The sequence below is a fragment of the Triticum aestivum genome, chromosome 4B (assembly GCF_018294505.1).
Source record: "Triticum aestivum cultivar Chinese Spring chromosome 4B, IWGSC CS RefSeq v2.1, whole genome shotgun sequence".
Classification (NCBI taxonomy): domain Eukaryota; kingdom Viridiplantae; phylum Streptophyta; class Magnoliopsida; order Poales; family Poaceae; genus Triticum; species Triticum aestivum.
The window spans coordinates 660,095,968-660,168,056 of NC_057804.1; the positions used below are offsets into that span (position 1 = coordinate 660,095,968).

The 72,089-nt window shown below is 41.9% G+C and overlaps 3 protein-coding genes across 3 annotated transcripts in view; 1 reads left to right on the top strand and 2 right to left on the bottom strand.

Annotated features, from left to right (window-relative positions):
• Positions 1-42,709: 42,709 nt before the first annotated feature.
• Positions 42,710-45,520, top strand: LOC123089709 (gibberellin 2-beta-dioxygenase 6-like). The gene is made up of 3 exons (XM_044511305.1): positions 42,710-43,191; positions 43,310-43,634; positions 45,066-45,520. Exons 1-3 carry the CDS (start codon positions 42,710-42,712, stop codon positions 45,321-45,323), a joined length of 1,065 nt encoding a protein of 354 aa, XP_044367240.1. The 3' UTR covers positions 45,324-45,520.
• A 14,626-nt stretch (positions 45,521-60,146) lies between these two features.
• Positions 60,147-63,047, bottom strand: LOC123093964 (deSI-like protein At4g17486). The gene is made up of 4 exons (XM_044516027.1): positions 62,425-63,047; positions 61,592-61,879; positions 61,422-61,502; positions 60,147-60,680 (listed from the first exon to the last, which is right to left on the bottom strand). The coding sequence occupies exons 1-4, from the start codon at positions 62,633-62,635 to the stop codon at positions 60,547-60,549; spliced, it is 714 nt and encodes a 237-aa protein (XP_044371962.1). The 5' UTR covers positions 62,636-63,047; the 3' UTR covers positions 60,147-60,546.
• Positions 63,048-67,355: 4,308 nt separating this feature from the next.
• Positions 67,356-72,089, bottom strand: part of LOC123093963 (plasma membrane ATPase 1) — a 6,641-nt gene continuing 1,907 nt past the window's right edge. Inside the window, exons 6-20 of the mRNA XM_044516026.1 lie at positions 71,813-71,992; positions 71,515-71,721; positions 71,291-71,410; positions 71,083-71,202; positions 70,509-70,631; positions 70,300-70,404; positions 70,079-70,223; positions 69,600-69,764; positions 69,292-69,530; positions 69,044-69,076; positions 68,766-68,847; positions 68,514-68,674; positions 68,136-68,348; positions 67,852-68,034; positions 67,356-67,734 (exon numbers count right to left, since the gene is read on the bottom strand). Coding sequence (XP_044371961.1) covers positions 67,465-67,734; positions 67,852-68,034; positions 68,136-68,348; positions 68,514-68,674; positions 68,766-68,847; positions 69,044-69,076; positions 69,292-69,530; positions 69,600-69,764; positions 70,079-70,223; positions 70,300-70,404; positions 70,509-70,631; positions 71,083-71,202; positions 71,291-71,410; positions 71,515-71,721; positions 71,813-71,992 — 2,346 coding nt within the window. The 3' untranslated portion in view covers positions 67,356-67,464. The remainder of the gene's footprint in view (positions 67,735-67,851; positions 68,035-68,135; positions 68,349-68,513; positions 68,675-68,765; positions 68,848-69,043; positions 69,077-69,291; positions 69,531-69,599; positions 69,765-70,078; positions 70,224-70,299; positions 70,405-70,508; positions 70,632-71,082; positions 71,203-71,290; positions 71,411-71,514; positions 71,722-71,812; positions 71,993-72,089) is intronic.

The following is a 72,089-nucleotide window of genomic DNA, read 5'->3' on the forward strand; positions in this document are numbered from 1 at the left end:
AGATCACGGACATGACGAGGAGCTCTGGAATGGTCTAGAGGTAAAAATTGATATATTGCATGATATGGTTGGGCTAAGGGGAAAGGCCCACAGGGCTTTAGGTCGTGCAAAAGGAAGTTTTTGCGGAGGTCGGTACCAGAAGCCAGGGACATTGGCGTCTGGTCCAGATGCCGAGGACTATGGCGTCTAGTCCAACAAGGACTCTTCCTTGCGGGCTAAAACGACTTTGAGGAGGCTCTTTCTCCAAGAAACGACCCCAGGGCTCAACATATAAATAGAGGGACAGGGCTAGCACCCGGAACACATCAAGATTCACCAAGCTGTATGTCGGTAACCCCATCCCCTCTAGTTTATCCTCCATCTAGTCTTTGTTGTGCTTGGCGAAGCCCTGTGGAGATTGTTCTTCACCACCAGCGCCACTACGCTGTCGTGCTGCCAGAACTCATCTACTACTTTGCCCCTCTTGCTGGATCAAGAAGGTGAGGACGTCATCGAGCTGAACGTGTGCTGAACGCGAAGGTGTCGTACGTTTGGTACTTGATCAGCACGGATCGTGAAGGTGTACGACTACATCAACCCCATTGATAAGCGCTTCCACTTAGTGATCTTCAAGGGTATGAAGATTCTATCCCCCTCTCGTAACTATGCATCTCCATGGATAGATCTTGCGTGCGCGTAGATTTTTTTCCATGCAACATTCCCCAACACATATCTAGTAGCTAGATGGCTTCTCCTCTCTCTTTGATCTTCAATACAAAGTTCTCCTCGATGTTCTTGAAGATCTATTCGATGTAATACTGTTTTGCAATGTGTTTGCTGAGATCCAATGAATTGTCAGTTTATGATCAGATTATCTATGAATCTTATTTGATTTTTCTCTGAACTCTTTTATGCATGATTGAGATAGCTTTGTATTTCTTTCCAATCTATTGATTTGGTTTGCCAACTAGATTGATTTTTCTTGCAATGGGAGAGGTGCTTTGTAGTGGGTTCAATCTTGCGGTGCTCAATCCTAGTGACAGGAAGGGACATGACACATATTCTATTGTTGCCACTAAGGATAAAAAGGTGGGTTTTAATCATATTGATTGGATCTATACCTTTACATCATGTCATCTTGCTTAAGGCGTTACTCCATTCCTGTTAACTTAATACACTAGATGCATGCTGGATAGCGGTCGATGTGTGGAGTAATAGTAGTAGATGCAGGCAGGAGTCGGTCTACTTGTCACGGATGTGATGCCTATATTCATGATCATTTCCTTAGATATCATCATAACTATGCGCTTTTCTATCAATTGCTACCTTTCAAGAGAGAAGCCTCTAGTGAAAATTATGGGCCCCGGGTCTATATACCATTATATTATTTTCAGATCTAAAAAACTAAAGACCCAAAAATACCTTGCTGCAATTTATTTACTTAATTTAGTTTTATTTTGAGTTTATCTTTTATACCTATCTCTATCAGATCTCATCCTTGCAAGTAGCCATGAAGGGATTGACAACCCCTTTATCGCGTTGGGTGCAAGTATTTGTTTGTTATGTAGGTACACTTATTGGAGACTTGTGTGTTCCTCCTACTGGATTGATACCTTGGTTCTTAACTGAGGGAAATACTTATCTCTACTTTGCTGCATCACCCTTTCCTCCTCAAGGGAAAAATCAAGGTCAAGAAGTAGCAACAGCACATCGTTGTGCAGTCTACTAAGATCCCTTGATATGCCTTCTAGCAGTTTCGATGGTAGGATCGGCTCGCCCTTGTCATGGTACATCGCTGCACCTTTGGCGTGTACATGCTCTGCAAAATTTGTAGGTGGAGCCAACTGGCTGCTAGAAGCTTTGGCCTGTTTGTAGGCAGCAGAACCTTTCTTCGGTGGTCTCCTCCTCTCCTTTTTTCTTGGGATGCAGCAAAGTAGATATAAGTATTTTCCTCAGTTGAGAACCAAGGTTTCAATCCAGTAGGAGGCACAATCAAGTCTCCAATCTATGCACCTGCACAAACTAACAAACACTTGCACACAACGCGAAAAAGGGGTTCTCAATCCCTTCACGGTCATAAAGAAGAGTGAGATCTGACAGATAGATATAAAACAAATAAAAGGAAATAAAACTCAGTGAGGTATTTCTATATTTTTGGTTTTATAGATCTGAAAATAATAGACGGAAAATAGGCACGGGGGCCATAGGTTTCACTAGAGGCTTCTCTCTCGAAAGAAAACATACGGTGGGTAAACAAATTACTGTCGAGCAATTGATAGAAAAGCGCAAAGTTATGTCTATATCTAAGGCAATGATTATGAATATAGGCATCACGTCTGTGACAAGTAGACCGTCTCCCGCATGCATCTACTACTATTACTCCACACATCGACCGACTCCTGCCTACATCTAGAGTATTAAGTTCATAAGAATAGAGTAACGCTTTAAGCAAGATGACATGATGTAGAGGGATAAACTCAAGCAATATGATATAAACCCCATCTTTTTATCCTTGATGGCAACAATACAATACGTGCCACCCTTTTCTGTCACTGGGTGAGGACACCGCAAGATTGAACCCAAAACTAAGCACCTCTCCCACTGCAAGAAAAACCAATCTAGTTGGCCAAACCAAACCGATAGTTCGAAGAGAAATACAAAGATATCAAATCATGCATATAAGAATTCAGAGAAGACTCAAATATTAATCATAGGAAATCTGATCATAAATCCATAATTCATCGGATCTCGACAAATGCAGCGCAAAAGAAGATTACATCAAATAGATCTCCAAGAACATCAAGGAGAACATTGTATTGAAGATCGAAGAGAGAGAAGAAGCCATCTAGCTACTATCTATGGACCCGTAGGTCTGTGGTAAACTACTCACACATCATCGGAGGGGCAACAAGGTTGATGTAGATGCCCTCCATGATCGAATCCCCCTTCGGCAGAGTACCGGTAAATGCCTCCAGATGGGATCTCATGAGGTCAGAGATCTACGGCGGTGGAAAAGTATTTTCATGGATGCTATTAGGGTTTTGGGAATATTTTAAAATTTATAGGCCAAGGATGGAGGTCAGGGGGTGCTTGTGGGGCCCACAAGCCCTGGGGCGTGCCCCTATGGCTTGTCGCCGCCTCGGGTGCCTTCAGACTTGGAGGTCCAAGTCCCGTGGGTATCTTCTAGTCCAAGAAAAATCATCACAAAAGTTTTATTCCATTTGGACTCTGTTTGATATTCCTTTCGTGCGAAGCTCAAAACAAGGAAAAAACAAAAACTAGCACTGTGCACTAGGTTAATAAGTTAGTCCCAAAAATAATATAAAATGGCATATTAATCCATATAAAACATCCAAAGTTGATAATATAATAGCATGGAACAATAAAAAATTATAGATACGTTGGAGACGTATCAAGCATTCCAAAGCTTAATTCTTGCTCGTCCTCGAGTAGGTAAATGATAAAAACAGAATTTTTGATGTGGAATGCTACCTAACATATGTATCAATGTAATCTCTTTTACTTGGCATGAATATTCAGATCCATATGATTCAAAACAAAACCTCATCAACATAAAAACAATAACACTTCAAGAATACTAGAAAGCAAAATCATGAAACTTCACAAATACCATGGCTAAAGAAAGTTATCCCTACAAAATCATATAATCTTTTTATGCTCCATCTTCTTAACACAGAGTATAAATCATGTACCACCCCGGTGTCAGCCAAGCATTTGTTTCATACTTTTTAACGCGCTTCAGCTTTTTCAACTTGTCATGCAATACATGAGCGCGAGCCATGGACATAGCACTATAGGTGGAATAGAAGGTGGTAATAGACAAAAGAAGGGAGAAAGTCTCACATCAACTAGGTAGATCAATGGACTATGGAGATGTTGATCAATTGATATCAATGTGAGTGAGTAGGGATTGCCATGTAACGGATGCACTAGAGCTATAAGTGTATGAAAGCCCAAAAGAAAACTAGTGGGTGTGCATCCAACTTGCTTGCTCATGAAGACCTAGGGCATTTGAGGAAGCCCATTATTGGAATATACAAGCCAAGTTCTATAACGAAAATTCCCACGAGTAATATATGAAAGTGTCAAAATAGGAGACTCTCTATAATGAAGGACATAGTGCTACTTTGAAGCACAAGTGTGGAAAAGGATAATAACATTGTCCCTTCTCTCTTTTTCTCTCATTTTTTTATTTTGGACTCTTTGACCTCTTTTTTTCTCCTTTTTTATTTTCGGATCTTTGGGCTCTTTTATTTGGGCTCTTTGGCCTCTTTTATTTATAACCTCACATGGGACATTGCTCTAATAATGATGATCATCACACTTTTATTTACTTACAACTCAAAATTACAACTCAAGGTAAACTCAAACTCATGATGACGGAACGGTGGAGTTACATGGAAATATATCTCAGAATGGCTATGAAAATGCCATAATAGGTTGGTATGGTGGTTGTTCTGAGGAAGGGTATAACATGGGTTTAATGCACCAGCAAAAGTTGCACCGTACTAGAGTGGCTAGCAAAGGTGGAAGGGTGAGAGTGCGTATAATCCATGGACTCAACATTAGTCATAAAGAACTCACATACTTATTGCAAAAAAAATATTAGCCCACGAAGAAAAGTACTACTACGCATGCTCCTAAGGGAGAGATTGGTAGGAGTTAACCATCGCGCACTCCTAAGGGAGAGTTTGGTAGGAGTTAACCGTCACACACTCCCAACTTTCACGCAAAGGCAGACAATCAAAAATAAATTGCGCTCCAACTTCGTCACATAACTAGAAGACCATACGTGCATGCTACGGGAATCACAAACCTTAACACAAGTATTTCTTTAATTCCACAATTTACTACTAGAATAACTCTAATATCACCATCTTCATATCTCAAAACAATTGCAAGGAATCAAACTTCTCATAGTATTCAACGCTCTTTATATGAAAGTTTTTATTATATCCCCCTTGGATGCCTATCATAATAGGACTAAATTCATAACCTAGGAAAATTACCATGCTGTTTAAAGACTCTCAAAATATCATAATAGTATAAGTTAAGCATGAGAGTTCATCAATTTCTTCAAATAACATCACTGTTGTGCTCAAAAAGATATAAGTGAAGCACTAGAGCAAGTACCCTAGCTCAAAAGATATAAGTGAAGCACAAAGAGTATTCTAATAAATTCATGATTAATGTGTGTCCCTCTCAAGAAGGTGTACTCAGCAAGGATGATTGTGTCAAACTAAAAAGCAAAGACTCAAATCATACAAGACGCTCCAAGAAAAATATATATCATGTGGTGAATAAAAATATAGCATCAAGTAAATTTACCGATGGATTGAAGATGAAAGAGGGGATGCCGTCCGGGGCATCCCCAAGCTTAGATGCTTGGTTGTCCGTGAATATTACCTTGGGGAGTCTTGGGCACCCCCAAGCTTAGGCTCTTGCCACTCCTTATTCCCTAGTCCATCAAATATTTACCCAAAACTTGAAAACTTCACAACACAAAACTCAACAAAAAACTCACGAGAGTCGTTAGTATAATAAAGCAAATCACTACCCTTAGGTATTGTTCTGAACTCATTATAATTTTATATTGGTGTAATATCTACTGCATTCCAACTTCTCCATGGTTCATACACCCGATACTACCCATAGATTCATCAAAACAAGCAAATAACACAATGAAAACAGAATCTGTCTAAAACAGAATAGTCTGAAGTAATCAGGAAACTTTGCATACTTCTGTAAATCCAAAAATTCTGAACAATTAGGAAAACATGGGCAATTTTTATATCAACCTTTTGTAAAAAATTCAGAAATTTATCATGCTCTGGCAATTTTTAGGATTTTCTTCACTGGGCGCAAAAGTTTCTGTTTTTCAGCAAAATCAAATCAACAATCTTCCAAACTATCCAAAGGTCTTACTTGACTCAAACACTAAATTAAAACATGAAAACACATCTAAATAGAGGCTATATGATATATTTATTCAAAAACAGGGAGAAAAAGGTAAAAACTAAAAATAAAATTGGGTGGCCTCCCAACAAGCGTTATTGTTGAACGCCCCTAGCTAGACAAAAAGCAACGATCTAGGTATTGCCGTCTTTGGTTTTCATTTCCTCAAGGAATTTACTTATAGTGGTAGGTTCTTGGATGGTATTGATCAAGCTAGAACTAATACCTGTCATCTTTAGACATTCGTCCCCTTTACTAGATGATTCACCTTTATTCTTAGGAACATAAATAAACTTAGTAGTTTTGGTAGGAGGAAAATTTGGAGTAGTTTTAACCGAGGCAAAAGCGGAACCCAAATTGGTGATAACTCCTTCTAGCTTGTCAATTCTAATAGAATCTTGATCTATTTTCTCATTAACTAGGGGTTCTTTTTTTGTTTAGGCTTTTCAAAGTGATTCCTACCTTCGATCCAATTTGAGTAATGTGATTGTGGATCTTTTTATCCAAATTTTCAATAAGTTCTATGGTAGAAATTTTATTCTCAATAATATCAAGCCTTTGCATCACATGCTCCAAAGTTAAAATTGTTTCATTAACCATGAGTGGGGGTGAGCCTACCAAATTGTTCATAGCATTATAAGCATCTAAAGTATGGCTACTCAAGAAATTTCCTCCAGTGATGGCGTCCAACACAAATCTATACCAAATAGTAACACCCACATAAAAATTACGAAGGAGAATGGTAGTAGATTGTTTATGGGTGGATCTATTTTGGGCATTGCAAATTCTATACCAAGCATCATTCAAATTTTCTCCCTCCCTTTGTTTAAAATTGAGAGCCTCATTTTTAGGGGTACTAATAATGGTAGGCGGACTAGTCATGATAGCAAAACAAGCGATCTAGCACAGGAGCAAACAAAAAGGCAAACAGAAAAATGGCGAATAAAACGGCAAAAAAATTTGTTTTTCTGAAAACATTCTAGAAGTGGGGGAGATGAAAATGAGAAGCAAATGGCAAATAATGTAAGTGCTTATGACGCCGGAGAAATGATGAGTCATCCATATGACTCGGGCTATGAGCATGTGAATGAGGAGATGGATGATGTGCCCTGGTAGGAAGATCCTAGGGTTGATTGCAAGAAGTTGCTCTGCATGCATTCCTCACAGGACATGCCTCAAGATGCCGCCTCAACGCAGGGTCAACTAGACGAGGTTCGTATAGTTCTTAGCCCGACAACACTCGTGACAGGGTTAAGGAAGGGTCTGGAAGGTTAGCCCAAGAAAAAAGGAGAGGAGGAGACCACTGAAGAAAGGCTCTGGTGCCTACAAACAGGCCAAACCTTCTAGCAGCCAGTTGGCTCCACCGACCGATTTTGCAGAACATGTATAGGTCAAAGGTGCAACGATGTACCATGACGCGGGTGAGACGATCCTATCGCTGAAAACTCGCTAGAAGGCATATCAGGGGATCTCAGGAGACTGCACAACCATGTGTTGTTGCCACGTCTTGAGCGTGCGCTGATTTTTCCCTTGAAGAGGAAAGGGTGATGCAGCAAAGTAGAGATAAGTATTTCCCTCAGTTGAGAAACAAGGTATCAGTCTAGTAGGAGGAACAAGCAAGTCTCCAATCTATGCAACCTGCACAAACTAAGAAACAGTTGCACACAACGCGAAAAAGGGGTTGTCAATCCCTTCGCGGTCATGAACAAGAGTGAGATCTGATAGATAGATATAAAGCAAATAAAAGGAAATAAAACTCAGTGAGGTATTTTTGTATTTTTGGTTTTATAGATCTAAAAATAATAGATGGAAAATAGACCCGAGGGTCATAGGTTTCAATAGAAGCTTCTATCTCGAAAGAAAACATACAGTGGGTAAACAAATGACTGTCGAGCAATTGATAAAAAAGCACAAAGTTATCACGATATCTAAGGCAATGATTATGAATATAGTGCATCACGTCTGTGGCAAGTAGACCGACTCATGCCTGCATCTACTACTATTACTCCACACATCGACCGACTCCTGCCTACATCTAGTGTATTAAGTTCATAAGAACAGAGTAACACTTTAAGCAAGATGACATGGTGTAGAGCGGATAAACTCAAGCAATATGATATAAACCCCATCTTTCTATCCTTGATGGAAACAATACAATATGTGCCTCGCTACCCTTTCTGTCACTGGGTGAGCACACCGCAATATTGAACCCAAAACTAAGCACCTCTCCCGCTGACAGAAAAAACAATCTAGTTGGGAAACCAAACTGATAGTTCGAAGAGAAATACAAAGATATCAAATCATGCATATAAGAATTCAAAGAAGACTCAAATAATATGCATAGAAAATCTGATCATCAATCCACAATTCATTGGATCTCGACAAACGCACCGCAAAAGAATATTACATCGAATAGATATCCAAGAACATCGAGGAGAACATTGTATTGACGATCAAAGAGAGAGAAGAAGCCATCTAGCTACTAGCTATGGACCCGTAGGTCTGTGGTAAACTACTCACACATCATCGGAGGGGCAACTAGATTTATGTAGATGCCCTCTATGATCGAATCCCCCTCCGGCAGAGTACCGGAGGGGGCCTCCAGATGGGATCTCATGAGTACAGAGACCTACGGCAGTGGAAAAGTATTTTCGTGAATGCTTCTAGGGTTTTGGGAATATTTGAGAATTTATAGGCCAAGGATGGAGGTCAGGGCACTAGTAGAAAATAGGGCATACGTTCGGGCCAGATAAGCCCATTAGCCTCGGTTCTGTCACGAACCGGGACCCATGGGCCCATTGGTCCCGGTTCGTGAGGTTAGGGGGCCTGCCGGGCCTCGTGGGGGCTGATACGTCTCCAACGTATCTATAATTTTTGATTGTTCCATGCTATTATATTACCTATTTTGGATGTTTATGGGCTTTACTTTACACTTTTATATCATTTTGTGGGACTAATCTACTAACCGGAGGCCCAGCCCGTATTGCTGTTTTTTTTGCCTCTTTCAATGTTTCAAAGAAAAGGAATATCAAACAGAGTCCAAACGGAATGAAACCTTCGGGAGCGTGATTTTTGGAACGAACGTGATCCAGAGGACTTGGGGTGCAAGTCAAGAAGCTCCTGAGGCGGCCACGAGGGTGGAGGGCGCCCCCACCCTACTGGGCGCGCCCCCTGTTTCGTGGGCCCCTCGGGCGTCCACCGACGTACTTCTTCCTCCTATATATACCCACGTACCCCAAAAACATCAAGGGCGACCACGAAAAGCTATTTCCACCACCGTAACCTTCTATATCCGCGAGATCCCATCTTGGAGCCTTTGCCGGCGCTCCGCCGGAGGGGGAATCAACCATGGAGGGCCTCTACATCAACTCCAAGGCCTCTCCGATGAGTTGTGAGTAGTTTACCATAGACCTTCGGGTCCATAGTTATTAGCTAGATGGCTTCTTCCCTCTCTTTGAATCTCAATACCATGTTCTCCTTCCTCTTCTTGGAGATCTATTCGATGTAACTCTTTTTGCGGTGTGTTTGTCGAGATCCGATGAATTGTGGGTTTATGATCAAGTTTATTTATGAGAAATATTTGAATCTCCTCTGAATTCTTTTATGTATGATTGAGTTATCTTTGCAAGTCTCTTCGAATTATCGGTTTGGTTTGGCCTACTAGATTGATCTTTCTTGCAATAGGAGAAGTGCTTAGCTTTGGGTTCAATCTTGCGGTGTCCTTTCCCAGTAACAGTAGGGGTAGCAAGGCACGTATTGTATTGTTGCCATCGAGGATAAAAAGATGGGGTTTATATCATATGGCATGAGTTTATCCCTCTACATCATGTCATCTTTCTTAATGTGTTACTCTATTCTTATGAACTTAATACTCTAGATGCAAGCTGGATAGTGGTCGACGTGTGGAGTAATAGTAGTATATGCAGGCAGGAGTCGGTCTTCTTGTCGCAGACATGATGCCTATATACATGATCATGCCTAGATAATCTCATAATTATACGCTTTTCTATCAATTGCTCGACAGTAATTTGTTCACCCACCGTAATACTTATGTTATCTTGAGAGAAGCCACTAGTGAAACCTATGGCCCCCGGATCTATCTTTTATCAATACGCTTTCAATCTAATTTTATTTGCATCTTTACTTTTCCAATCTATATCACAAAATACCAAAAATATATTTATCTTATCATATTGTCTCTATCATATCTCACTTTTTCAAGTGGCCGTGAAGGGATTGACAACCCCTTTATCGCGTTGGTTGTGAGTTCTTTGTTTGTTCGTGTAGGTGCGTGGGACTTGTGAGGAGCCTCCTACTGGATTGATACCTTGGTTCTCAAAAACTGAGGGAAATACTTACGCTACTGTGCTGCATCACCCTTTCCTCTTCAAGGAAAACCAACGCCAAGCTCAAGATGTAGCAAGAAGGATTTCTGGCGCCGTTGCCGGGTGATAACCCACAAGTGCCGGGTGATAACCCACAAGTACTGTAGCAAACCAATTCATATTTGTACTGTAATATAGCTTTTCCATGGCTTAATACACTGATGTAAATTGATAGTTTCATCAAAACAAGCAAACTATGCATTAAACAGAATCTGTCAAAAACAGAACAGCCTGTAGCAATATGAACATTCACCATACTTCTGGTACCCCACAAATTCTACCAAAATTTGGAAAAATAAAACATTTGTACAGAAAGACAGTGCAAAAGGAATCAGAACCATTTGACGTTCCAGTTAAAAATGTAAAATCGAGCACTACAGCCAAAGTTTCTGTCCTGCACCGTACAAACCAACAAGCATTGTAAACATCCTAAAGGCAAACCTTGGCACATTATTTTTATAATACAATGGAATTCTACATGGGGATAATTATTTTTGATGAAAAGTTTCTGTAATCAAGATTCACAAAGTTTTCATGAGCATGAACAAAGTTCAAGGCTAGCTCCCACTTCAACAATGCTTGTCTCTCTCACTTTCACTTTCCTTTTTGAAAAGTTTTTAGGTTCCCCTCTTTATTTTTTTTGTTCTTAAACTATATGAAAGCACTCAACAGAAATAAATGACTCTCTAAAACTTCCGGGTTGTCTCCCTGGCAGCGCTTTCTTTAAAGCCATTAAGCTAGGCATATAGTGCTCAAGTAATGAATCCACCAGGATCCCACGATATATCAAAGCCAATTTTCATTAACAATGATTTCTAATTTAGTAGTGAGCACAAAGTAATATATATCAAGCAACAACGAAGTCTAACTCTCTTCCTATGCATCGGCATGTCATAAAAGAACAATTCATGTGCACCAAGTAAAGGCCAATGCATAGTATAAATAGTTTCTTGCAATTCTATCGTGTTGGAAACATAAAGAGGCAGAGATGTAGTTCCTCTCTCATAATAATTGCAAGTAGGAGCAGCAAGCACATGCATATTATATTCATCAAAATCATCATGTGCAACGGTAAAATACAACCCATCAACATAATCCTTAATAAGCACAAACTTCTCCAATATAGTGTAGTTTGGAGAATTCAAAAAGATAATAGGACTATCATGCGTGGGTGAAAGAGCAACAATTTCATGTTTAACATAAGGAACTATAGCTAGTTCATCTCCATAAGCATAATTCATATTGGCATCTTGGCCACAAGCATCATGAAAAAGGGATATTTCATACGAATTAAAGGGATCATAGCAATCATCATAGCAATCATCCTTCGGTAAGCACGAAGGGGAATTAAACAATGTATGAGTTGAAGAGTTACTCTCATTAGAAGTTTGGCACGGGTGATCAATCCGCTCTTCCTCCTTTTGTTCTTCGCTCTCCTCATCATCTTTTTCATCCAATGAGCTCACAATTTCATCATTTTCTTCTTCCATAGCTTCCTGCAAAATATTAGTCTCTTCTTGGACAGTGGAGACTTTCTCAATAAATGCATTAATATAGTAATTGTATTCATAATTTTCATAGCAATATCTAAGTATAGCAAGATTTTCAGGCCTATAAACATCATCATCAAAAGCTTCATACTTTTCACACAAAGATTCAATTTCATAAGCAGCCTTAAAAGCAACAAACTCTTCAATTTGTTCAACATCATAGTAATCATATATACCATTAGCATAAGAAGCTAAGGTTTTATCATCATTAAATTTGCATGAAAAGGGAAGGTGTGGAGCCTTCATCCTAGAGCAACAAGTAATATCATATCTCAAGCATAGATCCCGAGCATACCAACGCAACATAATAAATTGATCCCATAATAGTTTCCATTTTTGTGTCAAGCGATAATCCCTAAAGTATTCACGTTGATCCAACGTGTCTCCCATTATAAAGTTGAATGGGGTTTTCTCAGGATTATCAAAGTGGTACATAATATCTTCCACAAAGTGAGAATCGAGGGTTTTAGGAGTTACCCCATCTCTATGAGTAGCAAGTACACCTAATTTTTTTGGTATTTCGTGTTCCATATCCATAACTAAAGATAGAGAACAACTAAGAACAGCAAATAAAAATTACTTAGTGATAAAGCAAACAAGCACACACGAGAATATTCACCCCACGCTATGACTCTCCGGCAACGGCGCCAGAAAAAGGTCTTGATAACCCACAAGTGTAGGGGATCGCAACAGTTTTCGATAAGTAAGAGTGTCGAACCCAACGAGGAGCTAAAGGTAGAATAAATATTCCCTCAAGTTCTATCGACCTCCGATACAACTCTACGCACGCTTGATGTTCGCTTTACCTAGAACAAGTATGAAACTAGAAGTACTTTGTAGGTGTGATAGGATAGGTTTGCAAGATAATAAAGAACATGTAAATAAAAAGTAGGAGCTGTTTAGATAAAGATGCAATAAAGTAAATATAGCGAGTGTGGAAAAGTGGTGGTAGGAGTTGTGAAATTGTCCCTAGGCAATTGATTACGTTACTAGACCGGTAATCACTATTGCAATTCTATTTGAAGGAGAGGCATAAGCTAACGTACTTTCTCTACTTGGATCATATGCACTTATGATTGGAACTCTAGCAAGCATCCGCAACTACTAAAGATTCATTAAGGTAAAACCCAACCATAGTATTAAAGTATCAAGTCCCCTTTATCCCATACGCAAACAACCTACTTACTTGGGTCTGTGCTTCTGTCACTCACGCCACCCACCATAAGCAAATCATAAACATATTGCAAACCCTACAACGGGAATCCCTCACACTTGCGCAACATGGAGGGCACAATAGGACAGCACCAATAATAAAACATGCAACTCAAACCAATCATAGCAATTCATCAATCACCGATAGGACAACGAAAATCTACTCAGACATCATAGGATGGCAACACATCATTGGGTAATAATATGAAGCATAAAGCACCATGTTCAAGTAGAGGGTACAGTAGGATGCGGGAGAGTGGACCGCTGAATATAGATGGGGGAAGGTGATGGAGATGTTGGTGAAGACGGCGGAGGTGTTGGTGTAGATCGCGGTGATGATGATGGCCCCCGGCGGCGTTCCGGCGCCACCGGAAGCAAGGGGGAGAGGGGGCCCCCTTCTTCTTCTTCTTCCTTGACCTTCTCCCTAGATGGGAGAAGGGTTTCCCCTCTGGTCCTTGGCTCCCATGGCTTGGGAGGGGCGAGAGCCCCTCCGAGACAACGGGATGCAGCAAAAGAAGAGCGTCCACCGCCTTATGGGTGGCCCACGAGAGTGCCAGGCGCGCCCGGGGGGGGCGCCCCCCTGTCTCGTGGCCACCTCGAACACTGTTTCGCGTTGATTCTTCCTCCAGAAAATCCCAAATATTCCAAAATAATTCTCCGTCCGTTTTTATCCCGTTTGGATTCTGTTTGATATTCGGTTTCTGCGAAACATAAAACATGCAACAAACAGGAACTGGCACTGAGCAGTGGATCAATATGTTCGTCCCAAAAATAGTATAAAAAGTTACCAAAGGTATATGAAAGTTGAAGAATATTGGCATGGAACAATCAAAAATTATAGATACGACGGAGACGTATCACCGGGGAGGTCTTCGCTCAAGTCAAGACATACCAAGTACCCATCACAAACTCATCTCCCTCGCATTTATATTACTTGCCATTTGCCTCTCGTTTTCCTCTCCCCCACTTCACCCTTGCCGTTTTATTCGCCCTCTCTTTCCCAATCTCTATCTTCTTTTTATCCCTCTCTTTCGCTTGCCTTTTTCTGTTTGCTTGTGTGTTGGATTACTTGTTGCCATGGCACAAGATAATACCAAATTGTGTGATTTCTCCAATACCAATAATAATGATTTCCTTAGTACTCTGATTGCTCCTCTTAATGATGTTGAGTCTTGTGAAATCAATGCCGCTTTGCTGAATCTTGTTATAAAAGATCAATTTTCCGGCCTTCCTAGTGAAGATGCCGCTACCCATCTAAACAACTTTGTTGATTTGTGTGAGATGCAAAAGAAAAAAGATATGAATAATGATATTGTTAAATTGAATTTATTTCCGTTTTCACTTAGAGATCGTGCTAAAGTTTGGTTTTCGTCTTTGCCTAAAAATAGTATTGATTCTTGGAACAAGTGCAAAGATGCTTTTATCTCTAAGTATTTTCCTCCCGCTAAGATCATATCCCTTAGGAACGATATTATGAATTATAAACAACTTGATCATGAGCATGTTTCCCAATCTTGGGAAAGAATGAAATTGATGATTCACAATTGCCCTGCTCATGGTTTGAATTTATGGATGATCACACAAAAAATTATGCCGGATTGAATTTTGCTTCTAGAAATCTTTTAGATTCGGCCACGAGAGGCACGTTTATGGAAATCACCCTAGGAGAAGCTCCAAAACTCCTTGATAATATCATGGCTAATTATTCTCGATGGCACACCGAACGATCTACTACTAAAAAAGTGCATGCTATAGAAGAAATTAATGTTTTGAGTGGAAAGATGGATGAGCTTATGAAATTGTTTGCTACTAAGAGTGTTTCTATTGATCCCAATGATATGCCTTTGTCTACTTTGATTGAGAATAATAATGAATCTATAGATGTGAATTTTGTTTGTGGGAATAATTTTAGCAACAATGCTTATAGAGGAAACTTTAATCCTAGACCGTTCCCTAGTAATTCCTCTAATAATTATGGAAATTCCTACAATAACTCTTGTGGTAATTTTAATAAGATGCCCTCTGATTTTGAAAATAGTGTGAAAGAATTTATGGTCTCTCCAAAGAATTTTAATGCCTTGCTTGAAGAAAAATTGCTTAAAGTTGATGATTTGGCTAGGAACGTTGATAGACTTTCTCTTGAAATTGATTCTTTGAAACTTAGATCTACTCCTCCTAAGCATGATATCAATGAGTTTCTCAAAGCTATGAGAAGTTCCATTGACGAGTGCAAAGAAAGAACCGCTAGATTGCGTGCGAAGAAAAATTGCTTTGTTAAAGCGTGTTCTTCTAGTTTCCATGAAAATAATGATGAAGATCTTAAAGTTATTGATGTGTCCCCTATTAGATCTTTGTTTTGCAATATAAATCTTGACAATAATGGGACTTGAAGTGAATCAACTTTGGTTAAAAAGCGTTCTGATAATTTGGAGTTTTTAGATCTTGATGCTAAATTTGGTAAAAGTAGGATTGGAGAGGTCAAGACTTTAAATAGCATTGAACCCACTATCTTGGATTTCAAGGAATTTAATTATGATAATTTTTATTTAATAGATTGTATTTCCTTGTTGCAATCCGTGTTGAATTCTCCTCATGCTTATAGTCAAAATAAAGCCTTTACCAAACATATTGTTGATGCCTTGATGCAATCTTTTGATGAAAAACTTAATTTGGAAGTTTATATACCTATAAAACTTAATGATGAGTGGGAACCTACTATAAAGATTAAAATTAAATATTATGAGTGTTTTGCTTTATGTGATTTGGGTGCTAGTGTTTCCACAATTCCGAAAACTTTATGTGATATTCTAGGTTTCCATGATCTTGATGATTTCTCTTTAAATTTGCACCTTGCGGATTCCACCATTAAAAAGCCAATGGGAAGAATCAATGATGTCCTCATTGTTGCAAATAGAAATTTGGTGCCCGTAGATTTTATCGTTCTTGGTATAGATTGCAATCTTTCTTGTCCTATTATTCTTGGTAGACCTTTCCCTAGAATGATTGGCGCAATTATTGATATGAAGGAAGGGAATATTAGATTCCAATTTCCATTAAGGAAAGGCATGGAGCAATTTCCAAGAAAGAAAATTAAATTACCTTATTAATCTATCATGCGAGCTACTTACGAATCAAGTGCCAAAGATGGCACTAGTTAGATCTATCCTCGCTTTTTATGCCTAGCTTGGGGCGTTAAACAATAGCGCTAGTTGGGAGGCAACCCAATTTTATTTGTGTTCTTTGTTTTTGTTCCTGTTTATTAATAAATTTTGCATCTACTTTCTGTTTAGATTTGTTTTCATGTTCTATTTAGTGTTTGTGCCAAGTAGAACCTATAGGATAACCTATGGTATGAGTTAATTTGATTCTGCTGAAAAGCAGAAACTTTGCGCTCACGAGAAACAATTCAATAACTCACAGAAACGTGCTTTTGCGTTGATTCTTTTTGCAGTAGATCAATAGACAAATTTCTTAGGACGTCCTATTTTGATAGGAGTTTTGGAGTTCTAGAAGTAACCGAAAGTTACAGATTGCTACAGATTGTTCTGTTTCTGACAGATTCTGCCTTTCATGTGTTGTTTGCTTATTTTGATGCATCTATGGTTAGTATGTAAGTGTATGAACCATATAGAACTTGGAATACATTAGGTTTAACACCAATATAAATAAAGAATGAGTTAATTGCAGTACCTTATGTGGTGGTTTTTCTTTCTTTCACTAACGGAGCTTATGAGATTTCATATTGAGTTTTGTGTTGTGAAGTTTTCAAGTTTTGGGTAAAGATTTGATGGACTATGGAATAAGGAGTGGCAAGAGCCTAAGCTTGGGGATGCCAATGGCACCCCAAGATATTCAAGAATAGTCAAAAGCCTAAGCTTGGGGATGCCCCCGGAAGGCATCCCCTCTTTCGTCTTCGTTCATTGGTAACTTTACTTGGAGCTATATTTTTATTCGCCACATGATATGTGTTTTGCTTGGAGCGTCATGTATGATATTAGTCTTTGCTTTTTAGTTTACCACAATCATCCTTGATGTACACACCTTTTGGTAGAAGCCCACTTGATTGGAATTTATTAGAATACTCTATGTGCTTCACTTATATCTTTTGAGCTAGATAATTTTTGCTCTAGTGCTTCACTTATATCTTTTAGAGCACGGCGGTGGCTTAATTTTAAAGAAATTGTTGATCTCTCATGCTTCACTTATATTATTTTGAGAGTCTCTTATAACAGCATGGTATTTGCTATGGTTATAAAATTGGTCCTAGAATGATGGGCATCCAAGTTGGGTATAATAAAAACTATCATAGAAAGTGAATTGGATGCTATGATCAATTTGATACTTGATAATTGTTTTATGATATAGAGGTGGTGATATTAGAGTCATGCTAGTTGGGTAATTGTGAATTTAAAGAATACTTGTGTGCAAGTTTGTGATTCCCGTAGCATGCACGTATGGTGAACCGCTTTGTGATGAAGTTGGAGCACAATTTTATTTATTGATTGTCTTCCTTATGAGTGGCGGTCAGGGACGAGCGATGGTCTTTTCCTACCAATCTATCCCCTAGGAGCATGCACGTAGTACTTTGTTTTCAATGGCTTGTAGATTTTTGCAATAAGTATATGAGTTCTTTATGACTAATGTTGAGTCCATGGATTATACGCACTCTCACCCTTCCACCATTGCTAGCCTCTCTTGTGTTGCACAACTTTTGCCGGTACCATACACCCACCATATTCCTCCCTCAAAACAGCCACCATACCTACCTGTTATGGCATTTCCATAGCCATTCCGAGATATATTGCCATGCAACTTTCCACCGTTCCATTTATTATGACACGCATCATCATTGTCATATTGCTTTTTGCATGATCATGTAGTTGACATCGTATTTGTGGCAAGGCCACCTCATAATTTTTCATACATGTCACTCTTGATTCATTGCATATCCCGGTACACCACCGGAGGCATCTATATAGAGTCATATCTTGTTCTAAGTATCGAGTTGTAATCTTGAGTTGTAAATAAATAAAAGTGTGATGATATTCATTATTAGAGCATTGTCCCAGTGAGGAAAGGATGATGAAGACTATGATTCCCCCACAAGTCGGGATGAGACTTCGGACTTTATAAAAATAAAAGAGACCAAAGAAGCCCATGAAAAAAAGAGGCCAAATAAGCCCACCAAAAAGAAAAAAAGAAAAAAAAGAAAAAGAAAAAGAAAAAGAAAAAAAGAAAAAGGAAAAGGAAAAAAATGAGAGAAAAAGAGAGAAGGGACAATGCTACTATCTCTTTTTCCACACTTGTGCTTCAAAATAGCACCATGGTCTTCATGATAAAGAGTCTCATACGTTGTCACTTTCATTCACTAGAGGGAATTTTTCATTATAGAACTTGGCTTGTATATTCCAATGATGGGCTTCCTCAAAATGCCCTAGGTCTTCGTGAGCAAGAAAGTTCGATGCACACCCACTTAGTTTCTTTTGTTGAGCTTTCATACATTTGTAGCTCTAGTGCATCCGTTGCATGGCAATCCCTACTCACTCACATTGATATCTATTAATGGGCATCTCCATAGCCTGTTGATACGCCTAGTTGATGTGAGACTATCTTCTCTTTTTTGTCTTCTCCGCAACCACTCTTATATTCCACATATAGTGCTATGTCCATGGCTCACGCTCATGTATTGCGTGAAGATTGAAAAAGTTTGATATTACTAAAGTATGAAACAATTTCTTGGCTTGTCATCGGGGTTGTGCATGATTAAATACTTTGTGTGATGAAGATAGAGCAATAGCCAGACTATATGATTTTGTAGGGATAACTTTCTTTAGCCATGTTATTTTGAGAAGACAAGATTGCTTTATTAGTATGCTTGAAGTATTATTATTTCTTATGTCAATATGAACTTTTATTTTGAATCATTTGGATCTGAACATTCATGCCACAATAAAGAGAAATACATTGAGAATTATGCTAGGTAACATTCCACATCAAAAATTCTGTTTTTATCATTTACCTACTCGAGGACGAGCGGGAATTAAGCTTGGGGATGCTTGATACGTCTCCAACGTATCTATAATTTTTGATTGTTCCATGCTATTATATTACATGTTTTGGATGTTTATGGGCTTTACTTTACACTTTTATATCATTTTTTGGGACTAACCTACTAACTGGAGGCCCAGCCCGTATTGCTGTTATTTTGCCTATTTCAGTGTTTCGAAGAAAAGGAATATCAAATGGAGTCCAAACGGAATGAAACCTTCGGGAGCGTGATTTTTGGAACAAACGTGATCCAGAGGACTTGGAGTGCAAGTCAAGAAGCAATCGAGGAAGCCACGAGGGTGGAGGGCGCGCCTCCCCCTACAGGGCGCGCCCCCTATCTTGTGGGCCCCTCGGGCGTCCACCAATGTACTTCTTCCTCCTATATATACCCATATACCCCGAAACCATCAAGGGAGCCACCGAAAAACTATTTCCGCCACCGTAACCTTCTGTATCCGCGAGATCCCATCTTGGAACCATCGTCGGCACTCTGCCGGAGGGGGAATCCACCATGGAGGGCCTCTACATCAACTCCAAGGCCTCTCCGGTGAGTTGTGAGTAGTTTACCACAGACCTTCGGGTCCATAGTTATTAGCTAGATGGCTTCTTCTCTCTCTTTGAATCTCAATACCATGTTCTCCTTCCTCTTCTTGGAGATCTATTCGATGTAACTCTTTTTGCGGTGTGTTTGTCGAGATCCGATGAATTGTGGGTTTATGATCAAGTTTATCTATGAGAAATATTTGAATCTCCTCTGAATTTTTTTATGTATAATTGAGTTATCTTTGCAAGTCTCTTCGAATTATCGGTTTGGTTCGGCCTACTAGATTGATCTTTCTTGCCATCAGAGAAGTGCTTAGCTTTGGGTTCAATCTTGCGGTGTCCTTTCCCAGTGACAGCAGGGGCAGCAAGGCACATATTGTATTGTTGCCATCGAGGATAAAAAGATGGGGTTTATATCATATTGCATGAGTTTATCCCTCTACATCATGTCATCTTTCTTAAACTGTTACTCTGTTCTTATGAACTTAATACTCTAGATGCATGCTGGATAGCGGTCGATGTGTGGAGTAATAGTAGTAGATGCAGGCGGGAGTCGGTCTTCTTGTCGCGGACGTGATGCCTATATACATGATCATGCCTAGATAATCTCATAATTATTCGCTTTTCTATCAATTGCTCGACAGTAATTTGTTCACCCACCATAATACTTATGCTATCTCGAGAGAAGCCACCAGTGAAACATATGGCCCCCGAGTCTATCTTTTATCATATACGCTTTCAATCTACTTTTATTTGCATCTTTAATTTTCCAATCTATATCACAAAATACAAAAAATATATTTATCTTATCAGGATTCCGTTCCAAAATAACTTTGGAGAGCTTCATACCATCATGCCCCTGTTACTTTTGCCTAATGATGAAGACATGGTTTTGTTGAATCCTTTGACACTAGACAAACGTGACATGAGGGGGTCGAGGGTCGGGAACTAGGGTAGAGGGTCATGGATCGCCGAGCGGTCGAGGGTCGTGAACTAGCTAGGGTTGAGAGTCGAGGGTCGTTGAGGGGTCGATATAACCCCTCTCTGATAACTTCGACATTAGGGGGGTCGATATACCCCCTCCCCAATAACATTTTTTTCTATGTATATGTCATCGTTGTCGATATACCCCCTCCCCGATAACTTCGATATATCCATATCTCATGTTTGTATATTAATTCCATGTTGTAATATTTGGAGAAACTATGGATCATCAAAGATACTTCGATCAAGAAGAGATATTGGGGGACATAGTCCGCGACGGCGGTGATGTAGTCTTGTCGTTTCTCAACGACATCGAGGAAGTTCTGCAAGGAGAGCAAGCAGGTTGCGGTGATCAAACAATGAAGGAGGGTCATGATCGTGATGGTGGCTCCGGCGACCGTGATGACGGCTCCGGTGACCGAACGGAGTCAGGATCAGCTGTTGCAAAGTCCGGGGAGGTGTGTGTGTGTGTGTGTGTGTGTGTGTGTGTGTGTGTGTGTGTGTGTGTGTGTGTCTATATATATATATATTAAGCCTATCCTGATTAACTAACTGATGCATTAATTGTTTTGGTATGTACATATATTAACTCTTCTTTCTTCATTTATATAGCCCTCCGGATCAAGCAATACTTCAGTATAGAAACGAGTCCCGAAGAAAAAGTTGCACCCGGATGAAAGGTTCATGATCACAGAAATCGCGCGCGATGGCCAACCGATTAAACCCCTCCGGACCAAGGAAGCATTTTCTGCTCAATGTGGGGTTCTTGTTAGGGACATGATCCCGATCAGCATCGAGCTATGGAATGAGCCTAAGAAGGAAGAGCTTCTTCAAGTTTCTTTTGTCAAAGATAGACAGAAAGAAGATCTTTGGAAAGCGCTGAAGGTAAATTTCACCCTACCGGAAGAGGAGGATCCGGAGAATCCAGTTATAGAGCCATTGATCAAGTCATCTGCTCTCAAGAAGATGGCAGAACTATTTAGGAGGTGGAAGAATGAGTTGAAAACAATGTATGTCAACCAAGACAAGACTCCAGAATTCACTGGCCGATTTGAGAAGATAAGAGATCACTGGCCCGCATTTGTGGCCAACAAGACATCGAAGAGGAGTAAGAAGATGTCAGCGACTAACAAGATAAATGATGCAAAGAAGGAGCATTACCATTGCATGGGGTCAGGTGGCTCCCTTAAAGCCCGGCCGTTGTGGGACAAGGCTGAGCAGGACCTGATTGCTAAAGGGGTCGAACCAGAGACATTGCACTGGCCAGACCGTTGTAGGACTCGGTTCTTCGGGGCTGGTGGAACATTGGACCCTGAAACAGGGGAGTGCTGCTGGACGGACGAGCAACGTGCAACACCCATCATGAAGCTTTGGAAAGCAATCAACGAAGTGTGGGAAGGGAAGTTCGTTCCCGACAGAGAGAACGACGAGCTCACAAGGGCCCTCAGGAATCCTGAGCACCCTGGACGAACACGAGGCACGCCAGGCTCTGTTGCATGGAAGATTGGGTTTCCCGATGCATGCGGTTACAAAAACCAAGAGAGGAGGAGGAAAGTGGAGCAGAGAGAACTGCATGAGCTTAAGGCAAGGGTAAGAAAGCTAGAGGAACGAGATGTTGAGAACCAGCAGCTGAGAGATCCTGCCCAAGATGCTACCCCAGAAGCGACCCCGCCATCTCAGCGGAGAAGCAGTGTGGCTTCCACCGAGCTCGTTCATCAGCCTGACTTGATGGATCCTAGCTACCGCAGGGATTCTATCATGGATTCACACCAGTGCCACCTTATGACGCAATGGGGTCGGCTCAAAGTCAAGGCGGTTGTTGGCTCTGTGTTCCCTCCTTCACCCAGAGCAACTTTTCACTATCGTCCGATTCCACAAGGCTATTCTTTTGTGATGGTGGACGAAATAACGGACGGATTTGAGGAGCTACAACTTGACAACCCTACAGGTGATGGGGAGACTCAGCTGGGTCTTGTTATGCATACTCCGTGTCTATGGCGGAAGGAGCACATCAAGCTTCTGAACTTCACGGCTCCTGCTAATCAGTTGGGCACTCCGCCTCCTGCTCCTCCTCCGGCTAGTCATCAGGTCACTCCGCCTCCTGCTCCGGCGCGTGAGGGCGGCAGCACTCCGCCTCCTTCTCCGCCTAATTCGGCATGTTTGAGCAGCCCGCTTCCTCCTTCGCCACCTCATAAGCGACGGCGGAACACAGACACCGCCGCTCCGGCTGCTCAGGCGTGTCGTCGCAGTCCGCCTCCGGCTGCTCCGCCTCTTCAGCAACGAAAGAAGATAGTTGCAGCCGCTCCGGCTGCTCCGGCGTCTAGCAGTACAGCTAGAGGCGGGAGGCTACAGGACAAAGAAAAGGGAAACAAATTCCCTAGCTCGGTGAACAAGCGAAGCAATCGTGCCCCCCGCTCAATGTGTCTTGTCGCTAATCTTCCAGGGGTGTTCCCGGTACCAATCCTGCAGATTGCATGACTGACGAGGATGCAATAATTTTTGGAACAATGGAGGTGGACACATTAAGATTCGAGCACGGGAAGCCTCTCGTCATACCTGGTACTTCCCTAACAACGATGATGCGAAGATTCCATGATTGGTACATGGACATCTGTAGGAAGTCTGGGAAAAATACTTTGTCGCTATCGGTTAAAGAGGAGCTCGACCTCGTTGGAATTGATGTGTTGTTAGTTCCATATGAGGAGTTCTTCCAGTTTTTCAATCAAAAGGCCCTCGATAAAACAATCATCACTTGCTACTGTTTGTAAGTACTACTTCTCTGTAATTAGTTAAGTCTCTATATATAGCTCAGCTCTTTCATTGCATGTATATATAATTATCCTCACTATATTATGCAGATTGAAGATCACCGAATTGAAGAAAAGACAAGTAGGTGATATTGGCTTCATTAACACAAATCTCATGGATGAATGGAGTGTTAAACATGATGCCAGAGACACCGAGGCCAAGTTGCTTGCATCTTTACTTTGAAATCAAAACAAAGCTACAATACTCTGTCTTTTGCATATTCAGTTTCCCTTATTACTCGAGGTTATAGTAATGTAATTGAAGAGTTATGCATGCATGCGCAGATTCCACTTTATTCTGCTAGAGATTATGCTTGAGCAGGGACTAGTAACCGTCATAGACTCCAAACAAAAAAATCCGGAGAAGTATGTGACCATGACTAAAATGCTCGAGAAGTAAGTTCAATCGATCATTATCGCACCATATCGGCAACTTTTTTCATTTCCTAATATCAAGTAATTGTTTTCTTTGTCTGGCAGGGTTTGGAAAAAGTTCACCGCACAAGCTCCGGGACTACCAGCACAACTGCGATTTGACCACCGAAAGTAAGTATTGGCTACTAGCTAGTTCCACGCATCTCCCACTGATTCTAGCTAGTTTCATCAATACCATCTACCATTCTTGCTTATCAGTTTGATTGACCTCTATTTCTTGTAAAGTGGTTGCGACAGGAACGCGGGAATGATTTGTGTGGATACTACATTTGCGAGTTCATCCACCAGACCACCTGTGAGTGGGGCTACTCTAAACAACAATATGAAGTGCGTAAGCAATAATATTCATAATTTTATTTTGTTACCATCATTTGTGATCAGTTTCATTCATATATATGTATTGACCCCCTTCTTGAAATTAGATGTGGTAGATGCGGGATGAACTCCTACCACAAGATCGCATACGAGCAATTCAAGAGGAATTGGCGGGATTCTTTATTGACCACGTCATCGACAAACATGGAGAATACCATGTGGATGTTGAGTTCAGATGTTAGGGGACGTAAGAGATCTTATATTGTGGCGTCAGATAGATATACGAAAACTTGTTGTTTGACCAATCTATCGGAGAAGGAGAGGTCGATCACTTCTCTCTGTGTACATGTTCATGACGATCTTTTGTACTTAAGGGTTTCCTTCATTTGCTTACTAGCTAGCTAGCGTGTCGAGTCTATACGTAGCGTCGACCAAGCACAGAGATAAGAGCAGGACACTCATCTCTATTAGCGAGCTAACACAATATATGAAACCCCTAAATTAACCCTACAACCCCCCCCCCCTTCAGAAAAAAAAACCCAGGCCCTGAACTACTGATGCGTGGAAGCCTTTTGGTCCCGGTTGGTGGCACCAACCGGGACAAAAGGGCCCCCTGCCTGGGCAAGCCGCTCCGGCCACGTGGAGCCCCATCTGTCCCGGTTCTCGATCGAACTGGGACTAAAGGTATAGGGCTTTAGTTACGACCCTTTAGTCCCGGTCCTGGAACCGGGACAAATGGCCCTCACGAAACAGTTCGAATGGCCCTTTTTCTACTAGTGGGGGGTGCTCGTGGGGCCAACAAGCCCTGGGGGCGCCCCCTAGGGCGCGCCCCTACGGCTTTTTGCCGCCTCGGGTGCCTTCTAACTTGGAGTCCAAGTCCCCTGGGTGTCTTCTGGTCCAAGAAAAATCATCGCGGAAGTTTTATTCCGTTTGGACTCCGTTTGATATTCCTTTCCTGCTAAGCTCAAAAAAAGGGGGAAAACAAAAACTGGCACTGGGCACTAGGTTAATAATTTAGTCCCAAAAATAATATAGAATGGCATATTAATGTATATAAAACATCCAAAGTTGATAATATAATAGCTTGGAACAATCAAAAATTATAGATACGTTGGAGACGTATCAGTTGTCGGCTGAGAAAAGCCTTCTCACATCCAAGGATCCAGGATATCCGCTTTACGTGGTTCATGTGCGTGAGGGGAGGTGCTACGTCGGCACACTGCCTGCGGAGGTGTTCCTCCTGCAGTTTGATCATATCTTTGAGATGTTTCTCACGAGGCAGCTCAATTTTACAATCGCCAGCCTTTTTGCGCTGCATATGAGCTTCAGCTTCAGGAGAGAACAAATCAAGAAAATATGTGTGGCAGATCCATACTACATACACGAGTCCTTATTGAGTCTCGCGACTTTGAGCGCAAAGCTGCTAGGGAGTACATCGAAAACTTCATGATAATGAATAAGGACAGGGAAACGATTATCCTGCCTTATCATCCAATGTAAGTCATTTTCGGACAACCCTTCCATACATTTCAATCATCCCATCATGCTCATATGGAGAATAATTTGAGGTGTTTTTTCCCGCAGCAATGGGAGCGCCGTCCTTATCATTCTTTTCCCGTGAGTCTCCCACGCAGTGTATTTCGACACGTCTAGAAACTATGATAAGAAGGACTACAACCACATAATGGATATTCTGGATGATGCTCTCCACGGCTCCAGCATGAGGGGTGGCCACCTCAAGATCAGGAAACAAAGGAAGAAGAGGTCAGGTTTCTCGCATAAAACTAACTTCTACGACATCCATTAACCGACAGCAAGCAAGAATGATGGATTCTACCTCCTCCATCTCATGATGGATTTCAGAAGGGGTCACCAACAGTTCGCATGACAACCAGCAACGATGATCATATCCGCAAATAGGTAGAATCCCTAGGAGAAGAACCAGATTATAAACTCATAGATGACTTCTATCGCATCCGGAGGTACATTGCAAGTGTCATCATGAAAGAAGCCACCAAGGAGAAGGTGATGTTCCACCATGGCCCTATATCGCGAGTTGACGCCTGGACTCGTATAGGCCTACAACATCAGGACCTGACGTCGTTCACGAAGCTAGGGTGCATCCTCCCGGATATGGATGGATGAAACTTCCAGTGATTGACGATGCCGATGATGATGTGTTGATTCAACTTGTACTTTCTGTAGCAATGAAACTTTGTGATGTCAAAGGTCCTGCTGAACTTGTGTAATGCTAGTTTGTTAGGTTGGGTACGATAACGTGTGTATATCTAGTTAATTAGTCTGGGTACGATGAACGTGCATCTATTAATTATGTTTAATATATGTTGCATATATTTGCTAACCCTTTCTTTTTGTGTTGCTCAAGTATATTATGTTGCATATTATTGTTGATGAAGATGCATCTCTAACGGGTACATAGATCTTTGATGGCGAAGAAGTGCTAGGTCGTGTACATAGGGAAGGTTCTGGGAGTTTACGACGAGTGGCCCGAGTGTCAGGCCCAAGTGGAGTGGTTCTCAGGCGCCAGCCATAAATGTAAATGGTCCGATAGCAGACAAGAAGCAGAAGCTAGTTACTTGAGGTTCATGCTAGCAGGAGAGAGGAATCAGAACAGCCGCCTCATGTACTACATAGTTCCGCTCTCACTCATAGTGATAGCTCTTCTGTTCTATATCATTGTTTAGATGGATGACGATGTAGTTGCAAGTTTTCGAGACATGTTATAACTTGTATCGCTATTTCGAGATGATGAAGAGAGACATCATTTGTGTTGGATGATGATTATGATGATGACATGATTTCATGAGACTATTTGTATGTGTATGATATAGAGACTATTGTATACAACCTGTACAAATACGAAGAAAATATGCAGCGGAAAAAAAATTCAAAAAATAATAACAACAGCCAGGGGTATAAGTGTAGCAGCACCGAGCTCTTAGTGGTAGCAAGCTTTAAGATGTCGTGCTGCAGCTATTAGCAACAGCAGTGTTACATAACACCCGCTGCTGCTACATATCGATAGGAGTAGCACGGGCCGAAACGTGCTAATGATAAAAGTTAGATGTAGCATCATAACAGTAGCGTGGCCGCTCGTGCTACTGCTAGGCGTTTTACCCGTGCTACTGCTAGGATTTTCCCTAGTAGTGTATGTACGCATGTCAAAACTTCCTTTCTGGCAAGCATATCCAGTGGTCCGTGCTCGATTTTTTTTGAAATATGATGCTTTTTATAACAAATTCAGAAACTATACACCCTAATGCACAAAAATTGAAACTATGACCCCGTCGGCCTCTTGTTGGCCGAAGAGGGCCTTTCCGGTCAAGTATAGTCCAAAGAGTGGTTTTCAGTCATGTGTTGGCTGAAGAGAGGTGGAACAGGGCCGAATAGCCATTTTCGACTTCCTTTAGGCCAAAGAGTGGTCTTTGATCATCGTTTGGCTGAAGAGTTCCCTGGGGCCCACCTCTTCGTGTAAATGGCAGGTCGAAGTTGCATGGGATCTCTCTTCGACTTATGCTAGGCCGAAGTGAGTTTCTTTTTGGAAATTTAAATTATGAGTCCTGTACAACCATTCCCCGTCTTAGACATTGAAAAAATAAACATTCCCCCAACCCTTTCCCTCCATATGTTTCCGCCAACCCTTTCCATCCATATGTTCCCGACATTCTTTCCTACCAACCCTTTCCCTTTGTTCATTCCTGCCATTCTTTCCCGCCAACCCTTTCCGCCGTTCTTTCCCACCAACCCTTTCCCGCTGTTCTTTCCTGCCATTATTTCCCGCCATCTTCTCTTCTCAACCTATAAAACCCCCTCCACACTAAGGTGCGTAAGTAGTCGATTGTAGTATCCTTAAGATATCCGGTTATCCTTTTGATCGTAGTTTTCACCCTAGGATGAGACCATGACTTCTGAGGTTAGCCAGCGATTTCAAGTTAGACAATAGTATAGTTCCATGGGACGAACTCATCAGTAGTGAAACCATACTCAATGAGTTGAGTCACGCATTAAGTAGGTGTGGGTGGCCTGCAAGGACCTATGAGGATATACGGAAAGAACTTCTCAGGTTGCATGGAAGGTGGGAGAAGAAACAACATAAGAGTGCAACTTACCAAAAGATTGTGGCAGAGCATACTTATTTATGGACTGCCATCAGCGAAGACGAAGACGATATCTTAATGCCGAGAACCAAGGCCAAGAGTACAACATTGTCGAAGGGCAAGTGTACGGCATTGTCAAAGGGCAAGAGTACCGCATCGTCGAAGGGCAAGAGTGCTGCATCAACGGAGGATGGACATGATGCCTTCAGTAGTTTGCAAGTTGTTGTTTTAAGTTCAACTCTACTTTTTAATTTAGATGTACTTGTATTTTAATTAAATGTTGCAGTCTCTTTGGAAATGTTACTGGAATAATAATGTGAATTAATATTAATATGTCTCTCGCATACATAGGTCGATATATGTCTCCTGGTCAGATAGAAGCAAGTGCGATAGTAACACATACATCAAGCATGTCTCATACATAGATAATGACTCACACATGAGAAAAGTCTGAAACTAAAATAGATAATGACTCATACATATATAACCATATCACTGCTAAGGACGACAATGAATCTAGGGCTTCCTTGGGTGAGGACCAGAAGGTAATAAGCGTCGAGACGGTGGGCGAGGCTCACGGTAACCATGACCATATAGATAACCTAGTATGTCATGTTTGTGTCTCCTGCATCGGTGGTGGTGGTGGAGTGTGAAACATTGTCTGAGAGAAGTCACAAGTGTTTGCAGGTTGGTCATCGTCATTGCCATAGACCTCTAATCCACATCCAGCACCACTAAGTATTGTTGACTGCACTGAATGCATGAACAGTTGCGACTGGTTGCCTACTGCCGTATAGTAGAACATAGAAAATTGCTTTGTGAACCTATAATGTTTAAAAGAATGTAAAAGTAGTGTTACCTAGTTCCATTTGATGAGGCCAGGAAGAGCTCCCTGGTTAAGAAGGAGATGGATGATTCTAGGAAGAGCTCCCTGGTTGTAACGGAGGTGGCTGATGCCAGGAAGAGCTCCCTGGTTGTGAAGGAGGTGGCTCTGAATGCTGCATGGAGTGGAGTGGTTCTGAATACTGCACAGAGTGTCGTGGTTCTGAACACTGCATAGAGAGGGACGTGGGGGACGATGTACTCGATGAGGAACTACAACATCCGAAGATTGTCTACATGTAACAGTTGCGTAAATCCCTCGTAGCTTCTCATCCAAACGTGTCAACCATGAGAGGTGCTCTAGCCGTCGGATAGTATCCCCCTCTCAACCCGTTGCATTAAAGTGGGAACCTCCTCTCGGGCCTCGCTTGTTAAGTCACTCTACACATGAAGAGTTACCCATTGTATAATTATAAGGTTATGATAAAACTACACATATGAGAACCATGTCACATACCGCGTGGTGCCTCATTCTCACAATAGAGGCAGTTGGGTACATATTAGAGGGGCTTCAATCTGATCAGGAGCAGCTGATGGAACCAAGTAGATCCTTGTTGTATCCCAGTAACGTTGCAAATACAACCCGAACTTGTCCCAGGCAAAGGGTCGAACCTCCTCCCAGATATTTTTCGGCGTGGTAGTCCTTTCATGAACATAAGGGCCAATGCTCTGAATCCAAACGGACATGGACTTGTTTCCACCTATGCGACTGTACCTGACATTGACATGTGCGTTACATGATTAGCTATATTCTAAATGTAGTGCTGACAACTATAATAGTATTACTTACTTGTGAACGTGGTCTGATATGTGTGGAATAACTGGAATTGCAGGCTCTTGGCATAGATGGAACTGTCTCATCACCCTATGAAGAGCCATTTCCTCAAATGTCACGTCGACCTCGAGTGCACAAGGCAGATATCCCAACTGGATACATGGATGTTATATTCTGATATGAGTAGGGCTCCCAGATAACTTGATCCTCGTGCAAACTATCAAACTGCGCCGTGAAGGATGGATAGCAGCCCCTCACCTGGGTATGTGCAAATTGTCTCTATACACGACAACAAATAAACATTAGTAATACTATTGCATGGAAAAAATAACCAAATGAATTACATAATATAAAAGTACCTCTCTTCGTGCCCAAACAGATCCCACGGTAGGCAAGTCGCCGATAGCAGGCGCGTAAGCCCCTGCTATGTCCTCCAACCCAAAAGGTCTATCAACGTAGACATAGGGTCGTCCAATAGGGAATCTCTCGTCTGACTAGAGCTACAATACTAGTGGACATCCAACCAGACCTGATTTTCTAGACTTCAACAAGCAACCTTTGCATTGGCCTCTGTACGTAGCTACTAACATAGCAGAACCAAAACTCCTCTACACAATCTCCCCAGGGCAACGTGTATCATCTATATCTCATGCAATATCGATGAGTCCTGCATCAACAGTGGTCCTGTGGTATTCCGTGAATATCTTCTTGCTGGACAACCAAAGAATATATGCCTCTAGGGATTGATCAATCTGTGCCTCTGACAAATCAACTGCGGGGTATCCTAACGAGATAATATACATAGAAAACAAATGATTGTGTCAACTATGTAATAGTGGCAACTAAAAAAACAACATAGTCGGCTGGCCACAAAGGTTACTTGAAACTAGCTCAACCACCTAAAATGAGGCCCGTGAGGATCGTCGCCTGAGCCCATAGCAGTTGGCACCGCAACTAGAAAACAATAGTGCATATTTGCTAGCCAGCTAGGTTCTGCCTCTAAAGGACCTATGGCAGCACTGGCCAAAGGTAATCCCAATAAGCAGGACACATCCTGTAAAGTAGGCGCCATCTCTCCCCAGGGAAAGTGAAACGTATGTGTCTCCGGTCTCCATCTATCTACTAAGCAGGTAAGAAGTGACCTCTCATAAGAGAATCGTTTCACTTGCCCCTTGCGCAACTGCATTGGTTCACCTTCCTCGTCCAAGTCCGGATTTTCAACCCACTCATCCAATGTACCCTCAACAAGTCATGCCAAGGGTAGAAGACCAGCCCAACTTAACCTACAAAACAAAGAGAATGTAGCATCAAAAGTATGTCAAACCCATAAAGTATGTCAAACATGTAAGTCATTATATGTACCCATACCTGTTAACCCATAAAGTGTGTATCATCCAGTTAGTCTTTGGGGTGCGAGTGACCAACACGTCTAAGTTCTTGCCCACTTGCATAAGTGCAGCCAGGTGACCTCTATCAATCTTACCATCAAGCAACGGATACAAACACATATCTGCAATCAAAACAACAAAAGTAACATGAAATAGTTCAGACATATTACAAAGTAAAACATAGTCCAGACATATTACAAATTAAAAACATAGCTCAGACATATTTGAGAGTAAAATTTAGTCGAGACAAATTACAAATTGAAACATAGTTCAGACATATTTCAAAGTAAAACATAGTCCAACATATTACAAATAAAAACATAGTCTGCCACACTACATAGATTGTGAGTTATTTTTTTCCTCGTCCTCCACTTCGGCATCGACTGCCATGACCACATCCGCCTCTTGCTCCTCTTGTAGCAGTTGTTTATGTGGAAGCACTCGTCGATGTGGAGGCACCATCTTTGTTCAGGTCGAGACAATATTTCATCCTATGCCCATAAGCCGCGCATAGCAAAATTTTCTGGTTGCTCCACCAGCTTCAGATTGGTCCATATAGTTTTGGATGCAATGGGCCTTATGTCTATCCCTGCTTGTTCGCCGGAGTTCTGGATCCGAGATGTATACTCTATCACCGTCATTTACCTTGTTGAAATTGTCGACGACTCTAAATCCTGTCATCTCACCAGTCCATGTGTTGAGTACAACCTCTTTTAAATAGTATGGGGACACGAAGGAGATGGCATTCAACTCAATCTGGTCGCAAGCAGCCAACACATGTGAGGAAGGCAGGTGCAACAACTTCGGTTTGTTGCATGTACACACACACGTTGGATAAAATTCCATTCCAATTTTTACCTCATGAGTCTTCACCTCATTTGCAGAACCAAAACCATTGGCAGGTCGCTGAGCCTCATACCTCCCTTCCTGATTACCTATGAGTCTCATAGTGTTCTTCTTTGCTTTCTCTATCTTCTTTGCCATGTACTCCATGACACAGCTACAGTAAGGTTTGTTTTGATTATCTACAATATGCTTCTTTTCTAACTCGTGCCTTTCTCTGCAATATCTCAAAGTGCCATGGAATATAGCCTCCACAATAGTTGTGAGTGGCAATACTCTATTCCCTCTAAGTACAAAGTTATACACCTCCGCCAGGTTGGTTGTCATGTGGCCATGCCTAGCTCCATGGGTGTCATGCAGCAAAGACCAATTCACGGGAGGCTATTTCTCTATCCACTGTGAAAAATCCTTTATTGCCCTCCCCTTCTTTCTCGTAGTATTAGTAGGGTCAATTGCTGACAAGTCACAAAGACCTACTGGCTCCTCTAGAGCCGCAATGAGTGTTGCTAATTTAACCTGATCTTTTTCTATTTTCTTCCTGGCACGGACCTGCTTCTTAGTAAACTCATCAAGTTTTGACCAAATAAAATGGTATTTACGCTGCTGGTTCTGCTTGCATAATTTTTTAAACAAGTTCATCAACCGCTTGTTCTTGAACTGTGAGAAAAAGTTAGCCCCAATGGCGCATGCACTACCAGCTCTGCAAATCCTTCCAAGGTGTTGGTTCGTCTTTTGTTGGATTCCTTAATGTCCTCACGACCTTCAATATACGAGCATTTATGTCATGAATGACACACATGTTTGCTCGGTCCTTCACGATGGTAGTTTTCACTTGCCGAAAGAACCATACCTAGCTTGGAAAGTTCTCACCCTCCACAAATGCCATGGCAAGTGCGTGATGTGATTATTCCCATCCACACTAATGGCAGTCGGGATTTGCCCTTTGTACTGACCAGTCAGGAATGTACCATCCACAAACATCATAGGAGGACAATGCCGGAAAGCTTTGATGCACATAGCGAAAGAGAAGAATACTCGTGTCAACACCTTGAAATATGGTATACTTGGCAACCACGTGTGTTGTACGTTAACATAAGTGTTGGGATTCTTCTCCTTCACTATGTCCAGGACAAGGACAACATTATCATATGAGTCGAAGAACATCCCAAACCTTTGCCTCCATAGCCTTTTGCTTAGCCCTCCAAGCCTTCCCATAAGGAATGATATAATTCCATCTGACCTTCGCTGTTGTCTGGATGTGTTTTGCTTCCATATCTTTCTTTTGCACTACCTCAGTAAACGTGAGTTGGGAAATGAGAGTTGAAGTTAGGTTTGGATGATTCACCAGAAGGTTTTTCCTCACACAATTATGTGGGACGACATCAGTGACAACCCAGTGGATGTTATACTTCAGCACATGCCCGTGGAGCTTTCTAGGACAACCTGTTTCAACACACTTCACGGTATAGTTTGTTGGACTTGATATGTGTATCCGGAAAACCCTCTGCATAGACATAGCCCACTTTATCGCCGCATACTTCATTTTTTTCTTTATATCGAATTAGCCCCTACCTGGACTTGGTTCATATTATATTGCCATGGAGCCTCATGTCCATCGTTGACTGTAAGGCCGGTGGATATGTCCTGATCCCATGTAGAAGGAATCGGTACCGTCACTTCATCCTCGGTTTTAGAATCCAGATCCTCCACGAATCCATCCTCGTTCTCTTCCTCCATCACCCTCTGCATTTCCTCCCCTTCCTCATCCCCATCAACAAAATTAGAACCAGCTAATATTATCGACTAACTACTCTGCCCTGTATCATGACCACAAACATTTTGTGGCATGTAGTCTGACTATTTCTCGGGTTGGCTAGCATCCACATCTGGTGGCTATGACCCAGATAAATAAATATCGTTAGCCACTTGACTGCCCTGGCCGGGTTCACACCCCGCGTGGAGTTGTACGGTATTCTCCTCCTTCGGCACAGGTTGCACTAGGGTATATGGGTGGATTCTTCGGTCTCGGCAACGACTTAACAGTGTCAACCAATGTTGGCTCCTATCTATCGGCATCAACTCCCACTTGACGTTTTTATAGGATTTGGTCCACAATGCATGAATACTGATGGAACATAGTTCAGGATCCAGCCCAAAACTAGTAGTCAACCAATACTTCAACTGTCTATTGTCCAGCCTATCTGGATCTGCAAGTGTCATGACGTCATTTTTATACTCGCTAGGATCAACCCCCCAACTCATTATATCAAACGGCACCAAGACCGTAGTAAACAGTCAGATTTACGGATTTAGACATTTTTCATCTGTCAGACATTTCCATCTTCTCATTAATCTCAACAAACAAAATTATCTACACTAACTACTAAAATGCCACAACAGACAAATTAACACTCCAAGTACGCAAAATGGCTTATCTACACTAACTAAACGACATGGTTATACCTTTGACACGTGTGTCCTCTGCTTCTTGCTCCTCTCTTCAACTCAGCGGCACTGGTCACCTCGTGGAGTACTTGCACCACCGGACAACACCACTGCACCTCCACCTCACCACCACCTTATCCCCAGGCGCACCTCCTCCTCACCACCACCTCCTTCCCAGCCGCACCTCCTCCACACCACCACCTCCTCCACCCCACCATGGCTCTTCCTCACTTGTACACAAAAAACTACCCCATAGGAAAAAATATAACCGTAGGCCGCTGGGGATTGCTACAATCTACTGATTCAGCGGCTTGGATGAGAAAATTGATGGAGGAGTGAGGAGATCGGCATGGGGTGGCGAGGAAACAGAGACGAAGCAGAGAGATAGAGGAAGAACTCGCGAGAGCCAGACGAAGAAGAAAGCTGTTCAGCCTTATCCCGAACTCTTCCGTCTAGGCTTGGCCGAAGAGCTTTTTGGCCGCTCCTAGGCCGAAGACCTCTTCGGGCGGCAGCCCACCCCCTCTTCAGCCCAGCTGGGCCTCTCTTCGGCCAACTCGTGGCCGACGGGCCCTCTTCGGTCTACCGCTGGCCGAAAACCTGGTCTTTGGCCTACTGAAGGCCGACGGGGTCATACTTCTAAAAATAACTCGTTAGATCATATAGTTTTTGAATTTGCTATAAATAACATGTTTAAAAAAAATCCTCATGCTCCGCTTGCGAGACTGCCGTTGCAGGTGGCAATTCTGCTTCTACAATAGTATCGACTCCTACCGCACTCTTCAGCTAAGAGACGTGTACGACCAGATCTCGCTCGTGGCCGGAAGCTTGAGGCGATATGCCACTGCTCCAATCTTCTCTTCGATATGCCACAGCGGGAGTGCCATAAGTGAGCATGGCTTCAATAAAAAGGATTCAATTGTTGCGATTTTTTAACTTGATCCGTTGGGACCAGGAGGATTAGAATTAGTTGATCGTGAATGTACGAGAATACCCTTTTTAAGTAACTTTTAGATTCGTGTAAAGTTTTAAGTGGTGTAGCGAAGCAAAAGGAAACAAAGAAAAAACTTGTGCCGGTTTGGAATTCACATGCAAAGGCAACCTTCTCTATCGGGATCCGGCTTGCCTGCTTCCTCCCCATACTCTCATCCGTGCTCCCATTTCATCCTATGGTTGTCTTTTTTTCATTTTCCTTTCTAATCTAATTATCTCCGCCTTGATTTTAAGGGGGTGAGGCCGGGCCTTATTTTGTTCCAATTAAATCAAGCCACGTACGCGGGGGCACGGATGGACACACGCGAGGGAAGTAAGGATGGCAATGGGTAGGGTATGGGGCGGATAGAGCATTACCATACCCATACCCGTGTAGTCAATGGGTACGAAATTATACCCATACCCGTACCCCGGGTTTGAAACTTTACCCGTACCCATATCCGATGGGTTTCCATACCCATTGGGTAGATCAAGCAGTACACAAGTTATTCGCAATTTTACATTAATCTATAGCACATTTCACAAAAAACATTGATCTCAACTCAATAACAGATAGACGAGTACCTTCTCAACTAAAATTGATAATTGATGACAACTTTAACATAGGTTCACAAGCTGACAAACCAAATTTAACACAAGTACTCTTGTGAATTATGGGTAAGTTTCACATGTCAGTATAAATGGGTAGGGTATGGGTATATCCATGGGTAAAAGGCTATACCCGTGCCCTACCCATGACTTAACGGGTAGGTATGGGTACTATCCATGGGTATAAAATTGTGCCCATACCCTGTCCATGCAGGCACAGTATCCGCGGGTACCCATACCCATGGGTAAAATTGCCATCCTTAGAGGGAAGCAGGCAAGTCTCGTCCTATCTATAGATCTAGATATTGAGTTTAAAGGCGGCGATCTGATTTGACACTCACGAAGTGGGCCGAAGCCGAGCCGTTCGATGTGTATGGCAATTCCCTCCCTAGTGTGCCTCAGCAGTAGTTCGTGGCCCGTGGCGAGACATGTACTGCGCATAGTCGCGTCGAACAAATCGGACATAAAGGTTCTTTGTTCCTTTTTCTCTTTGATTGGATAGGAGAAGTTGTGTCTGCATTATTACAGCCAACGAATGAGGTCACAGTACATAGAGACCCGTGGAACTTTTTACAGGATGCACGCCACCATAAAAACATGTGGACAATGGACGCGTGGTCGCGTTCAGGATGCATGTGGCCTGCCCTCGAATCAACCAACCTCGGACAGTGCCGCCGGAATCTTAAATCGTCAACCCTGGCCGTCTTGGCGGTTCTTTTCGAAGGTGACCACTCTGCCAGCCACATTATTACTCCCTTAATCTCGCGTTATGTGGCCTCTGGGGGCAGACGACCGCGACATGCATGAGAGTAAAACCAAGGTCACTCTCGCTTTCCTGGATGGTAACAAGTGGCGCAATGAATATGTGACACTTGATGCAATATGGGAGTTTTGTATTTTTTTTTCATACATATTTTTTCAAAATGTATTATCTCTTGTACCGTGTGTGGAAATCACAAACCATTTTCACTGATCATTCATTGATAATCAGAATCATATAGACGGGAAAAGAAAAACAATTTCTATCAAATCAATAGAAGAAAGGGTCCTTACCCCGATATGAATCCCATCCTACTTCAAGTAGGACATCTCTAGACTTCCATATAATAAGTGCAATGATTTATGTTTCTTTCCTCCTCCACAAGAAAGCTCTTCTCCCGTCGGCGCCGCCGCCGGTCCGCCCCATCTCCGATGGACCATGGAGGTGCGGAGGATCTCGCCACCCCCCCCCCCCCCCGCCGGCGTGAGGGGCCCCCATTCCCGTTCTTGTTAGATTAAACGTCTTGGTTGGGGTTGTATGGCGGCGGCGATGTCCCTTAGTAGGAATAATGTCTCCCATGTTCTATCTCCATCCCGATGGTGCGTCTACCATCGTCGAAGTGCATGTGGAGGTTTCTCTTCATCGGATCTCGCGGATTCGGTCGGTGCTGGTCTTCGGTGGATCTGTTTGGATCCGGTCTTCGTTTGGGTGTTTACAGGTTTGATCCTTTTGAAGTACAACATTCTTCATCGGCGATGGTTGCTACTCTAGTGCGCTGGTCCTATGCGGCCTTAGCACGATGACTTCCCGACTACCTAATACAACAAGGTTTGCCCAGCTCCGATGAGGTAGGGCGATGACGGCGGCACGCCTTCGGCTCGCTTCAGTGATTGTAGTCATCGCTAGGTGGTCCACGGACATGGTTGTTATTTTTATTACCTATGTTGTTCTTTGTACTGCCATAATTGAAGATGAATAGATCGAAAGTTTCTTGTAAAAAAGTGCAATGATTTTATCCATTTTGCGAATTCCTACTTTATTTTAAGTGTTTTGCTTCTCTCATGTCAAGACCATCAACACTAGACCCCACGTTAACAGCTTTGAACAAAAGAAAAATCTCAAAAAGCCAAAAACCGAAAAAACGTAAAAAAAACAAAAAACTGGTAACTAAAAAAATTGGAAACAAAAAAACCATGACCCAAGAAAAAGAACGAAAACCGGAAGCACAACTATGCTTCACATAGAAGCACATTTGTGCGTCACCCTTGTTTGGGAAGTATAGTTGCTTCACTTTTTTCGGGGGAAGCACAATTCAGCTTCACGTGGTATCACAATTGTGTTTTTCACTTTCCAGTGAAAATCCAATTATGTTTCACTTTTTCGCGGAACACAACTATGTTCACGTGGTTAAAAAGGCACGGAACCATAACTTCTGCTTCAGCTTCAGAAAAGCACAGACGAACTATTGTCCTTTCTAACAAAAAACTGAAAAGACGAAAAAGGAGGAAAAACCGAAAACCTAGTAACTAAAAGAACCAAGCATACAAACCAAGAATGCCCCCACCCCAGAAAAACCATAAAAAACAGCCCTCGTGAAGAAAGCGCCAATGCGCGACACATGGTAGCACTGGAACAAACCCGCGGCCATCTCTGCTGAAATCCCTACAAAGGGGGCATCAGCTAGTTTGTTGGTGGTTATACGACCAGGAGCATGGTGGAGCCATCTTCTTGTAAACAAATAAATAAATGGAATGATGCAACATCCAACTAATAGTTTGTAGACGACAACAGCCTGCGGGCTGGTGGAGGATGGTCTTGACTCACCAGCAGCATCGGCTTGGCTTTTGTGCTTACGGTGCGCTGCCCGTCACTACAAGAAAAACACACATCTGTGAAATTTATTCCCGAACAAAAATATTATTTTCATGAAAGTGACACATACATGACGATAAATAGTGATGAAAACACGTAACATTATGGATGTGGCGGGCACCTACTTTTCTGACAAAACATTATGAAAGAAAATGAGATTTCTGAATTCTTAATTATCTATTATTTGCGTGATTGAATTGAATCAACACCTACCAAAGCAAGGACAAAACATGATCTCCCCCTTCAATGGGATTTGGTTTTTTATTGGGAAGGAGAAAAACTAGTGGGAGAGGATGGTGGGAGGTGAGACGAAAAAAACAGAAAAAAATCATATCTGACTACCAACTACTCCTTTAGTAGTAGATTATTTTGGAAGGTTATCGAACAAATATTATGTCTATATTTTAGGAAGGTGATCTCATATATATGATGTGATTTCTAAATTCTTAATTACCTATATTATTTAAGTGATTCAAATGAATCAGCACCTGGAAAAGTAAGCATGAAACAAGATATCCCCTTAAATAGGATTTTGTTTCTAATGGGAAGGAGAAAACCAGTAGGACGGTGTGGTGGGAGGTGAGAGAAAAAATGGACAAAAATAAACCATACCAGGCTACCAACTCCCCCTTCAGTAGTAGAAAATTTGTTGTATTAGTAAAGTTGTGATTGTCAATTAATAATAGAGACAATAATAATAATAAATGGCATAGTGTGCGTAATTAATGATTTGTTATTGAGGAATCTCTCATTTTGGTTTGCAAAGCTATCGAGAAAAGTAGTCTATATTTTGGGAAGGTGATCTCACATATATGGTGTGATTTCTAAATTCTTAAGTAGCTATTATTTGCATGATTGAAATAAATCAAGGCCTGCCAAAGCAAGCACAAAACAAGATCTCCCCCTTTAATGATATTTGGTTTTTTAATGGGATGGAAAAAACCAGTGGGAGAGGTGGTGACAGGTGAGATGGAAAACGGACGAAAATAAATCGTACCATGCTACCAAGTCCCCCTTTAGGAGTAGAGATTTTTGTTGTATTAGTAAAGTTGTAATTGTCTATTCATAGTAGAGATTATGATAATAATATATGACATAGTGCGCGGTATTAATGATTTGTTATTGAAAAATCTCGTATTTTATTTTGGAATAAAAAAATATTATTTCTATATTTTTGGAAGGTCATCTCACATATATGGTGTGATTTCTGAATTCTTAATTACCTATTATTTATGTGATTGAAATGAATCAACACCTGCCAAAGCAAGCATTCCTCTTTAATGGGATTTGGTTTTTAATTGGGAAGGGGAAAACCCAGTGACAGAGATGGTGGGATGTGAGACCAAAAAAACCAGACAAAAATAAAGGAGTAGATTGTTTTGAAAGGTAATCGAGAAAATATTATGCCTATATTTTAGGAAGGTGATCTCAAATATATGGTGTTATTTCTGAAGTCTTAATTACATATTATTTACATGACTGAAATGAATCAACACCTTCCAAAGTAAGCACAAAACAAAATCTCCCCCTTTATTGGGATTTGGTTTTAATGGGAAGGAGAAGAACAAGTGGGAGGGTGTGGTGAGAGGTGAGACAAAAAAAGACAAAAATAAACTATATCAGGCTACCAAATCCCCTTTAGGGTCTCATCATTCAGTTTGAAGGACTTCTACAGAAAAGCATAGGAACAAAGATTCCAGAGGAAAATTTCATATAAATGCATTCGGTTTGTAGGAAATGCGTACGGGATTTTTGTAGAAATACTATTCATTTCCTATATTTTTGGAGGAATCTACACATCTAGCCGAAGTTCATTTTGTGTGTAGTAACGAGGCAAGACAATTCCTTAGGATCAACTTCTACTATTTCTGAATGCTACGTTTTGGTTTCCTCCAAACTGAATGATGACTAGGAGTAGAGATTTTGTTGTATTAGTAAAGTTGTGATTGTCTATTAATAGTAGAGACAATGATAATAATAATGGCATTGCGCCGGATTAATGATTTGTTATTGAGAAATCTCTCATTTTGTTTGGAAAATTTATCGAGAAAATAGTATGTCTATAGATTAGGAAGGTGATCTCATATATATGGTGCGATTCTTGAATTCTTAATTACCTATTATTTGCATGATTGAAATGAATCAGCACCTGCCAAAACAAGCACGAAACAAGATCTCCCCATTTTATGAGATTTGATTTTTTTAACTGAAAGGAGAAAAACCAGTGAGAGTGGGTGGTGACAAGTGAAGTGAAAAAAGAAGACGAAAATAAACCATACCATGGTACCAACTCACCTTTAGGAGTAGAGATTTTGTTGTATTAGGACAGTTGTGATTGCTAGCTAATAGTACAGATAATGATAATAATAGATAATTTATCCGTTACTAAAAATGTCTTTTTAAAAATTTCAATAAAAACTATATACAGATATTTATAGACAAATTTTAATGTGTAGATTCACTCATTTTACTACATATAGGCGCGGCAAGCGTGATAAGCAACACCAAGCCAATGGCAATACATAATATATTTTTTTGCATGGTAATACGTGTCTCATTCATATCATAAAGAACAAAGTACAAGTCACGTAAGAACCGACATGACAACTGAAAAGATAGCAGAACATCTCTGAGCTTGACACTAACGCCCGTCACCTGCCTCCGGCACCACCACAGCAGCCATCAAAAAAAAGAATGACGGATCACATCCTCACCCGAGCTCGACGCGGCTCCATCGTTGATATTCAGCTTTGCGGACCTCCAAGGTGGCTCACCAAAAGTGAAGCCATTGCCGTTGAACGAATCAGACCAGGGCAACACCCCGGACACGCCATCGAACTCCAGATCTGGCACCCCACCACGACTAAGACGCCGAAGGAGGAAACCATACCTGCCATCCACGAACCACGAACCCAGCACACGTTCCGTCTTCCAGATGTCGTCGATGCAGACCATAATCTGCATCCGCTCCTGGACTACCTCTCAAGCTCCACGCCGATGCTGGAGCAAACGTCGTCGCAACGACGGAGCCCGAGGACACAGGTCCACCACGAGGATGCCGCCGCTGCCACGCCATCCTTGCTTGAACAGACTGATTTCCAGATCCATCCGCAACCATAGGACCGATGGCCTCGTCAGAAAAGGATCCGAAGAATATTTATTTAGCGACGACGTCGCCGCCGAAGCAAAGACGATGAACAACCTAAAAACCTAGACTACGGATGAGTAAAAACGATCCACACGCGTGGATCCGGCGACCCCCTTCACCACCGACGACCGAAGTCACCGGCGGAGGGGAGCCGCCGGAGAACGGCGTTGGAAGATCGGCCCCTGGCAGCGGCTCGGGTTGCAGCCGCCAGGTACGAGAGGAAAACAGCCTCTCGGCAATACATAATAGAGATAGTTGAAAATAAGAACATTAATTAGCTCTGTTTATTTTCTTCCGTATACACGCAGCGTTTAAAAGGCAAGAATGAATTATACTAATTTATTTCCTTGATTGTACGGCAACAATGTCCACACCATCATTAATGATCTATATTACCTCCTATATCAGCCAATAAATCATGGAAATTTAACGGTACATATTGCTTAGGACCACCCTGAAATTTCACTCAGTCGGGTGATTATAATCGTTTCCCTTCTCTACTTGAGCTGCACTTTTATCTTTTTGTAACCCTCACTGCCCTATATATATGCCTCTCGTCTCGCTTCCGGGATTCTTCCTAGAAGCGCGATTGATTCGCATAGCCTTTCCATCACGTAGGTGTCTTACTCTAAGCTAATAGTAGTAGTATCTATCTCTCCGTCCACCATGCCGGCCTCCGGCGAGGGTGGCACCACCTCCGACCCCCCTCTGGTTGACAGCTATCGCACGCTGCTCCGCAAAGGAGGTGGCGACGGCTTTGTGCCGGCGCTGGCGGCCGAGAGCCTGGCCGTGCTGGAGTGCGACCTGCCGATGATCGACTTGGAGCGCCTGATGATGGGCGACGCTAGGGAGAGGGGCGTGTGTATGGACGCCATGGCGAGCGCGGCGTCGGAGTGGGGCTTCTTCCAGGTGATCAACCACGGCGTGGGGCAGGAGCTCCTGGAGGAGATGAGGCGGGAGCAGGCGCGGCTATTTCACCAGCCGTTCAATATCAAGGAGAAGGCCGGACTCCTCAACGGGTCGTACCGGTGGGGGACCCCGACGGCGACGTCGCTCCGGCAGCTCTCGTGGTCGGAGGCCTTCCACGTTCCGCTCGCAAGCATCTCTGGGGAAGACGACTGCGGGCATGCAGAGCTCAGCTCCCTGAGGTACGTACGTAAGTAATTAAGCATGCATGCATGCTTGATTGCTTGACCAAGTTTTTGATTTCAGCAACAAAACAATAGCGGACGTTACCGAAATATGCGAAATTTATGGTGCGAGCAGGGGAGTGATGCAGGAGGTGGCGGCCGCGATGTCGCGGGTGGCGGACACGGTGGCCGGGACGCTGGCGAAGAACCTCGGGCACGAGTCGACGTTCCCGGCGGCGGCGGGGTGCGACGGGACGACGTGCTTCCTGCGGCTGAACAGGTACCCGGCGTGCCCGTTCGCGGCGGACACGCTCGGCATGGTGCCGCACACGGACAGCGACTTCCTCACCGTCCTTTGCCAGGACCAGGTTGGGGGCCTGGAGATCATGAAGGACTCCCACTGGGTCGCTGTGAAACCCCACGCCCACGCGCTCATGGTCAACGTCGGCGATTTGTTCCAGGTAACAGTTAATTTGCTAGCATTTCATGTGCGTAGTGTGTACGAGTCCATGAGTTTTCTTTTTCTTTTTCCAGACAGCTGCATGTATTTTTCATAAATCATGGTTAATAGTACTATTGGCTATACTCCCTCGCTACCCGTTTGGAGGTCTCATCTCAAAAAAAGTGGTTTTCTATTTTATAAGTCTCAATTTTATTGCGATCGTTCACATGTTCAGATGTTAAGATGATTAAATTTTTGCATGCATGTAAAAGTTGTTGGTCATTTATTGGTCATGCATGTATGCATTGCAACTAATAATTGGTTTATTTGGTTTCCCATTTTATAATCTCAATTTTATTGCTATCATTCACATGTTCAGATTTTAAGGTGATTAAGCTTTTGCATGCATGTAAAAGTTGTTGGTCATTTATTGGTCATGCATGTATGCATCGCAACTAATAATTGGTTTATTTGGTTTCCCATTTTATAATCTCAATTTTATTGCTATCATTCACATGTTCAGATTTTAAGGTGATTAAGTTTTTGCATGCATGTAAAAGTTGCTGGTCATTTATTGGTCATGCATGTATGCATCGCAACTAATAATTGGTTTATTTGATTTCCCATTTTATAATCTCAATTTTATTGCTATCATTCACATGTTCAGATTTTAAGGTGATTAAGTTTTTGCATGCATGTAAAAGTTGTTGGTCATTTATTGGTCATGCATGTATGCATCGCAACTAATAATTGGTTTATTTGATTTCCCATTTTATAATCTCAATTTTATTGCTATCATTCACATGTTCAGATTTTAAGATGATTAAGTTTTTGCATGCATGTAAAAGTTGTTGGTCATTTATTGCTCATGCATGTATGCATTGCAACAAATAATTAGTAACCGCATTTAAAAAAACTAGCTCATTAATTGAGTACTTTTGCAAATTATAAAAATTATTACACCGCTCATCATCTACCTTGGTTGGTACGATTTCTGAATTGAGCCCTATAAACCGGAATCATTTAAAGTCATTATATATAGTCACCCATACAATAAGGTTTGCTATAATTAAGGTTAACTATTAGACTAGTATTTTTGTTTAACCTTTTCTCTTTCTCTTTCATTGTATTTATTACTTTTGCCATGAGCACACGTATTCTTTCGAAAAGGAGGTTGAAAACTTGAAACGCCCGGCCTCTGCATCGAGCGATGCACACCGCCATCCAAATAGCACACGTATAGCTATACTCTTTCATATCTCTTTTATTCACATAACAAAAATGACATACAAGCAGGCTAAGCTCATTATTGTACTTGCTCTAAAGGAGAAAGAGCATACAACGCCCAAAACAACACAGGCAGATACATCACCAAATAACACCACGACCAACCGTGATGTTTCCTTTTGTTCTGCTTAACTAATTATATATCTTGGTTCTATGCTTTCAGGCGTGGAGCAACAACAGATACAAGAGCGTGGAGCACAGGGTGGTGGCCAACTCCAAGGCGGAGCGCTTCTCCGTCGCCTACTTCATGTGCCCGCCGTGTGACTCGCCCGTCGGCACATGCGCCGAGCCGTCGCCGTACAAGCCGTTTACCTTCGGGGAGTACAGGCGCAAGGTGCAGGAAGATGTCACGCGAACGGGGAAGAAGATTGGTCTGTCCAACTTTCTCAAAGGTTCTACCTTTGACGGCCTGGCTGAATGACAGCATCGGACCAGATCTTCTTATCTGCGCGAGCTCAGTCTCTCCGTAGAAGCGTGCATCGGCAGTTTGGCATTGGAGATTTTTTTCTTTATACTTTTTTTTCATCCTTTCGATATACTTTTTCCGTTTCAAAATACTACAATTCAGTCTTTTTGAGAGTTAAACATGTCATGTCTATGTTTTTATACTTTAATGTATTTCCCCGCAAAAAAAAGATTTGCTAAATTGCAGTGGGATGAAATTAATTCGTTTTCATTCGGTATTTTGTTCGTCTGATCCTTGTGTCAAGGTTCGTGCATTTCTTTTTCTTTTTTCCAGCTCTTGGGATGTTTTGTTCTTATTATTAGGACGGCACCCGCAACATCTTTACTGGAGTCCCGAATCTCGCGGGTCGCACGCATGTCCTTCGTCGGTTTCATTTCCCATTTCGAACCGCGAGAGCTTGGAGGCAGTGACCCATGGCGATTTTCGTTGGAGTTATCATTAGCTGATCTCTCGAGGCGTTTTGGTTGTTATTAGAGTATCTTCAGCCGTTCGGCCCCCCAGGGCGCATAAAAATCGCCCACTGGGGGTGAGCCGGCGATTTTTTCGGCGCTGGGGCGGTTTTGCGCCCAGTCGTCGCCCCCGACTCGCCCCCAGTCGCCGATTTTGGCCCACATTTGAAGCCCCATTGCAGCGAAAAAGTCCCATATGGGCGAGAATAGGCCCATATTCGGCGTGGTTCGCCGTGGCTCGGCGTTCAATTATCAACATAAATATTTTTTATCACATATTTCATCACAGAAATTTCAAATACTTCAACAAAATAGTACAACAACAAATAGTTCAATACAAATTATATAGTTCAACAAATAAAAACTCATATTTCATCACACGCCGCGCCCGGTGTCTCCCTTGAGCCTCCATAGGTGCTCTATCAGATCTTGTTGCAGTTGATGATGCACCTGTGGGTCTCGGATCTCCTGACGCATACTGAGGTAGGCAGTCCATGTTGCCGGTAGCTGGTGATCAACTTGGGCAAGAGGACCTTGTCGGTGGTATGGTTCAGTGTCAAACACTGGCTCTTCCTGCTCGCTCTCAATGATCATGTTGTGCAAGATGACACAGCAGGTCATGATCTCCCACATTTGATCTTTCGACCAAGTCTGAGCGGGGTACCGGACAACGACAAATCGATATTAGAGCACACCAAATGCCCGCTCGACATCCTTCCTGCAAGCCTCCTAAATCTTCGCAAACCAGGCGTTCTTGCCTCCAGGCACAGGGTTTTTGATGGTCTTGACAAATGTCGACCATCTCGGATAGATGCCATCAGCTAGATAGTACCCCTTGTTGTACTGCCGCCCATTGATCTCGAAGTTCACCGGAGGAGAATGACCTTCAACAAGCTTGGCAAAGACAGGAGAGCACTGCAGCACGTTGATGTCATTATGAGTTCCTGGCATACCAAAGAAGGAGTGCCAAATCCAGAGGTCCTGTGTGGCCACCGCCTCAAGTACCACACTGCAACCGCCTTTGGCGCCTTTGTACATCCCCTGCCAAGCAAATGGACAATTCTTCCATTTTCAATGCATGCAGTCGATGCTTCCAAGCATCCCAGGAAATCCTCTTGCAGCATTCTGTGCTAGGATCCGAGCAGTGTCTTCCGTATTGGGTGTTCTCAAGTATTGCGGTCCAAACACTGCCACCACTGCCCGACAGAACTTGTAGAAACACTCTATGCTGGTGGACTCGGCCATGCGCCCATAGTCGTCCTGTGAGTCACTGGGAGCTCCGTATGCAAGCATCCTCATCGCTGTCGTGCATTTCTGGATGGAGGTGAATCCAAGTTTGCCGGTGCAATTCATCTTGCATTTGAAGTAGTTGTCGAACTCCCGGATGGAATTCACAATCCCGAGGAAAAGCTTTCTGTTCATCCGATAACGGCGCCGAAATGTTCTGTCGCCGTGAAGTGGAGCATCGGCGAAGTAGTCGGAGTGGAGCATGCAGTAGCCTTCGAGACGATGACGGTTCTTTGCTTTCACCCGCCCCGGCGCCGAGCCACCTCGCCGCGGCTTTTCATTGCTCGCCAGCAGCTGGGCGAGAGCGGCGAGCACCATGAGATGCTCTTCTTCCTGGACGTCGGCCTCGGCTTCCTCCTCCAGCAGCGCGGCGAGCACTTCCTCGTCATCCGAGTCCATCGTCGAGGCAGGCAAATCGCCGAACACCTTGCGCGCGATGGACGTGCACCCACCGCTAAACTGCCCCTCCGCGGCCGGAAACGGCGGCCGGAAACGCCCAGCTGGTGCCGGAGGGGCTGTCGCAGCGAACCTATGCTATTTTTCTGCCGGGTAATGGCTATCTATCAGCGAAGGGCGGCGGGGCGGCGCCGGGATATACCTAGTTGCGGCCGAGAGCGCGCGGGGGGAGGGGGGGGAGGCGGTCGGGGAAAATATCTCGACTTTTTACCTGACGGCGTGGGCCAGCCGCGCTTTTCCCTTGCGCCGGAGCCCCCAAGTGCCCCCCAGCGCGCCGTGTTCGGCCTGCGGCCGCCGGGCAGAAAAAAGGGCCGAACCGGCGCTTTTCGTCGTCCTGGGACGCAACTGGACCGTTTTTTTAGCGCCGGCGCCGAAAAAGTCGCCTGGGGGGGGCTGTTGGGGGCGCGGCTGGAGATGCTCTTAGGCATCCGGTTCTCCTCCCCCCATCCCCTGCTTCTTCAAGGGCGCGCAGAGGGAGAGGTGAAGTCAACGCCTTGGCGATTCGGTTGTGTTTGTGCTATGCTCTCTACTTTGCTTGACTCTGTGCCACTCCTCCGTCTCCTTTGGCGATCTGCAAGCCCTGCGTCCCCCCTCCCTTCTCCATCCATCCGTGGTTGGTTTGTAAGTATCCTTTCCCCCCCTGTCTTCATTCCCCTAGATTTTCTGTTCGATTTTGCTAGATCTGGCTTAGTGTTGTGTTGTTCCCTTGTGTAGCAGTGGATCCATGTTTGGATGTTAATTTGTGCCTTTTTTTGGAGACGTATGGTTCGATGTAGATGCAGCGGTGGATCCCTTCTGTCTATTTTTTATTTCTCTAGACGGTAGATGTGTACAATCCCTAGTTGTATGGATGTAAACGCTGAATCTTGTACATAGGATATATCGATCGGCTATAAGTTTTGTACGATACTTTTGGCATAGGGAGTACCTAGAATTCATCTAGATGAAATATAATTTGGTCTTATTCATTTTGAAAACAAGAACAAATACAACCCCACGTCAGCGCACACGCATCTTATAGCATCACATCAAATGACTATAAAAGATGAATGGAACCAAATTATATCTCATCTAGATGAGTTCTAGCAAAACTGTTTGGCATACTCTAGTTTGGTAGGTTTTTTGTTTTTGGTTTGGCTTGTACTTAAATGTTGATGTACAGCCCCTACACGTATGGATGCAAATGGTGAATCACCTGTTCAGCTGGTTCTCATGATGTGTTTTTCGGTGCTCTGAATGTTTTAAGTTCAGTATCAATTGTTTTGGCTATAAATTGCAGTTTAATTTTCAGTGGATTTTCAGCACAAGTAAGCAACAAGGACGGAGGACGACCTACAATTAAGTTTACCTGCAATCTACCGCTGATCGACCGTCGAATACCCCATCACCACAACCTCACTCTTACCGAAATTGATCTTAAGGTCGTACATGGCCTCAAAGCATAGGATAAGGAACTTGAGGTTGATGATATCAAGTTCTCACCCTTCTACCATGATCATGATGTCATCCTCCAGGAACTTTGTGCCTAACCACACAGAAGATGTGGCCGGCCATCCTAGCCTTATCCAGGATTGACGCAAAGGCGTCGGTTGTAAGATTAATAGCCACACCCCGCGAGAAGGCCTAAAATTGGGGTCCACCTCCCCAATAATATTAATCGTAGTGCTACTGCTCCTCATCAATTGCATGATCCGACAGTAACGATCATCGAACCGCCTTAGCTCCAGGACTAGGCGGATGAATGACCAGTCAAGGCGGTCGTATGCCTTGCGGAAGTCTAACTTAAGGAAGGCGCCTTTCTAGCATTGGACGTTAACCTCATGAACAATTTCATGAAGAGCCAGCACCTCATCATAGATACGATGCTCCTTTAGAGAAGCGAACTGCTAGGGGCGAGAGAGGCATTCACCATTGTGGCAAACCGTATCACACACACCTTCAAAATGATCTGTTGTTGAATATTAATCAACGTGATTGGCCTGAAATGTCGTATATTTGTTGCCCCGACTAGTTTGGGGATCAGGATAATGACACCAAAGTTTAGGTGGGACATGTCCAATGTCCCAATGTAAAATTCGTGGAACATTGGCATAAATGTCTGCTAAAGATGCGCCCAGAACTAGTGGAACAAGGAGACCAGGAGACCATCCGGCCCGGGCGCCGAAATAGCCTTCATCTCAGCAATCGCCCAACCAACCTTCTGTGACGAGAATGGGAGAGTTAGTTCCATATTCTCGTCAGCTCAAATCCTAGCCTCTACAAAGAATGGTAAAACAAGTGTTGCATGCTCATTAGCTAAAACACTGGCCTCTGCTGGCCAGCAGTGCTTGGCCCTAACCCGGTGAGAATAATAGGGGAGGGGGGAGTGGTCTAAGCTAATCCGCGTAACCGCCCTAAGGGCGGGATCAAATGTTGTGACTGGCAAATAAACATCGGAAACGCTAAAAATCAGGCATTAGATTTTCAAAAATGGCAAATCGAACGTTTTTCATGGCAATTTATATTGGTGTGGGGATGAGAATTTTAGTTTGCAAGCACGGCAATTTCCTGGCGAACAATGAACCGAGGTGGGTTTGTCATGCCCGTCAACCAAACTTGCCATCCTCGAGGAAAACAACTTGCTCGGAAAAACGTCCGTTTTGCAATACCTAAAAACGTGACGTTCGCTGGATAGCCCGGTCGATAAACATTACACTTACTTGTAGGAAGAAGAAAAACTGATGCTTACGTGCAAAAGGCAAAACCTTCTCTATCGATCCTGATACTGCGTTTAAAGGCGTGGATCTGATTTGACACTCACGAAAGGGGCCGAGGGCAAGCTTTCGTGGTGCCGCCGATGTGTATGGCAGTTCCCTCGCCATCCATCTTTGGCATGCATTTGTGGCCCGTGGCGAGACGTGTGTGTCTAGTCGCGTCCAATAAATAGGACGGAAAGTTGTGGTGCCTGGTGAAAGCTACGCTAGGGTTTATTGATTTCTTTTGTAATCTGTGCTAAATTTTGACCAATAATTTAACTAATAAAATATTAATGCATCTCAACAAAAATTAACATCGTTGTACATAGTTTTCAATGATATAATTTTTTATGACATGAAAGAACATTTTGTTAGTTAAATTTATGATCAAAAATTTTCATAAAATACAATGGGATCAATAAACCAGGACCGACGTAGTAGGATAGTAAAAGTTGTGCGTGCATTATAGTCAATGAACGAATGAATTCACAGTACAAATAGACCGGTGGTACTTTTTACAGGATGCACGGCACCATAAAAACACGTGGACGAAGGACGCGATGTCGCGTTCAGCATGCATGTCGCATTGGTGCCCGCGAATCAACAATCCTCGGACGGTGCCGCCGGAATCATGAATCGTCAAACCTGCCAGTCTCGGCGGTCCTTTTCGAAACTAGCCCGTCTCTGCAAGCCACATTATTATTAGTTCGTTGAACCTCGCGTTATATATCATCCGTCGATCACGACATGCATGGGGCAAACCAAAGTACGAAACTACTATGCGGACGACTTGGTGTGGACTATACCTGGCCATACCTCGGGCCGGGCCGGGCTTCTGGCCGGGCCTAGCCAAACCCGACGCAAAAAATCCAGGCCCAGCCCGACCAACGGGACTGTTTTTGGGCCCGAGCCCGGCCCGAACACCTAAAAGCCCGTCGGGCTTCGGGCTGGCCCGGCCCGACCTTCAGGAAAGCGCAAAAATGACGGGCCCGGCCCAGCCCGGCCTTCGGGCTCAAAATCTAGGCCCGAGCCCGGCCCGAGGGCAGCATCGGGCCGGGCCGGGCTTCCCATGGCCAGGTATAGTGTGGACGATGGAGGATCCAACGGTGATACCCAGTTTTTCATGGATGGCATGATCCGCTCTGCTGCGTCGTGCATATATCGTCTAGGTCCTATCGTGTGTGTAGCCGTGTTGGGGGAGCAAACGGGTGAGGGATTTTCTGCGGGCAGCCGTCGTCCCACGTCGCGCGCTGGGGCATACGTGGGATTTTTATTTTTATTTTTCATTTTCAGGGTGTGCTTTTTTGTTTTCTTTGTTTAGTTTTTCTAGGTTTTATTGTAAAATTATTATTTTATTTTTTTCACATGAAGCACATCGTGTGAAAGAGCATAGTTGTGCTTGCCGAAAGTTAAAAAAAGGGCAGCGTTCTGCTTCGCCGTCACGCACAAATGTGCCTCCCACAATTGTGCTTTCACGTGGAGATGTAAAGTGAAAAACACGATTGTGCTTCACAGTGAAGCGCAGTTGTGCTTGTGCTTCCTAAAAAGTGAAAAGACACAACTCTGCTTCTCAATTTTTAATTTTGTTTTGAAAAGCATGGTTGTGCTTCCGGTTTCTAGTTGTTGTTTTTCGGGTTTTCCCTTTTTTCCGATATCTAGTTTTTATGTTTTTCCATGCTTTTCATAGAATAAAAAAATAAATATTTCCAGTATCTAGTTTTTTAGGTTCTTCATGCTTTTTTGTAGAATGAAAATATCAATCTATTCAAACCTATCAACATGGAATTTAGGCCCTATTTGGTTCATAAGTCCTAAAACTTTTTTTAGTCCCAACTACAAAGTCGCTAGTTCTAAAAAGTCCCTACATGTTTGGTTCCTAGGACTAAACATGTACTAAAAGTCCATGTTACAACTAAAAGTCTCAAAAAGACTCTCCCTCGGGGTCTTCTTTCATAAGTCCCAAATGCCCACCTTAAATCTGTATAAGTCCCTCATGTTTGGTTTAGATGGAACTAAAAGAGACTTTTTAAGTCCTTGCATCAATAAGTCCACGTAAACAAATACCCCCCTTAGTTTCAAAGATCTCGACAAGAGTCACGCATGTAGTTCGCCATTTATTACCATGAGGGGAGCTGGGGAGTTACCTCTCAAGGGGTACTCTTTAATTAGTGATCTCGACGACATGCATTAGACCCATCATGGTACACAATTGTTTTTGGAGATCCTCGTACACGATCTAGGACGTGGTGGGACTAATCTTGTTGAAATGGATTTTTTAAGCCCACCGATGAGGGAATACCCACCCTGTAAGTTTTCCATGACATAAGATCCACCTAAATTCCCAGGCAGGCTTTGCGCTGGATGCTAACGCCAAATCAACACCGCTATTCGAATGGGTTCTTGTCGGGGGATCTTCATCACTCCGGTTGCTTGTCAGTCCAGATATTCATCACTCAGTCTGTGAGCAGTCGGCTCTTCCAGTAGACCAAAGGCCGGGAGCACTTAGGCCTTGTACAATACTAGGTGCTTAGGAAGGTGTTTAGAAAAATAAATCGGTTTTTTCTGAAGCACCGGTGCCTTCTACAGAAAAGACGCCTAATTAAGCGTCTGCCCTGTACAAATAAGCACTGGTGTTTAAGGAAAGCCTGATTTATTTATTCAAACACCTTGCATTGTACAAGGCCTTAAGAAGGCGTTACGCATGGGTATTCCACTACGCATTTAAGCCCGGGAGTTACCACCCGTATCCACTCGTGGTTAAATACGTCAGTTAGCACTTTGTAGTGACTACAAACAGCCGGCTACCCCGGAGTGGAAAATGGTATTTAGAGCGGTAATTCAAAACGGTGCCCAGCTCAGGCTCAGCTACTCTCGGTGAATAGTAAATTCAAAAAAAATAGCAAAATAATTCAATAAAATCTGAACTTTTACACATGGAAGCTGACAGAATCTTCTAGGTACTTGCAAAATTTCAAAGTGTCTGGACATTAGTGGGGCCCGTGGCAAAAACAATAAAATCCGGTCTACACAGTGCGCTTTTTGAAAGTTTATTTGACAGGCAAATTTTTTTATTTTTACAATGAACTCCTCAAATTTCCAAACACCTTGAAATTTGGCGCGCACCTAGAAGATTCTCTCAACTTTCATGTGCACAAATTTTGGATTTTATATTTTATTTTTGCTATTTTTTTGAATTTACTGTTCATCTACGGGTATAGCTGAGCCTGGATGCTGAAATGCCGCACCCTATTTAGAGTTCTATTGATACATATAACGCATGGGCCATCGCTAGTTTCTAAGTTCGCCGGTCCATGTACTGTTTTCTTCATTGGTTTTGGATTCGTATTGTTTTCGTTTTTATTTTAAAAAAATAATGACCTTTTTTATAATATATTTTTATTATTGAACAAACTTCTAAAATCCATGAATATTTTCTAATTATGTAAACTTAAAAAAAAACTTGCGAGCATTTTTTGATTTTTTTTCAATTCATGAATTATTTTTAAATTTGAAAAAGTTAATAAAACTCATAAAATTTTTAATATTCATGAAAAATAAATAAATTCATAACTATTTGTCAAATTTATGAACATTTTATCCAAAGAGCGAACAAACAACATTTTTTTCCTTATACCAACTGTTCAGTGAACAAACAAGTTCAGAACATCTAACTGGACCGGCACAGATATGTCCGCCAGGCGCCGTCTCAACTCAACACAAAGTCTCGCCCGCTTATGAGCCTATGGACTAGAGATCCAAATAAATGGGAAATGTCATTAGATTTAAACAATATAGGATGTTTCATACTGTTAGAATAAATCCGAGGCATACCGTCGATCATCCGAGGATCAAGCAATCACACGAGCACGACACCGAGATTTGTTAACGAGGTTCACCGATATGGCTACATCCTCGGGGCTTGACTACGGGCGCTCCTCCCCGTGAGACCGTCACAATACCGCACACCGGCCACTCAGGCACCGGCACAAGCCGCCGGCTCCCCCTTGCGCGCATGTGCTATTATGTTGGCATAGGTTACATCGTGTGTCTACCCCCGCTATATATGAGAGGCCTAGGATACAAGTGTCCTACTTGGACACGAATCCACATCCTATGTAAACACAATACAACTCATAGTCCAACTGTAACCTACCTTGTACACAATATTCGACACAACTCCAACACATACCGCGGGAGCAACCGGCCGGTCCTCTATCCATCATATCGTTTCGGTCGCTTGCATCACTGGTTTCATTTACTTAATTTAATTTTGGGTCCCCTCAAGAAAAATATTTTTTTCTTTTTTCTTTTCTTTTTCTGATTTCTTTAGTTTTATTTGTTTCTTTCTCATCTTTTTCCGGTTTCCATGCTTCTCTTTGTTTATTCACCGGTGTTCTTCGTTTCTTTATCAGTTTCACTTGCTTTCTTCTTTTTCTTTCGTATTTCTTTACTTTTCATTTCTTTCTTGGTTTCCATTGGTTTTTTTTCTTTTTGATTTAGTGTCCCTATTTTTTTTCTTGGGTTTCTCTGTTTATGTCCTGGTTTTCTTTGTTTTTCTTTCTTGATTTCACTTTTTTTTGCACTGATTTTCTTTTGTTATATTTCTTTCCCTTCCTTTGTTTTTGCCTTCTTTTTTTATTTTCTTGGCTTACATCAATTCCTCCTATTTATTTTTTTGTTTCTTCTAGTTTCTGAATACTTATTCAAACAAATTCATATACATCCAAAAAATATTTATATACACCTTTAATACTTTATAAATACATGATTATCATTTTTCTGGAATCTTTTTTTATTTCTACCTTTGTCCATACACGTTGTACATTTTTTGTATTTTTCTAATACTTTTTAATATAGATTTAACATTTTCAAATACAAGTATAATATTTTTTAATACATGGTCAGCATTTTGATATGCGCATTTTTAATCATATCTCAAAGCATTGATTTACATTTTTCAAAATAAATGATTAATATTATTTTTAGTAAAAACCTTCAAACAAACTATATTAATTGTATGTATTTTTCCATATACAATTGTTTGTGAATATTTTCTCAATACACATTTAACACTTTTAAAATGCTTGGTTCTCATTTTTCAAATTTTTATGTAAAACATTTTTTTTCTAATATATATATTTATAATATTTTGAGTATAAGTAGAAGTAAAAGTAAATAAAGCATCAAACGTAAAAAAAAATAACAAAAAACGAGGTTGTGGCCTCCCCTGCGTCTAGGATGGCTCATCTGGCACTCGCCTAAACCGGAGGGTTCCCTACAAGGCGCTACAAGCGAGTAATAGGGCCTACAAATATAGTTGCCAGCCCAGTAGCAAAACGGTCCTTTCTTTCAATTTCCGGTTGTTTGTTCTTCTTTTTGTTTCTTTTTATATTTTGATATTTTGGAAAAACATTCTTAATATATGAATTGGAAAGTTGAAATTACTGAAATTTTCTTTAAAATCACGAATATGAAAAAAAAAGTTCACACAGTGTAGAAGAATTTTAGCATAATTATAAAAAATGTTAATAACATTCTTGACATTTAAAATGTAGAAGAAGTATTTAAATATAACTAATATATATTCAAAAAGATTCGGATTTATATATTTCAAAACTAATATCATGTATCTGAAAATGATGAATGTGCATAAAAAATGATGCAAATATATACGAAAAATGTACAAAGTGTATGAAAATAAGTTTAAAACAAAACTTATACAATTAAAAGGTATTAATCATGTATTTGAATAAATTTAAATGTGTATATAAGAATTGTTCTTGATGTATACAAAAAAATGTGCAATATGTATGGAAAAAATGTAGATATGAAAATAAAATTTTCAAAAATCCTAATCATGTATTCGTGAACTGTAAAACGTATATATGAATAATGCTCCTGTTGTATACAAAAAATGTACAATGTGTATGCAAAGAGTAGACATAAATAAATGTTTAAAAAATGTCAATTATTTATTTGAAAATATTAAGTATGTACATAAAAGTGCTCCAAATTTATAGACAAAAACGTGTCATGATTATGGAAAGGGTACAAGCAATAACATCTGTTTTGGGAAAATTATTTATCATGTATTTAAAAATTGTTCGTATAGTTTTATAAAATGTTTATTATCATAGAAATAATATTCGCCGTGTATTAAATGTTGACCATTTATTGAAAGAAGTCTTCAAAACATGTACTCCCTCCGTTCCAAAATTCTTGTCTTAAATTTGTCTAGATATGGATGTATCTGATACTAAAACATGACTTGATACATCCGTTTTTAGACAAATTTAAGACAAGAATTTTGGGACAGAGGGAGTATTAAAGTACATCATGTATTTGGCAAATGTTTAACGTGTATCAAAAAAATATTTCATCTGAACACTAAAGGTATATTGTGTACTGGAAAGAAAACGTGAACGTGCGTTGAACAAAAAGGAAACTGATGAAAATCAACAAAGAAAAAACACATAACCCTAATAGAAACCAAAAAATTTAAATGAAAACTGAGGAAAACCAAAGAATGAAAGATGGAAACAATGAAACCAAGAAGGAAACGAGGAAAACAAAAAAAACGAGAAAAGATATAAAGAAAAACGATGATAGAAAGAAAGAAAAGCAAAAGAGACATGAAAACCGAGAAAGAAACAAGAAAATAAACAAATAAAATAGGACCAATAAAGCCAATGAAGAAACGAAGGAAAGCTGACAAGAAAACAAAGAAAAAGGAAAGCCAAAGAAAACCATGAAGAACTTGAGAAACGAAAAGAAAAATAAAAAGTGGACAAAACTAACAAACGGTAGAGATCGAGCAAACGAGAAAGCCAATGAACGAGGCAGTATTGAAGATAGATTTTTTTTAATACAAGCGATGGCACTTTAGTATGGGATGGATGAAGTACCAATTTACATACATGCTGCGTTAATTTCTGTGAAGTAGCAATCGCACAGTTTCCTCAAGAAAAAAAGTAGCAATGGCACTATAGTATGGGATGGACGAAGATACATGTTTGGGCTTTTCCTTTCTTTTTCTGTTTTCTTTAGTTTAATTTGTTTCTTGCTCAGGGTTTTCGATTTGCATTATTTTTTCACTGTTTTTTTTATCGGTTTCACTTATTTTCTTCATTTTCTTTACTTTCTTTATTTTTTATTTTTTGTTTCTCTCTTTGTTTTTACTATTTTATTCCTTTTTTCATACTTTCTTCAACAAAAGATTTGGTTCCTTTGTTCCTTTTATTGATTTCACTGTTTTTCATACTTTTGCACTGTTTTCCTTTGTTTTAGTTTCTTATTCCGTTTCCTTTCTCAGTTTTCTTTGATTCCTCTTGTTTCTTGTTTTCTTATTCTAGGTTCTCAATTCTGTAAGTACATGTTTAACTTTTTTTAATATATTATTAACATTTTTCATATCTTATTTTTTAAGTCTACTTTTTCATACACATTGTACATTTTTTATGTATCAAATATGTTTTTAATACAGGATTAACCTTTTTAAATACAAGTTTAATATATTTTTAATACATGGTCAGCATTTTTTTCTATGCACACTTTACATTTTTTTACAAATTCTTGATTAATATTTTCTGAATCATTGTCAAGGCTTTTTCTATACATTTTCACATTTTTCAAATCCTTGATTAGCATATTTCTTATACAGATTAACATTTTTTGCAAATGCTTTATTAACTTTTTAAAAATAACTGTTCAACAATATTTCAAATGCTTGATTAATATTATTTTTAACACATAATAAGTTTTCCAAACACATTGTATTTTTGTATTCATTTTTTCGTATACATGTTTCTTCAAATATTCTCTCTATACACATTTAATATTTTTCAAATGCTTGGTTATGATTTTTAAATGTTTTATGTAGACTGTTTTTTTAATATATATATTTAGAATATTGGCAGTATAAAAACTTAAAAATAAATAAAGCAAAAATGTTAAATAAACAGAAAAAATGAGGTTGTGGCCTCCCTTGCGCCTAAGACAGCCTATCTGGCGCTGGCCTAAACCCTAAATGAGAAATAGGGGCACCCGTTTCATAAAGATGCGCCTATGCCTCGCTTGGTACGAGGTGGAAGGCAGCTTCGTGTCAAGGACGCATATAATCACCGGCCTAGTAGCAAAACGGTTGTTTCTTTTAATTTCCGTTGCTTTGTTCTTTTTTTTATTTTTTTATATATTTTTATATTTTCTAAAAATATTATAAATATAGATATTCCAAAACTTGAAGTTACTGAAATTTTCTTAAAAATCATGAATTTGAAAAAAGGTTAACACATTGTAAAAGAATTGTATGCGTAATTTTTTAAAAATATTGATAACATTCTTAACATTTGAAATCTTGAACACATATTAAAAATATAATTGATAGATATTCCAAAAAGTTCAAACACATATATATTTCACAATTGATATCATGTATATGAAAAATGATACATAAACAAATGATCCAAATACATACGATAAATGTACAATGTGTATGAAAATAAGTTGACAAAAAAATATTTAACAAATATTAATCATGTAGTTGAATTTTTTAATGTGTATATAATGAATTTTCTTGATATCTACAAAAAATGTAGAACGTGTATGGAAAAATCTAGATATGAGATAGTTTTTATCAAAAAAATATTCATGTTTTTGCGATGTTAAACATGTATATAAAAAATGTTCCTGTTGTATACAGAATTTGTACAATTTGTAGGGAAAGTGCAGACATAAAAAAATATGTTTAAAGAAATGTTAATTATGTATTTGAAAATGTTAAATGCATATATAAAAAAAGTTCCTAATTTATAGGAAAATGTACAATGGTTATGGAAAAAGTACAAACAACACATATATTTGAGAAAATTTTAATCATGTATTTAAAAAACGGTTTTGCGTAGTTTTAAAAAGTGTTTATTACCATAAAAATAGTATTTAACATATATTTGAAAAATGTCGTCCATTTATTGAATGAAGTGTTCAAAACATGTATCAAGAAGAAAATGCACGTCATGTATTTGTCAAATGTTCAACGTGTATCAAACAAATGTTCCACATGCACACTAAAAATATATGTCGTACTGGAAAGAAAAAGTGAACATGTATTGAACAAAAAGAAAACAGATGCAAATAAAAAAAGAAACAAAGAAAAAACACAGAATCCTAATAGAAACCAAAAAACAAAAAAAATGAAAATGAAAACTGAAGAGAACCAATGAAAAAAGATGGAAACAATTAAACCGAGAAGAAAATAAGGAAAAACAAAGAAAACTGAGAAAAGAAATAAAGAAAAACGAAGAAAAAAAGAAAAGCAAAAGAAACAGGAAAACCGAGAAGGAAACAAGAAAAACAAACAAAAAAGAAATAAATAGGGAAACCAATAAAAACGTGAAGAAATGAAGAAAACCGGTCAAAAAAACAAAGAAAAAGGGAAAGCTGAATAAAACCATGAAGAAATTAAGAAAATGGAAAGAAAAAACAAAATAAAACAATAAAAACTGGACCAAACCAACAAACGATAGCCATCTAACAAAGAAGAATGCCAATGAACCGGAAAAAAAAACACCAAATCAGGCCGGCCCAGATTCGACGGGAGTAAAAACGATCGACGCAAGAGATCCTTCCATCTGTTTCTCAAAAAAAAAAAAAACCCCATCTCACTATAAGCAAGATAGCGAGATATAGTTCTCGCGGTCTCATACAATCTATATTTGCACCCCCAAAAAATTATATATATTGCTATTGTACACATATACAAATTTCCATATAATATTTGTTCATAGTTTTGAAGATTGATTGAATTATTTTAATAGAAGCAATGGCACTATAGTATGGGATGGATGAAGTGCCAATTTAGATACACACCGCATTAATTTCAGCGAAGGAAACAACATCAAGTCAAGCCATTTTGTACTTACACAACAAAACAATTGTCAAATAAACCCAACAGCTAGTTACACAAGCACTATACACCTGCACTCTACTGTCAAAAACAATTAAAAGTTACAATCAACTATGCACGCAACCATCTCACACGTGTTGGTTAACTTGGCCTTCGCCACGATTACACAAGCCACACCCGCTACCCCCGCTCTCTACATCAACATATATATAGCAGCAACTTCGACCGGATCAGTATCAGGATCCGCCACCGCCATTGGCAAGAGGACATCAGCACCACGGCTAAGATCTCCCCATCCTCAGCAAACAACCCGGAAGCAGGTAATGCTGTGCATAAATAACCTGAAACAATTACAAGCTATCTCTTCCAGGAGTTAACGTCTTGTCTTTCGGAGGTACGACGTCGCTGTTTGGCGTTGTGAGGAGGTGATCTAGATCACCGATGTCGCTGTCGATGATCGATGTGTCCGACTCCAAATCATCATCTGAAGCAATAGCATGGTATCAGTTGCAAAGCAAAAGCCTCGCCGTATAGTAAATACTTGATCCATTCACAGCACATGGTCTGACACTCTAACCATTAGTACCAGTAGAAAATAAGGGACTGTAAGACAGGAAACTGCACCGGCTGTTGCACTGATGTATCTTAAACTATCTTAGGCTCAGATAGCAGTCAGGATTCACCACATCCTGTGAGCAGTAAAGTGAACCATACAATAGTTATATGGATGAAGCAGTGGTGGTGGACTTCAGGGATTCTCGCTAGTCAAGTAATGTATGTTGACAATTGGCTGTTCGCACACAGTCCAATTTTAACAGTACAACTTCTCAAATGTTCACAGAAATTCGAGCAGAGAGAACATCTCAGGCTTCAGGTTGCAGATCACTTAACACCTCAAATGTCCACACTATTTCAACTTGGTAGAAAAGGGCAAACATAATTACGTAATATCCTGATAATTCTAATTTGGTTCACAATCGCTATTCAATCGTAAGACAAGCTAGATTAAGCGTAACATCATAGATTGAAATGATCGGTTGCAGTCAATAAACACAACCTTGCGCAAGGCCGGAAACAACATCAAACTAGCTAACTTCTAAGGAAGTAGGCAGTGTAAAAATGGATCAGTACAGGAAAGTAAACAAGCACAGCAAAATGTTTCCACACAAAGCAGCGTTTGAGTGTGTACAAAACATGTAGAGAGAGGGAGGTTAGGCAAATTTACCAGAAAATTCAAGGTGTGCAGTTTCATCTCTGACCGCTGAAACCTTGATGTTTTCAGGCAGAACACAGTTGCAGACGGAACCTGGTGCCACAAATGTAGAGGCAGAAACAGTTCAGAATCTACATAGTCCAGGAGCAATAGATTGTGAAATTGTTAAGTTCTATCCTAACCTAATCTGGCAAGTCGATTCACCCATCCAGGAGTTGGCTTTCCAGTCAAACGCTTACAGACGTCAGCTGTGAAATGGTTACAGTTCTTGACAATCAAGTGATAGGTGTCCCCATGATAATCCTCTGCCAGATCCTCTAGGAAAGCGCGGACTTCAGCCCGGGACATATTGGTGGTGCCCATACACACGGAGCGCCTGAAGATAAAGCCAGGACAGCTTTTCGGTTCTACTTGGAACACTCCGCTGGTCGCGTATTCGTGGGCTCCATACCCAAACTCCATACCATGCACTGCAGAAAAAGTTTATCAGAATGGTCAGTCTCGGATGTGTCGAGCTTATAGACAGCTGCATGAAACTCGTACGCACAAGACCCCGTGACACACTTGACACATATTTGAAAGGCGTTGGTGTGTAAGGCCGGCAGTTCTGGGGGGCACGGGCACGGGCACGGTACCATGATTGAGTTGAGTTAAGCAGGGCACGGCAGCAGGAAAATTAAAGGAAGCTGCCTGAAGTGAATGGATGTACCAACCGTAAAGGAAATAAAAGAGGTGAAATCTTAAATATGGTTGGATCCTCCTCTCAACAAGACGGGCGTGTGCAAAGCGAATTGTAGCAGCATGATTGGGCATGTAAGGAAGGCAGGCAGTGTGCTAGTAGCTAGCATAATTGGGGTAAGCAAGCACAAGCAGAAGCAGAGCACGGCAGCAAGAGAATTGAAGGGAGCTGCCTAGTATAATTAGTACTAGTGCTAATATTTCTTGTGTTATTATGGGTGTGTGTTTTGTGGGCGGAGAAGAGAAGGGAAATAAAAGAGGTAGGGTAGAGGAGGACCTTGGACGGCGGAGTGGAAGATGCCGAGGCCGAACCAGTAGAGGTAGTTGTTGATGGGGGAGATGTCGTAGATGTTGAGGTACACCGCGTAGGTCGCAGCCGGCGCCGGAGCCGGGGCCGGAGCAACCGAAGGAGCAGCCGTCGGCGGCTCAGCGGCGGCGGCGGCGGTGCTGAAGCTGAAGCTGAACGCCGGCAGCACCCGCATGCGCATCTTCCTCCCTCCCGGCTCCTGCTCCCGGACACGAAGCAGCAGGAGGCAGAGTCGTCGTGCCTGGCTCAACCACGGCGAGAGCAGAGCAGCTTCGTCTTCATGCGCGCACGACACGGATCTGGCTGGCTGGCTCCAGTCCAGTGGGATTCGATTCGATTTTGGATTGGAGCTCCCCTCGCCAGTTGACAGTTGAGGAGGAGAAGCGAGCGAGATTGGGGAATGTTTTGGGGAAGGGAGGGAGGGCAAATTGGGGAAGAAGAAGAAGAGGAGAGATTGGAGAAAGGTTGGATTTTTATCTGGATGGATGGATGGATGGATTGATTGATTGATTGATTGGGAAAGAAAGAAAGAAAGAAAGAAAGCAGAAAGCAGCCGCAGCCGCCCGCAGCTAGTCTTTTCTTTTCTTTCTTTTCTGGTTGTGCTCTGGCACCAGCGACTCACTGAGATACTCCTACCCTTTTTTTTCTTCTTCTTCTTGTTTAGCTGCTCACTAAGATACTCCTACTACTACTGCCACCACCAAACGTCCGTCCGCGGAACCGGGGACACGGATACACGAGACAATCATCCGATATCCGATGTTGCTCGCATACATCCATCCAGTCTCCCTCATTTTTCTTTTAAAGTCCGCACATTGAAACAGCCGCACGCATCGAGTTCAGACGTTCAAATAGTAACATACATAGAGCGTAGACGTTCAAAATAGCCGCATGCATTGCAGCACTAGTTCAATTTTTGAAAAGTCAAAATATCACGTTCCATCGTTGTTGTTCTTGTTGTTGTCCCCTTTTAACCGTCCATTGACGCTCGATCCTATCTTCCTTCTGCTGCTTGTGAGTTCATTGATGCCGAGTTTGTTGATGCGTTCGAATAAACTCTTCAAATGTGCCTGGATTTTGTTCCGGAAGCTCGGTATATAGGATCGCCCATGCTCTCGGATTCTAGAGCTGCGACGGCATCCTTACCCTCCTCATCCTCGATAGGATGAAGGCGCGGGGTTCGGGAAGAGTTTTGGGTGGGCCGGGCGTGTCAGAGTAATATGTGTGTGCTGTCTGAACTCCCACAAAGCCTCTCACGTTTGTCTTGGGTTTATCAAAAAAAATACGTCTGAACCGTTGTACGGACAAATACGAGCCCATGTTGGACGACAAACAACATCCGGATTACACTATCCGGATGTATCCAGGCAGTTTGAGAGTCCATCTTAAAGATGCCTTTACCTGATTGTGCTTGTTGCTAACTGTTTGTTTCCCGTCCTAATTTATGCCAACCACCTCTCTAATAGATTATTACAATTTGCGGGACATGCCTACCAGCAACAAGTATCAAAGTGATTTATTATTATTATTAAGTGCCGTCGTCATTGCTCCTTCCTCACTGGACTGAAACAAGGTACCTTGATGTGCTATGGAAGCCATCGCGCTCAGGCCTCAAAGAATGGGCACGCAAGAACACTAACCGTTACACATGAAGCGAAGCGTATTAATAGGTTAGAAGTGTCTGACACATAGATACACGGACGAAGACTAGATTCAAGCAGATCCACCAAGACAAATATTGGACAAATTTCGCGTGGTCCGTCAGGAACACGCCTTCACGTGATGATGCTAGACGTATCACTGGACCGGCCTAGACGGAGAGAACCTTTACTTCATATTCAGGGATCTGCCCTGATCTGCGTCAACCACCTGTACTTTTTTCATTATGCCAGAAACCACCGGTACTAGTACTGCTAGTACTAAACAATTCTAGTATTAGTTCTTCTACAGACATGCGTGCCAGTAGCAACCAGTAGTACCAACCTGGTTGTTCTTGCTAACCGTTTGTTCCCGTCCTAATTTGTGTCAACCACACCTGTAGTACATTACTATCTCCTCTTCCTCTGTTAAGAAATATAAGAGCGCTTGTATCACTATGAACGCTTTTATATTTATGAACCGAGGGACACCAAGGTGATTTGTTATTATTATTATTACTACTCCTACTACTACTACTACTACTACTACTACTACTACTACTACTACTATTATTATTATTATTATTATTATTATTATTGTTGTTGTTGTTGTTGTTGTTATTGTTATTATTATTATTATTATTATTATTATTATTATTATTATTATTGCAAGAAAACTTTCAATCTACCCATCATCTGTCATGGCAGCACCGCACAAAGAATATCAATAGCGCGTTCGGCAAATATTCGGTAAGGGGAATGAGAGTTTAGTGTGGGGAGTTGTATTCAGATTAGACATGGGATGAGTCGTTTTATTTCTCAATCCCCTGTTTGGCACATGCTAGGAATTATGTGTCATAATTTGATCACAATTTGCATTCCCTTGTTTGGTTCATCTTAATTGACGAGGGACTAGACCACGTCTAGATCACAATTAGGTTATGATGAAGAGTTAAGATTGACTAAATAAAACAGTTCCCTCCCAACTCTCATCACCTCCCTTGTTAATAAAACAGTAAAAGTTGGAGTCTTAAGTCACATGTCTATTCATTTATAATAAATTCTCTATACCCCTAACCAAACAACAATAGATTTGAAGTCTCGCGTGCCTTTAATTCCCATTCCTTGACTTTAATTACCCCAACCAAATACCTTGCAAAAGTAACAAAAGTTAATCCACCTAGCAACGACTACATACCCCTAACCAAACAACGAGTAAGGCGCGTCACCGGCATCGCCCCTCCCCCACCGCACCCAACCAAACCTTGTTTTAAAGGACCAGAACGAACACCACCCGCCGCCCGCCGATGAAGGCAAGCATAGGTCCAAAGCATTCCAATCCACAGACACGCACGCGGGCAAAAGAAGAGATGATCCAAGCAAACCCAAAGAGGCAAGACACCTACCAAATCCCGCGAGATCCGCCCGAGACACGCCTTCACACGCCCCCACGCCCCGTCAAGACGAGAAGAATCCTATTCTATATTCAAACACGGATCTGTCCTAATATGTGTGAACCACCTGTACTTTTTTTCCCTTTGCCAGGAACCACATGTACTAGTACTACTCACTACTAAACTAATCTAGTACGAGTATTACTTCTTCTTCAGACATGCGTGCCAGTAGCAACCAGCAAAGTGCTTTATTAGTATTATTGTTACTGCTATTGTTGTTGATGTGCTGTGGTGGTTGGTACGGAAAGGCTTTTCAATCAAGAGAAAAAGAGTAGAAAAAGGAAAATGGGGAGGGAGAGTGACAGCCTAACCTAAGCTAATGGATATATTAGTTGCTGGCTAATTCAGTTGAAAGAAAAGGGTGGGTATCACACAGACAGGCAGAAAGACAGACCGCACGGCGACATATGCTACCCATCACAGGCTAAACGACGTTCGTCCCTCTCCCCCGTCTCAGACAGTGGGATAGGGGAAAAAAATTCTATGAGACCAGGTCTCACGGATTAGCAGGTGAGACCCATTCTGATGGATGACACGTGGCATTCACAAATCACAAAGCATCCACCCCACCCCCCACCTGAAATCAGGGGGGGGGGGAGATTAGATGCTTTGTGATTTGTGAATGCCACATGTCATTCATCAGGGCGGGTCTCACCTGATTTATATGAGACCTGGTCTCATATAATTTTTTTCCGTGGGATAGGGTGGCGGCATCTCATCAAATAAGGCTGATGAGGGAAGCCATTCATCGTCGTCGGGGGCGATGCACCGACGTACGTGGCTGATGAAAGTACAGCCTGGTATATATTTTCGATAAATGGCGCTTTTTATTATTTTAAAATGCAGCATCAAGCGGATACAAAACATTAAGAGTATCGCCCGGCCCCTGCATACCTAGGATGCACACAACCAAACACCACCAGTCTGACAAACAGAAAGGTGAAAGACTGACAATTCGGCAACAGAGAGTCCATAGACTCGCACTATGCCTATGTCGAAAGAGATGGCGGATCGATCCGGAGATTATGTTGTCATCCATGTTAGGTAAAAACTTTCATAGCCACTTGCTCCCACCCCGCGCACACCATCATGAACAGCGGTTGGTACTCCGCTCGTTGTAACGTAGATCACGTATGAAGTGAGCGCAGACAATGGAAAACAACCTGCAAAGGAGAAGCATTTTTGTTATTAAAAACAACATCATTCCCACCCTTATTCGCGTTTTGTACCTATTTAAAATACCGTCCAGCCAATGACCAAAAACAATTCCATTTTGTAAATGTTGGTATACCTTTGTGACATACTCCCTTCGTCCTTAAAAGAACGTATTTCCCACTTCATTGAAAAGTCAAACTTTTTTATGTTTGGCCGTATTTATATACAATAATACACCAACATTTATGCCGTCAAATTAGTAGCATTAGATTCATGATAAAACATACTTTCATCATATATACTCAGGTTCGGGCCCTCTCTAAGAGGTAAAACTCTACGTCCTGCTTGATTATATTGATGGTATCATAAATATTGATATATTTTTGCACAAACTCGGTCAAACTTTGAGATAGTTTGACTTTATTGGAAGTACGTTCTTTAAAGGATGCAGGGAGTACTTCGTCAAACTTAAAGATGTTGGATTGGAACAACTCAAGTATTTTGGAACTAGGGAGTATATATATATTATATATAGGCCCCAAAAGAGAGAGAACTCAAGTGCATGAACTTGACAGGATCTGGATGGACATTCTTCCAGCACAAAACGAGTTCTGCTGCTAATTCATCGATGTAATTAATTAATTACTGCGAATAAATCCACCAGGTTTTATTTATCACAAATCAATGCCTGAAAGTACAGTACGGCACAGCACTAAACACACACAGCAACACAACAATGGGCAGCCGAATGAATCGACCACACATCACACGGTGTAATGCTGGTTGTTGATGTTGTCCAGGTCGAGCCCCTTGAGTATGGCGGCGTTCTCCACCTTGCCCTTGAGCGTGCGCACCGCCCGCAGCCTCGTGATCTCCGCGCGCCGCTTGGTCTCCTCCGCCATGTGCCCCAGCTCCATGGACGCCGCCTTCTCCCGCCCCGGCGCCGACTCCAGCCCGTGCAGCGTGCGCTGCTCGTGCGCCCACGCCGCCTGCGACGCCTCCTTCCCAAAGTTCTTCTGGTTCGAAAACGCCACCTGAAACACAAACACCGCCCCAAACCCGCAGCGTCAGCAACGCGAGCTCGGTTCATCGTGGCATGGATCAACCATCATCATGTTCCTGTCCTTCGACCGACCGACCGACCGACTCACCTTCTTGTCGGTGACGAGGTTCCAGGCCCTCCCGCTGAGCCCGTACCGCACGGCGAACTTGATCGGGTCCAGGAGCATGTAGATGACGATGTTGTACAGCCAGATGACGCCCGTCCAGCCCCATCCGATGCCTCTGATGCTGGCCAGCTCCCAGATCGCCAGGGCAGACAGCAAGGACGCGATCTGCGTTGTAACATATCAAGCACACCATACCATTGATTTATTAGTGTTGGCGAACCCCAAGCAAAAAGGCCAACCGAACTGCGCGAGGAACCACTGCTCACCAGCTGAGCCAAGACGAACGCAAACATAAGCAGGAAGCCAGGCCTCTCCGTGAAGGACCAGCCTCTCGACCGCGTCACGAATATGAGGGCCTGGCTGATGGTGCTCACTTGGAGGTACACGGCAGAGGCCAGCATCTCTGTGTTCCTCGCGACCGCATCCATGTCTTCTTTATCGATACTGTGTACATTCAACGTGCGCACATGGAAGTGTCTCTGCAAGTAGCATGGAAAACACAAGTGAGTTTCCACAGCACAGACACCTACTCCTTCCAAGCACTGCCTATGTAGCATAACTTTGCAAGATGCAAAAAAGGTATAGCCTTGTTGCCAGAAGAGGTACGCGATAGGGATGAACTGCGTCAAAGAAATAATGATTACCGGAAAAAAGTCGGTCTGATAAGCCGCCCAGAAGAACAAAACGGTTGTTACGGCCAAGTAAGCCCCCAGTACCACCCCTGTTGCGAAGATCTCTGCTAGCTTCCAACTGTCTGGACACGGAGACGGCTTCACCTTATCTTTGGATATGGTCATGATGGTCCCTGAGCAGCAGTAGTCATCCCCAGAGTTAAAAATAAATGAATACCTATTGGTAAAAACATTTCTGGTGAGTCAAGGCAGCAATGTTCTTACCATCATTAAGGATGGCTATCAGAAGAACCATTATTGGAGGGAAGTCAAACTTCCAGAGGCACGCCAAGAGCAAAAAACCAAGCTGCATGGGTAAGATTTTTTTTATCATTGATGTGAATTCAAAATGAGCATCAGCTTTATAAGTCTTAATGGAATATACGTCATCCACTAAACCTATTTGCAAGGATAGAGCAAACAAAAAACACTACTGGCCACTGGGTAAACTTTGGCTAGCCAGATGCTACTAGTAAGCACATATATTGGCAACACAAACTTACCACAATACGGATGGTTATAGAAACAGCGTATATCTGCAAAAGAAAAACATAAATGATTGACATCAGCCCCTTGTTACCTGAATAAAATAGCCTTCCGTAAAACACGAAAAAGAACAACATATTCCTCTTCGAAGACATACGAAAGCCATAATGTTGGAAAAGGAGAACTAGCATGGTATGGAAATTATTGCCTAAGATGGCAAGTTAGAAACAAAAAGAAAAAAAGGAATTGTAAACACAAACTCAACTGTATAATTTTTCATCCGCTGAAAAATGGCGCGACTCGTTAGAACAGCGCTGATGATCACACTCAACCCAGGCTCTGTCAGAACAATATCAGAGGCCCCGCGAGCAGCATCAGTTGCATCAGCCACCGCAATCCCAATGTCCGCTACCTTCAGAGCAGGTGCATCGTTAACTCCATCTCCTGTCATCCCGCATATGTGCTTTCTGGCTTGGAGCCTCTTGACAATTTCATATTTGTGCTCTGGGAGGGGAAACAAGTTAGAGTGAAGCACACGATCACAAACTGGCACAAGAGAAAACTAAAGCTCACCAGGGAACACTCCGGCAAAACCATCTGCCTGCTCAATCAGTTCGTCCACTGGTAGGACCGCGATGTCACTATCTATTTTGTCACCAAGCAAAGATGATGAAGGATACATGTTGGTGCCCATTCCTAGCCTCCGCCCAGTTTCCTTACCAATAGCCAACTGATCACCTGAAATTTTGTCCAAGGAGCATATTCATAATTCATAAAGATAGTGGGTCCAGGGAAACATATAGCAGTCAATATTAACAGATTATTCTGAAGCTCAGGGCAGCTAATACGTGGATCGGCACTTAAGGCACTTCTTTTCTGGGAACATCGCGGCACAACTAAACCTAAAAGCTAATCAGATTGACTTCTCCACGTTACCAGCCTCTGAGAAACAGCCAATCCAAGGGAATAAATAGCAGTCCATTATCAAAGCTTACAAGCTGATTGTGGTGCAAGAAAGTGGTCTATTCCCATTTAGTGTACTAAAAAGATACCTGTAATCATTTTCACACTGACTCCAAGGTCTAGAGCTCGGCGTATGGTTTCCGCACTATCATGGCGGGGAGGATCAAAGAGTGGGAGAAGACCAATAAATTGCCAAGGTCCACCAGCACTTTCCTTGGTACCTTCAGGAACTTCCTGCATGTTGAAGGAAATTAGCAAGTTTTGTAGGTAAACTGACTAGCAGATAAGCAGAAGACTAGCATCCAATAACCTGGTATGCAACAGCAAGCGACCGCAGCCCCCTCTCAGCAAAATTGTCAATTACTTGATGGACCTTTCTTTCGATCTCAGATTTATTTGCTGCCAGGTTCAGAATCTGCAAGAAAATTAAACGAAACATAAGCAGATGCTGTGACTGTTTATTTCATAACAAAGTGATGTATCCTTGGACAAAAAATCAGATGACGTAAATTTCTATACCTGTTCAGGAGCACCTTTGCTAACCCTGTGCATTTTACCCTTATCATCCAAGTACGTGAGAGCTGTGCGCTTGTCCGTTGGGTTAAATGGAAGGAAATGGACTTCTTCGATGCCAGCACGTGCCTAACAGCAGATAGAATGGAATATAACTAGTGTACAGTGTGCCTAAAAGCATAACTATTAACTGACTCAGTAATGTATGAATGGAAACTTCTAAAGATTAGAGCAAAAGAATCACTTTTCAGTGGTATAAAACTGAGCTAGAAGGCATTACAAAATCCATGATGATCTCCCCTGATATGGAATACATGTTTGTTCAAATCCTCTAGATTAGTCAATATGTTCCCTGTACACTGAAAATTCTAGACATGCTACTTTTGTTTTCAAAATGTACAGGGAACATAATCTACTGATGAATATATGGTCAAGATGGTATCTAACTATCTATTGCAGTTAAGATTGTTGTTTGGTGACCGCTGTTATTTGTTTCCCTAGCTGACAGCTGAGTGAAGCACAAGCCAGGAATCACTGGAACAGGCTAAAGCCATAGATATATCAGAGGAAAGATTTTTACCTCTTTTGGGTCTGGAAGCATGGCAACAATAGCGAAATCAATAGCATCCTGATTCTCCAGTCTTGAGGCCCTTGCGGCCATCAACACGACATCACTCTTTTCGTAACCTCTAGTAAAAACCTAGAGAAAAAAATGCTTATCTTTCAGTCCTTAGGAACATGGAGACAATGTAACTATGTTCAGAAGTACAAGTTGTGGGAGTTATGACCTCAATTATATTGTTGTCTACAGTCAGTTTGTTGAGTGTCAATGTTCCTGTTTTGTCACTGCAAAGCACGTCCATTCCGGCCATCTCTTCAATTGCAGTCATTCTCTTGGTAATAGCACCCTGAAGTCAACAGTTAAGAAAAGCGGTCACTTTCTAGGATATAGTTACATGCCTTTTATTTCAGTGGTAGTCAGAGAGCTCTAGCCGTGGATGAATATTCAAACCTGCTGTGCAAGCTTGTGTGATCCAATAGCCATGGTTACAGACAGAACCGTGGGCATCGCAATTGGAATCCCTCCAATGAGAAGCACCAGAAGGTTATCAACTGTCTGGCGGTACGGTCTGTGTTGAACAGCCGCCATCACAATTAACTCGATAGTCATCCCAATGGCAATGGAGCAAATGCAGAAGTTTCCGATCGATGTGAGAACCTGAAAGCGTCCATAAATTGCAGCCCATATCATGAATTTCAGCTGACGCTGGACTAACTGAAGACACGCTGATTGCTGAATAATACTCTACCTTCTGAAAGTGGCCGACGTGGGTGGTTGACTCAACGAGGTGAGCAGCTTTTCCAAAGAAGGTATGGATCCCGGTGGCAATAACAACTGCTTCTATTTCACCCTGCTTACAAGTCGAACCAGAGTAAACTCCACCCCCGGGATGCTTAGTTACGGGCAGTGATTCTCCTGTCAGTGCAGACTGCAAATAATTGACATATGGCATTAGCACTTGCTGCTCCATGTTGTTCTAGTATCAGAATTCTTTTATTTAGCAGAACTAGTTTAGTAATATGCAA

Excerpts from the sequence above, each read along its gene's own strand:
- LOC123089709 (XM_044511305.1), top strand. The coding sequence starts at position 42,710 with ATGCCGGCCTCCGGCGAGGGTGGCACCACCTCCGACCCCCCTCTGGTT. Across the intron at positions 43,192-43,309 it reads GCAGAGCTCAGCTCCCTGAG|GGGAGTGATGCAGGAGGTGG; the intron begins GTACGTACGTAA and ends TGGTGCGAGCAG. Across the intron at positions 43,635-45,065 it reads ACGTCGGCGATTTGTTCCAG|GCGTGGAGCAACAACAGATA; the intron begins GTAACAGTTAAT and ends CTATGCTTTCAG.
- LOC123093964 (XM_044516027.1), bottom strand. The coding sequence starts at position 62,635 with ATGCGCATGCGGGTGCTGCCGGCGTTCAGCTTCAGCTTCAGCACCGCC. Across the intron at positions 61,880-62,424 it reads CTTCCACTCCGCCGTCCAAG|TGCATGGTATGGAGTTTGGG; the intron begins GTCCTCCTCTAC and ends CTTTTTCTGCAG. Across the intron at positions 61,503-61,591 it reads GAATCGACTTGCCAGATTAG|GTTCCGTCTGCAACTGTGTT; the intron begins GTTAGGATAGAA and ends TTGTGGCACCAG.